We start from the raw sequence: 57,318 nt of genomic DNA on the forward strand, positions 1-57,318 counted from the left end.
TGTCAAATCAGTTCCCATCAGTATCTGTTCCATTTGTCCCCACGTCCACGAGCCTTGCATAGACTCACATTGTCCTCTGCCTGGATCCTTCAATAGTTTCCTGCTACCAATTTTGTAAATAGGCAGATCTGAGCAATATCATTCTACATGCATCAGTGGAACATTTGCTATTCTTTCAAGTTCTTTCTTCGGTTTGCTTCCAGCACATTACTTTCCTCCAGGTAGGTTCCTGGTTTTCTCCCCAATCCTTCTCAATGTCCTAATGGTCTCTCTTTTTCTTTCACCAGCCTCTTAAATAGTAGTGCTCTTTAGGGGCCACTCCTTGGGTCTCTTCTCATTCTATCCTCCCCCTGGTAGATCCTATTTTTGCCTTCAGCTTCAAATGCCTTCACATACCAATGATCAGTCTGTATTTTCAACCATGCCCTTAGATCATTCTTAGAACTGGTTAGTATTTCTATTTACCTAATGGCCCCATAAGCACATCAAACTCAAATATGCATAGCCATAACTGGACTCTCATCTTCCATCTCCCTATGGCCAACCACTGACCTACTTCTTCAGTATGCATCCCTCAGTGTTACCAATCTCAAACGAAACTCAAAATGTTGAAGTCATCCTTCACTTATCCTCTTGTCTTCACAATCCAATCTCAGGTCCGGCTGATTCTTTATATCCTCACATTTACCATGGCTGTCACTCTTCTCCACTAACTTTCTATTTTCTTACTTACACTATAGTAAGATGCATCCTGTTTCCACTGTGCCTCCAAAGCAATCCTCCTTAATACAGTTAGCATGAGCTTTCGGAGTCATCTATACTTAGCCCAGGTGCAAGACCACTCAATAGATGTTAAACAAGTGAATCCATGTTTTCACTCAATTCAAAGTATTTCAGCGGTTTCCAACACATGTACCTCAAAGTCTTTGCCATTGCATACGAGGTCCCTTGTGCCTTAGATTTTTCTTACTTCTCTAGTTTCACATCACTATGCCCTATAACTACTATTTCCAGGAATAACAAAGCATCTTTCCATAACTCTGACTTTGCACATGCTTTTCTTTCGGTCTGGAATTCTTCTGCTCATCCTCTACTTGAAAAACTCCTACTCCTCCAAGATTTTTTCTTTCTCTCCCTTCCCCTCCTCCTCCCATCAACATTCTCCATAAACAGTATCATTTTTATAATTACTCATTTGCATATAACAATCACATATCCTGGCCTGTAGAGCTGCCGGGGGGCTAGTCCAAAAACATTCCTTGTTCATTTTCAGGAAACTTCTACCTCCTTCTAAGGGTCATTTAATATCCCAGACTTTGAGATCAGTCTTTCAGGACTCTGAACTGATGCCCAGCGCACGGTCCTCTTCTCCATCCCAATTCCAGTCATCAAGTATTAGTGACCATCCTGACAGTACACATACACCCTGGAAGGAGTCTCTGTTCTGATTCCTTTTCTATGGCTATATTTGGTGACTCTGCTCAGAACTGCTTCACCTCTAAAATTCTAATCCCTACCCCAAACTTCCTTCTACCCATTATATACAAATATCACACTCATTTTATCTTCAGTCTCTACCCCTTCCTATTCACCCAATTTATCAGTATCTTACTGATCAGACTTCTCTTACAGCCCAGCTCAAATCCCACAGCCAACCTCCAGCAATCTCTAAGGGCCTTGCCCTTTAGATACTCCTCCTGACCTTAGCATGGTCCACTTTTTCCCACTCTACATTCTTGGCAGCTGAGCACTAGTGGAGAAAAATGAAAAGCTTGGCTCCTGGCCACTGCCATTAATGATTTCCCATCTCAAACTGGTTTTCAAAGGCATTCCTCAATCCTTTCACTAGGCTTTGGTCAGTGTTCTCACTTAGTCTTCCGGATGGTTCATACTAACAAATATGTGAGACATGACATATGGTAAATAGAATATCAAAACAATCTTAAGGGTGTTGGGTCATGTATGAGAAGAAAACCAAACACCACATATGGTCAAAGCCATTTAGTTCTATTGCTGTATGTCCTTTGGGTTCTAAGTTGATTACTTTCACGGCATTAGGAACACTACGGCTGTCTTAATTCTTACAGATTTTTCAAGTTTGAAAAATGTGGTGAAGGGTGGACTCCTGGTAAAAATGACTGCTTTCCAACTCCTCTCATGCCCCAGGTACCTTTCATATTTGCTATACTTCATCAATAACACATACCAAACTTTTGTTTTCATCTTAATTTATTCTGTGCAGTTTAAAGTGAAAGTTAAAACATCAAACAAACCACAGAAGCTTTAGGTATAGTATTGACCAGTTCGGAAACAAAAACAGTGAGTGATCATTTATACACATTCCTTAACTCTAACTTTACATCTTGTTATATAAAGGTACTATTAACGCACACAATTCTAATTCCTTATAAACCTATTTGTCGAGCAGCAGGATGACAATGCATCAGAGCACAGCACAGAATGTTTCCATTAAGAAACCACAGCAGCAGTATGTATTTGGGGAATGGTTATGCACAGAGTTAACTGGGAGGGCAATGTTAAACGCTGGTCATAAGACAGGCAGCACATGTATTAACAAATGGAAAATGTAATTTTTATTAATATAAGATAAAATGTTATTATTTATGCTTTAAAAGCTACAGGATACTTTAAAAGTAGACCATACAAGGTGCTTTAATTCTAGACTCCATAACAAAATACTATTCCATTAGTTGCTTCAAAGTCCATCACCTTTGAGTACTGCTCATTGGCTTTTTTAAGTCAACTTCAAATATAAAAGCACTTGAAGTTTACCTGTCAAAAATCTAAAGTTAAACTAGCTACATGTTACATTAAAACATACCTTGTAAGAAAGACAGACTTTAAAAAATACTGCATTGTTGACTTAAAATAATTTCTAAATAGGTTGCTCCTAAAAATAAAAATGTACTACTTTCAAATCTTTTAACATATTTTGGTTTGAAACAACATTCTATGAAACCATTAATATGGTTCACCCACCTTTCAGCAAATATATTCCCACCTTTCAGCAAAATAACAGTTGGAAGTGGTTTTTATACCCAGTATCATTTGACAAAATGGGTCAGCACGTAAGTGAATTAGCTATTGAACAAAAAGCAATGTTTTAATGTTTCCATGAAATGTTTCCATGAAACATTTAATGTTTCCATGAAAACAACACTACAAAATCCATTGGATGAATTCTATTTTTAGCTTTACGTAAATATCAAAAACCTCACTTAAGAGCGCCACACAAATATTTAGCGTTTTTTGGCATTTAAATCAGAGCAATGCAAACCAGTACGTTTGATACAGGCAATTTGCAATTTTCACAAAAGTTTCAGAGGCAAAAGAGATGTGGGAATGGTAAATGGGTAAGGAAATGAAACAACCCTGTTGGAGTCCTTGATTTTAGAATTTTCAAAAGATGGCACAGTTGATTGCCATCACTGTGATCACAATCACAAACAGTGACTTGTGAGCATTCAGACAAGGCGGATACTTGTATCCTCAGCACCTTCTAAATTTCAAAATTAACCACAGGCAAGTCAGTCTCCCACTGAGAAACTGAAAAAGTACTTGGGAAGTTCCCAACTGAGTGCGGCTACAAAAGCAGTAATATAGGAACAGAAATACCACACAAATAATTGTTAATACTCCTCTTGCCTTTCTTAGTGGCCTTAGAAATATATACTATGGTGAGTCTTAATGGGGGAAAAAGAGTACAAGAGAAGAATACAAGTTTTAAACAAAGGAATTGGCTTGTAGGATTTTCATATTGGCACCACTGATTTCTTTTTACTCTCTGAGGAGGAGTTAAAACATGGTAGGTAGAGTGTGAGCGATTAATATGCTTTTGGATAGATTTCCCAAATAAGTTAAATAGAACATTTCCTTAAATTCTACTAAAAAAAAGAGATATCCTTGATGCATACTTGTTAATAAATAATACCAACACATACACATTTACGTGGATTCATTTATATTAACTTGTGGATGACCCTTGCAAGTTGTTACATGAGCCATCATCATTCCTTAATACTGAAACAGTACAGAAGCTCTTTTGTTAAAGTTTGCCAACAACTATTACTACCTAAATGTAAGGTATTCACTATGAAGCTAAATCCCACAGCTCATGGTATTAGACCATGAAAGATCTAATTAAATACAATACCAATACCAAGAAGCTTTTAGGCATTAATTCTTTTCTAACTGACGACCATTTTAATGTGATAGCCAGCTAGTCTGAAGCCCCAAAATTAATGCTTGAAACTCAGTGTCACTGTTCGGTTAAAGTCACATAATAATAGAAAAATGCATCCAATAAGAAAATGACAGAAAGATTATGCCGCACTCTTGGCTGCTGAGGATCGTCCCCCAGCAAATGTTTAAAACTAAGCTCATGCTGTGTAGACTCCCGTTTCAGTATATCCGAAGGGCTACTGGGACTGCAGAGGCATTCCTCAGGAACGCAAGGGGACTGTTGACAAAACTATCAGCATTAAGTATGAGGTATCAAACATAGTTACACACCGTCACAACATAGAGGTGATGTTCTGTGATGACTAATTCTTGAGAAAAAAAAAAGGGGTAAACGCAGACAAAGGAACTTGGATCAACAAAAGAAATTGGCTTTGCAATTCACTCTTGTACAGAGCAGATAACACTAAACAGGAAGGGTCCTTGAATCTGTATCTCTTCCCTGGTGAACCTTCGGTCCAAAGTTCTGTGAAGACAAACATGGGAACCTGGCAAGCTATTTTCCAGTGAAGAGGGCATTTTCACTCACTGTTTTATCCACCATACCCAGGACCTCTGAGGTCTTGTCACTGAATTGTCTGTAAAGAAGTACTTTCTCCACAACACATGCCTTGAGCATGAAGCCCTCCCAAACAAAGGGAGAAACTAATTCCACTCTTCCTGAAGTAGAAGACAGTTAAGACTCCTGAGTCACTACTCTTAAATCCTGAATAGGTTGAAAAAAAAAAAAATGTATCTCATAGAGGATAACTATTTTAACAGCATTATAAGAGTCAAGATTAAGTTCCCCAATAAATAATCGCTACCCTACAAGGAAAAATAAATTTACAAACTATTATTTATCTAAGATACCATCAATTGTAAGATGCACCACATGTATCACTAAGAAAAAAACACGGGCAATTAAACTGACACAGTGCTTTCATATTGTGTAGAGTTTTAGAGTGTTTATTTAAATTTACTGAAACGGTTTTTAGAGTTAAGCAGATTTTTATCACATCAATCTTGTGCATACCAAAAGAAAGTGTATGAAATAACTAGTTAGGTTATAACTATAACTTCATATTCTGAATCCAACTCTTCTGAATCACTTCGCAAATCACAGCCAACGATGTCTCCATTCTTCCACATAATAGCACCCTTGGTGTCATCAAGAGCACTGGGGATGCGGCATTTCTTGAAAGAGTGCTCCAGCACCGTCTTCTGTATAATGTCAGCAGAAAATTTTGAGCAAAACGATGTTTGACGCCTTAAAGATAATCCTGCTCGGCGCATGAATCGATCACACCAGCCTCTCGTTGCTTTGAATTTTGTTTCTTCTATTCCGAGGGTTTTGGCAATTTCTCCTGCCTTCAATCGCATTGCTTGGCGCGTGACAGGCAATCCTTTTGCACGCATCTCACTAACAAAACATAGTACAGCTTCATCCACTTGTGGGTATCTTCCTTTCTTAGGTCCCGTAAAGCATTTTGTTGTTGCTTTACAAGAAAATATGGAATGGCGGTCATTCCTCCAGCGACGAATATTTGCTTCACTAATTCCAAATGTACGCCCTGCTGCTCTGTTTCCATGCTTTTCTGCGTACACAATAACTTTTCGTTTCAATGCTGAATCATAGTGCAATCTTTTTGAAGACATCTTTAAATGCCAATTAAACCTGACACATTTGGTACCAACAATACAGTGATGATGCTGTGACAAGCTGTTAGTAAGTTCACACACGCACAGGCTGAGATAATTACATCATGACCATCTCCCAGTTCACAGTAATCATGAGATACATCCCAATTTCGGACAAGGTAAAATGTGAAAACAAAAACAAAAATACAACATACATTACAGAACTAATAAAATACGGTTTTTCAAGCCTGTAATGTTTACCAGATTCACAACAGTGCAATAAAATAAGCCCAGGAGTCAGAGAGTAAGTATATAAGTAGAAAGCTAGTTAAGCAAAAGATCTTTAAGATGAAATCTGCAATGGTCTGATTTGGTTTTAATTCCCTTTATTTTCATATGGCTTACATATAAATCTTTTTCTTTAATTGAACTTAAAATCCAAGTAAAAATGTTCTTCAATCTTTTACCAAACTGCAAAGCCAAGTCATTAAAGACAGAGGCTCCCCACTGCCTTTCATCATCCACTAGTACAGGATGGTGGCTAGGGTCAGTGGCCTTCATCAGCAGGCGCCCTTCTGTGCCGAGCAGATCTGATCCTGTGTGAAGATGACAAAGTGTCTTCTTCCGTCTCAGAGCCTGATGGCTCATGATCTCCCTCCTGAGATCCTGTGTCTCCCACCAGTTCCCGCAGAAACTTGAATTTCGATAAAAACAGATGCCATACGAAATACCAACCTAAAAAGAGACAAAAGCATTAAGAAAAATTATTACACGCAGTATTACCATTGAGAACGTCCTAGTTAGTCATGTATGTGCAGGGGGTATATTACAAAATAGTATATATAGTATTAATGTGTGTTTACAAAAATATATATGTGATTACAAATATATATTTAAATAACAAACACTTATTAATCATTTACTATGGACAAGGCACAAGAATAAACTCTGACAGACATTATACAAGGATGGCAAAAAGTTTCTGCCTGCATGAAATTCAGAATCCGAACATGGTTTTATTTACATTAAAGTTAGGAGATTACAATATCTAGGTCAAAGTGTTTATTAAAATCAAACTTCTGAGAGGACTCTACTGGGGAAAAAAGAATATACTTTGCATTTCCTTAGGACATTCATATCTCAATGCTAACATTTACTAAAAGCAAGTCAGCTCTGATTGCAACGTAAAAGCCATTAAATGGCAGGGGTCAACTGCACTTCACTGAGAACTTCTGACAGAATCAAGCTATTCTTAAGTTTCTAGAAATAATACATTTTTAAAGAAAATTAACACATTTTCTTTAATTACATGATGAAAGAATAAAGCCAGAGCACCACTATCTGAAGCTCAAGATTTTCACATCAAAGTCATTAAAAAGTCTTAACTCTCCTTAAAAATTAAAAGAGACAGAGAGAGAGAGAGAGAAAGTACTAGCCAGGTTTTGTTTTGCAAGGAGTTTAAAGTTCACTACATTTTAGACACCCACGAATAAGGATCAATCAATAAAAATGAGGACACAGGATAAAACCTCTGAACCATGACTAGTTGGCTTAAAATGTTAAGAGCATGTGAAAACAAACAAAAGTAACACTGTAACAAAGTTTTCTGCTAGTGTGTTTTACTGAAGCCTTCTATTCTAAACTCTCTAGTAGATAAACAAATGGACCACTGCAAATTCTGATGAGTAGCATTTTATGAAGACAAAATCCAAACCGCTTTTCTATCCCAACATTACACCAGAGCAACATGAATGGCCACTTAAGGTAGTTTCTAATTCTACTTTTTTCCTTCTTGCAGTCTCAGAATAAAAATAGAAAAAAGAAAAGGAAAAGGAAAAGGAAAAGGAAAAAGAAAAAAAAGAAGAAAAAGAAAAAGAAAAAGAATGAGAAAAAAAGAAAAAAAGAAAAAGAAAAAGAAAAAGAAAAAAAGAAAAACTCCTTGACATTAAAAGACTAACTTCAGGGGTTTAACCCTATTTCCCAAGGATTTGCCTTCCTTGAAGCTTGAGGGCTGCATGGTAACTGAACCACACCACAAACGTATTTTCGTCAACTGTGTGAGTAAAGCACCTAACTTCATAAAATAGTATTTTCATAACATTCCAAAGTAGCACGCTCTCGTCTTCACCCACAATTCTTTGTGAAAATGGGCAGAGTGAATTAGCAGAAAGAACTTTAGAGGAGTCAAGGAGCCCCAGTTCTGAGAGAAGATTCACAAAGCTACTGCGGGAACTAAGTGGGAAGGTCTACTCCAGGGCTCAGGTGTCTGTCACTGAGCATTTGTGGGAGTCCCTGGGTAGTGATATGAGGTTATGAGATGGCTTCTACTTTGCTAATTACCTTTGCTTTTAATTGAGATATGATTCACATAGCATAAAAATTTGCCCTTTTAAGAACAGTATACAATTCAGTGGTTCTTAGTATATTCACAAGGCCGTGCAACCATCACCATGATCACAGCCCAGAACATTTTCATCAAAGCCCAAAAAAAAAAAAAAACCCTGTATCCATCAGTGGTCACTCTCCAATTCCTCCCCCACCCCTGGCAACCACTACTCTACATTTCTGTCTCTACAGATGTGTCTATTTCGAGCATTTCATAACAAGTGAATAACCATATGTAGTCTTCTGGGTCTGGCTTCTTCCACACAGCCTATACTTTGAAGGTTCAACATCCGTGTTGTTATAGGTATCACACTTCACTCCTTTTTATCACAGAATACTATTCCATTGCATGGACACATCATATCTGGTTGAACCACTCCACAATGGCCGGCCGTGCGGGTAGCTTCTACTTTGGGGCTGGTGTAAAAAAAAAACAAAAACAGTTCCTGCTCTTTGGCTGCAACAACCATTTGTGTACAGTTTTTGCAGAGACATATTTTCATTTCTCTTCGGTATATATCTAAGGATTACAATCGCTGCGCCATGTGGTAACTTTATGCTTACCCATTTGTGAAACTGCTGAACTGTTTTCCAAAGCAGCTGCGCCCCTTCACATCCCCCTCGGCAATGCAGGAGGCTCCAATTTCTCTACATCCTCACCAAGACTTCATTGTCCACCTTTTCCATGACAGTCATCCTAGTGGGTGGGCTTTTATTTGCATTTCCCTTGTGACTAAAGATGTTGAGCATCTTTTCACATGTTTATTGGCCTCTTACATATATCTTCTTTGGAAAAATATCTATTCAATTCCTTTGCCCACTTTTAAAAATCATGTTGCCCTTTTATTACTGAGTTGTAAGAGTTCCTTACTCTTGATACTAGACCTTTATTAGATATATAGTTTCCAAATATCTCCTCCCATTCTGTGAGTTGTTTTTTCATTGTCTTGATGTTATTTGAAGTACTAATGTTCTTAATTATGATAAAGCCTAATGTATCATTTTTCTTTAATGAAATCCAATTTATCTATTTTTTCTTTGGTTGCTTGTAATTTTAGTGTCCTGTACCTAGGGAACCACTGACTAAAACCAAGGTCATGAAGATTTTCACTTATGTATTCTTCTAAGGGTTTTAGTTTTAGCTCTTACAATTTTAGTCTGATCCATTTTAGTTAATTTTGGTATGAGAGAGAGATTCAAATTCATTCTTCTGCATGTGGATATCAAATTGTCTCAGAACTACTGGTTCAAAAGGCCGTCGTTCTCTCCACTAAATTATCTTGACACCTTTCAAAAATCAAATGACCATAAATTGATCTATAGTATCTTTATGGCATTACCACATCACATTGATTACTATAGCTTTGTGTTAAATTTTGAAATTGAGGGGTGCCTAGGAGGCTCCGTCGGTTAATTGTCTGCCTTCAGCTCAGGTCATGATCCCAGGGTCCTGCTCAGCTGAGAGTCTGCTTCTCCCTCTCCCTCTGCCCCTCCCTATCACTGGTGTTCTCTCTTGCACGCACACACTCTCTCTCTAATAAATAAATAAAATCTTAAAAAAAAAAGTTTTAAAATTGAGAGTTAAAGTCTGCCATCTATGTTCTTTTCAAAATTGTTCTGAGTCCCTTGCATTTCTATGTGAATTTTAGAATTACACTGTTGATTTCTACAAAGGTGGCAGTGAGAATTTTGATAGGGATTACACTGAATCTGCAGATTAATGTGGGGACCCTACGCTTTTTTTTTTTTTTTTTTTTTAATATTTCCCTGTACTTACAAGATTGCTCTACAATAGACACACATGGTTTTGATAAATAGAAAACTCAGGGGAAAAACAAGTCAGAAACGAATATGTAAATCACAAATACTCTGTAAACTTATATTGTTTTAAATATGCCAATGCCACTAACTGGCTTCAATTATTAAGGCCAGTTGATTTCAACAAATACTAGGAAAACTCTTAACCCTTAGGTTAGTTTTGACTATCAAAGAGGAGAGGCTTGACCTCATAAAGAACAAAGACTCCAACAGTGGTTACAAGGCATACAATGACCATAAGGAAAAGTAGGTGAATATGAAGTCTTTTCACTAAAAAAAAAAACAATAATGAAGGGCTGGCATGTCTGGAGTCCCACCATAAAATATTAGGGTGCCCTTGAGATGGCTGAGAGAAAGCAGAGTCTCCCAGCAGAGAAATCTATAAAACAAGGAACTAAGGACACCTGTTGCATTCAGTTTGGAAAGGTACAAAAACATCCAGCTAGATCACAAACTCTCTTTCTCAATCTAAATGAAACAACCCCCCCCCCAAAAAAAAACCCACCACCACCAACAAAAAATCATACCTTTTTTAATCACTGCCAACAACCTATACAAGGGATTCAGTCTCAAACCAAGATTCAGAATCTGGTTGTCAATGAGATGCTTGAGTTCAGAGCAGTTAAGTTATGGCTACTACTACCTCCACACTCAACACTGCCTCCCCACCCACACAGCTAAACCACTCAATTTCACACCTCTAATTTTTATCCCCCAATCTGGGATAAGAAAACTTTAAAAGTATGCCAATTTTTCCCCATTCTGTCTAGGTGTTAAGATATGCAAGGGTTGGGGGTGGAAGGGGAGCATGTGGGCAATGACACTGCTTCCCACAAAAAAATCATGAGGTAGAGAATTCCCCTGATTTAGATATAAAGTTCATTTGCTGGGCAGCCAAAAAGAACAAATATTCACAGTGCTTGTTTTTTTAAGGACTACTGTAATGACAGGGTGTGAATGCAAAACTAAAAGATAAATTGTAGTGCTGATAAGAACTGCAGTGGTTTATTTACTAAACTGAGGGAAGTTCAACAAGTCGTTCTCCCAAGTAAAATGACTAAGTTCTTACAGAGCTATAATTTTTCAGAGACAGATGGCAGAAGGATGTAGGGAGAGTTTCCACATCACAGTACCTACAATTAGTAAGATCTCATGCTTTTGCAAAGGGTATTAGTATAAGTCTGAACAATAGATGATTCTAAAAACTCCAGGCAGTTTGATTTTTTTAAAAATTATACAAATGATCATTTATTTTAGAAAAAGCACCATTATTAAAACCCCAATGGATATACCAGGAAAAGCATGATACAGCAAAGAAGAAACTAAGAGAAGAAGTACTAAACTGTCAGATAAAGCTGCTAATAAGACAGTCAACTGACTATGTTAATCAGACATGGAAATAACAGCTAATTTTGTATTTTTTTAACTTTGGGACAGGTACTGTAAGGAAATGCTTTAAATTATATCATTTAATGGCCAAACTGTCACTCAATTTAACTAACCTGTCCACTGACATACTTCCAGTAGCTGATTAATGGGGTTCTGCTCTATTCATTTATAGTATTTTTCCTTGAATTTGTCTTATGATAAATACAAAAGAGTCATATACATAGTTCATCTCTTATTTTAATAAAGCAGCTTTTAGTTCAAGTAACAGAGACGTTGACTTATCTTCACAAAAAAGAGGGAATTTATTGTTAGCTTAAAGGAGAGTAAGCTTACAGAATGAATGCATGGGAAGAAGTGCCCTTTCTGGAGACAGAATTAGGACAAGGCTCTGTGAACTGACGTCATTCTCACAGCATTATCTGTTTCTCTCTATACACCTGCTTCACTTTCTTCTCGGCTTCCCCTGAACATCGCTGCTTCTTCCCAGTTCCATGAAAGATTCCTCAGTTCATAACCTCAAAAAAACAAAAACAAAAACCAAAAAAAACACAAAACAAAACCCACCCTGGATCTCTACCTTAACTTGGGTCAAGCGTCAGCCCCAGGACCAGTGTCAGTGTGCATTACCTGGGTCAGGTATTAGGAACGTGGCTGTAGGGCTCACCCCGGGAGAGTTATAGTGTGATCTTAGAGATTGCAGGGGAGTGGACAGGATAGCCTAGAGAAAGAATCCAGCTATGCTACTTTCATTAGCAACAGAGCCCTGGAGGATGGTCTCTATTAATGAGTCACTCAGAAACAAAACATCCCTGAGCTAGGCAGGCAATTCTTTTGTTGGATAAAGTCTAACTAACCAAAACTTTCAATCTTCTTGCCTTGACTCCTTCAAAACCGCAACACTGTGTAACCTTTAATGAACGTCCACACTGCAAGAAGTCCTCAACCTCTTGAACTGAGGAACTAAAGTGGGGGTGAGATGAGATCAGATGAGACTAGGAGTCATATTTTTAGTTTTAGGGAAAAGAACACAAGGAAATGTAAGACGAGTTCAAAAACATTCATCATCCAATGGAATGACCCTATTAAAGACATGTGATTACCACATTATAGTCATTCACAACAAAATCACTCCAACTGCTCCTCATCATACCCGAATAGGGAGCTTTCAGTACAACTCTGACTTCCCATATGAACAGACCAGCTCCATTTGGACTCTGGGCCCTGGTGACTAATTTCTGCAAGATATGCTTATATATCTTTGTGGGTGAGTAGGATGAGAGAATAACCACTTGAAAAGCTACCCTGTGCATGCCTACAGCCAACAGGAAGCTCTTACGGAAGTATAGCTCATGCGATTCCTCCCACCGACACCAGGTATGAACCAATGGTCCTCTATGGGATGTGGGTAACACACCTTGTCCTGGGGTTTAGTAAGAGAGAAATGGGAAGGGAGACAAGTGGGGGAGGAGAACTGCCCGCAATTATATTACAGAGAATCAGAAATTTACACTGATTGCTAGAAGTAGCACTGCAGTTTTTCATGGTTTAAAAGGCAAGTCTGTGGCCTTGCTCGGTCTCACACTGGTAAGCACTGTATGTCACAAAAACTGGCTGGCAACAGAGGGTGTGTACTCTGGGATAAGCAAAGGAGCACTCACTTGTGCACGCCAATAACTAAGCATTAATTCAAAGGATGAATTTCATGAAACACACTGTCATGGTTTTTCCCTGCAAGATAAAGGTGCTGGCGGCCGGAGGGTAGTGACAGCAGATGGACCTGAGAGATGCACCAACACCATCAACACACCACAAACCCCAGGGACAGTTGTAATTACAGAACTCTCAGTTTACAAAGCGCTTTTCTATTCAACAGCTCCTTTAATCCTCCCGATTGCCCTCTGAATTAATGAGACTAGGAATCATTATCCCCAGTTTCTAGATAAGAAAATAAAGGCTCAAAATGACTCAACCATTGAAGAAGGCCAGCTAGTGAAGAGAGCAATGAATTTTAAAAGCATATCAAATTTCTAAGGTTTTCGTGGAGGAAGGATGGCTCAAAACGCTAATTAGAGAATGAGAATTTGACTTCACTACCCAAGATCTTCTCAGGTCAAAAGCCCGGCTACAGTACAGTCACAAATGTTTGTCTTCCTGGAATCATTCCAATGGAGTTACATAATCCCACCTTCACCATGGCATCTAAGGAGTTCACTAACCGGTTGAATACTAATCTTAAATTGTATTAAGCTCTTTTCCATTTTCAATCCTGTTCCTGATTTTTATTTTTCTCTAACAGCTAAGGCTCACTTCTAAGATAATATATCCCTAAGGCCACAAACTCAGGCTAAGTAAAAACAGAGCCATGCTCTTCCACCCCTTGCCACGATATTCCCTCTACTGCACACCTCTTTCATAATGACACATTGGACAACACTAGATGATAACCCCTGGAGACACTATTATTGAATCAATGTGATCTCGAACTGTAACACTTCCACATACAAAACTCTTTTATCCAATAAATAGTAGGACATTTTTTAACCTGCCTTTTAAAACCTCTCCTCTTCTCTTTTTTTATTTTCTTCTCTCTTTGGTGACCACAACACTCCCATTGGTCCAAATATCACCCCTATGACAATGATAACCACATTTTTCCTCCATATCTCCCACTTTTCTTGAACCCTAGGAAGGAATCTCCACTCGGTTGGCTTGAAGACACCTTTAAAAAATATATACATCCCGCAGCTCCTTCTTCTAATTTTCATATTTCTGTAATGGATATGACATCTTCTCATCTCTCTGGTGAGAAATAGTTCCTTCCAGCACTTTGCCCCTCCTCTACTTTACCTCAGTGCAATAAAACCTCTCCCATCAGTTTCCCTTCTCTACATTCCTAACGCCATTCTCCAGCCTACATCAAATGCGTATTATCTGTCAACTGGATTGTCAGCATAACTGTCATAGAGGTAATACTGTCTCTGTCTCCTAGGTTTCAGTCTCTCCTCTCGAGGGCAAACTCTACAGACACAAAGCTACTACCATGGTTAACTAAGAATTTTAACCATCATTAATACAGAATTTTTACATCTTTATACTACACTATCTCTTCAGTATAATGCTGTCTTGGGTGATTGCTTTAGCGCTTCATGCTCACTTCCATCCTTCATTGCATTAAAAACTATCATTCTCCTCAAGATACCAGTTTCTGAAAACAAGGAAATGTATGGCTTATCCAGGTCTTCCACTCTGTTCCCTATGTCTTGAACAGTACCTGGCACAGAACAGACCCTCAAACCAAACAACCTCCATGCTCTCAGCCCTCCAACATGCAGACAAAACTACCCATAAAGTTAAAAGTATAATGACTTTCACCAATTAACCCATTTCAGAGTTCTGAAGATGCCTGCTACATATATAAATGGAGAGAAATGCCTTAAGACACTGAACAACCTTACCAACAGAGTTGACCTGAAATGTACAGTACATTCTATTCAATAACTACAGAAGAATTATTCTTTCCAAGTGTATATAGAACATTCACCAAAATACACCATTAATCAGTCTCATTAAAGAGTAAACTCTCTTAAATTATATAAAACATATTTTCTGACCATAACAAAGTCAAAATAGAAATTGATAAAATGATATATGGGGGAAAAAAAAATCAAACATTCAAACTTTAGGGGCACCTGGGTGGCTCAGTGGTTGAGCATCTGTCTTTGGCTCCGGTAGTAATCCTGGGGTCCTGGGATTGAGTCCTGCATTTTGCTCCCCATGGGGAGCCTGCTTCTCCCTCTGCCTATGTCTCTGCCTCTCTCTCTGTGTCTCTCCTTAATAAAGTTTTTTAAAAATCTAAAAAAAAACTTCAAACTTTAAAACGATATACTCCTAAATAATCCATTCAAAAAGGAAATCACAAGTGAAATTAAAAATAGTTTGAACTGAGTAATTTTTTTAATTTAAATTCAAGTTAGTCAACATATAGTGTAGTACTGATTTCAGGAATAGAATTTATTGATTCTTCACTGACATACGACACCCAGTGCTCATCACAAGTGATCTCTTTAATGCCTATCACCTACTTAGCCCATCCTCCCATCCACATCTCCCCCTGAATAATTTTTTTTTTTAAGTCACAAGCAATACTGGAGACTTCTGACATTGCCAGGGCAGCTAACGCTATCCCACTAACCCATCCCAGAAGCTGCCTCTAGAGCTTGTAGACGAATGCATAGCATCAAGAATTCACATTGTGAAAAACAAAATACAAAAACAAAAACAAAAACCCAACAAACAAAAAAGGAATTTGCATTATGATGAAGAGTGATTAACTGTTGACACACTTTTGGGATTTGATGACTTTGTCAATACGGTGCTGGAGGATGTCAGAGTTTGAAATCACACCAGAAGGAAGAAGGATCACTAAATTAGATCAAATTTTGCTAAATGGAAATAATATAACAGTGCTGGTTCCTAGAGAGGAATGTCCTGAAGTATGAATGGATTTCCTTGACTTACTCTGTATTGTCCTATAATGACAACAAAATAGAAATTTTTTTTAGCCTTTTAATGTTTGGATTCTGTAAAACTAAGTTTCCCATTACAGGGAAATATTTTGAAGATACATTAAAATGCCCATTTTTGTAAATTAATCATTATTCTCTTGGAAAAAGAAATATAGTTTGTTCCTTGAAGACTAAAATAAAAATTTTTTTGGTTAAAACAAAAGCAATACCCACAATGAAATTTATCTCATTAATTTTTTTAAAAGAAAGGCCTAAAAGCATCAATAGTCTGAGCTTCCACCATAAGAAGCTAAAAAGGAAGTACAAATTAAAATAAGTAAAATAAAATAAAGATTATAAGCATAAAGCAATGAAACAGTATACGGACAAATAATATAGGGGAAAAAAATTATGAAACCAAAGGTGAGTCTTTGAAACGATCAATAACATTTATAAACCTCTAGCCCAACTCATCATGTGAAAAAAAGGGGGGACACAAGGAATGAAAGAGAATCATAGATCATACAGAAATTAAAAGGATAATGAAAATACTATAAACTTTATTCTTATAAATTACACAATTCAGAGTAGAGTGTTGGGAAAGCACAAACTATGAAAGCTTACAAAAGAAATATATAAATAGAATAGCCCAATATCTAGTAAAGAAATTGAATTCATAGTTAAAACTTCCCCCAAAAGATAAGTCCTGGCCTAGATTAATTCGACTGAATGTTTATGAAAGAAAGCATACGAATTGTGGCAGACACAGCTTAGTAACCTGAAGGAGTCAAGCCATGTGTAATTCTTAGGTGACCTTTCCCTCCTTTGCGTATGGACAGAACCTGTCATCTACTTCCAACCAATAGAATATAGCAAGAGTGATGAGATAGCCACTTTCTTTACTAGGTTATATGATAAAGACAATAAGATTTTGCAAATACAATTAAGGTCTCCATCAGTTGATTGTGAGTTACTGAAATGATAAACTACTGTAGGTGGACCCAACTCAATCCAGAGTAAATCTTTAAAAGAGAGACTGAGGCCTTCCTGGGTATCACAGAGATTCTCCAGGGGGCTTAAAAGAAGCCAGGCACTGTTAAGTCCTACACTCCCATCACAAGGAACTAAATTCTGTCAGCAGTCGTAAGAGGCAGGCTTACAAACACTCTGAATTCACTTGTGAGATGGAAAGCAGAGGACCTAGCTAAAGCCATACCAGACTCCTAAACTGTGAGCTAATAATTATATGTTGTTGTAGACTGTTAAGTCTGTGGTGATTTGTTATGCAGCAATAGAAAATATCCTAATTCCAAGCAAACTCTTCCAAGAAATAAGAGGAACACCTCCCAACTCACTTTTGATGAGCTCTTACGTGATCCTAATGACAAACCTAGATAAAGGGATTTAGAAAAACTACAAATATTCCTCATGAATGTAAATAGGAAAACCTTAAATGTTTAGTAAATCAAACCCTACAACATATAAAAAGGAAAACCCAACAGTATATAGAAACGGTGTGTCTGAGGAATGTAGGATTGCTTTACCATTCAAAACTCAATGTAATATATCATATAAACAGACTTAAAGAAAAATGACATGATCATCTCAATGCAGAAAAGGCATTTGGAAAGAAATTCAACATCCATTGCTGATTTTTTTTAAAAAGTCATCAAAAAAGGAATAGGAGGAAAACTTTTGTGACCTGATAAAGAGTATCTACAAACTACAGCTAATATGAAACTGAACAGTGAAAGACTAAGTGTTTCTCTTCAAAAGATCAAGGAGAAAGAGCTGCTCTCACCCCTTTCAAACTTCAATGCTATACTGGAGGTACAATGAGGCAAAAACTAACAGACATAGACACTGGAAGGAATAGGTAAAACAATCTTGCAGTTAGTATGAACCTCCGAGTAGAAAATCCTATGGAATTTACAAAAAAAGAAGAAAAAAGGTATTAAATGATTTTAGCAGTTTTGCAGAATACACTGCCAATATACAAAAATCATTTGTATTTCTATAATTTCTATATATTTGTAGCAAACATTAAATGAGTACCATATACAATAGCATCAAAAATACGAAACCTTTACAGTTAAATCTGACAAAATTAGTGCAAGAACTGTATCATATACTGAAATACATAAAATGTTGCTGAGAGAAATTAAAGTCCTTAAAAGAAAAGAATAAAGAGATACAATATGGTCATGGGTCACAACATTAAGATGTCCGTTCTCTCCAACTTCAATAGGTCCATTTTAACAAGTTGATCCTAAAGCTTATAAGGAAATGCAAAGGATCTAAAATAGGATCTAAAAACATTTTGAAAGGAATAACACAGCATTGCCTACACAATTGGTGTAATATACACCAAAGAACAGAATAGTCCAGAAATAAACCCATACATATATAGGATTGTTGTGCCCAAGATTGCGAATCCCAGAAACCACCAAGGAGCCCACACCGCTGCATACACATGAGGGTTTATTTACAAGCTCGAGCTTGGGTCCAAGTATACCCGACACAGCGGAGCAGGGCCTTACTTAGACCCCGAGACTAAGAGGGGTAGCAGCTTTATAGGGACCAGTGGCCAATGGGACATGCAGAAAGTTGCACAGTCATGTCGGTCCACACGCAGGTGGCCAATTGAATTACATTTTACCCTAAAGTATCCATTTGAACTGGCCTATCACTGAGCAGATTTCCGATTAGGGTGTGCCCTGGGCTTGACTAGGGTGGGGCAGTGCCCTAAGCAATAAGCAGGTCAGCCTATCACTGAGCCGGGATTTCCCATTAGGGTGTGCCCTGGGCTTGACTAGGGTGGGGCAGTGCCCTAAGCAGGTTGGCACAAGGTGGGTGCAGCACCAAATGGAATCAGTCCTGCTCTGCTTGTCCAGGGGTAGGGGATTTTTGTTAAATTTCCTGGGTCCCACAGGATCAACTGATTTTCAACAACTGCCTTTTCAGTAAATGATGCTAAAACACCCTTATGTAAAAAAGAACCCTGATCCTTAACTCAAATCATACACAAAAAATTACTTCAAATGAAGTATTTACAAAACATGTATCTGATAAAAGACGGTACCCAAAATACATAAGAATTGTTACAACTCGATAATTAAAAGATAATGCAATTTCTTAAAAGGGCAAAATATTTAAACAGACACTTGACAACACAGCTGTTGGCAATGGACAATGTTTGATAGTTTCTTATAAAGTTACCCACGAAAAATAAAAACATATCCCCCTAAAACTTGTAAATGCATGCTAATAATAGCAGTAATACTTGTAATAACCCAAAACTGGAAACCCTAACCTCTACCAATAAGAAAGTGAATTAAACTATGGTATATCCATCCAATGGAATATTATCCATCAATTAAAAAAAAATGAATCACTGCTACAACACAGATGGATTTCAAAAGCATTATACTAAATGAAAAAAGTCAAATACAAAACCAATGCTGCATGGTTCCATTTACATTAAATTCTAGAAAAGGCAAAATTACAGTTCTGGAAAGCAGTGCAACTGTTGCCAGGGGCTTGAAGACTGACTATAAAAGGACATGAGGGAAACTTTTGGAGTGATCAAAATGTTCTGTATCTTGAATATGGTGGTGGTCACAACTCTGCATACATTTGCTAAAACTCATCAAATTTTGTACTTTCTCTTCACATTTTTCTGTGAGCAACACCTTTTACCTTAGCCTCTCATAATCTTTGAAATGTTTATTACCCATTTTAAACTAGGAAAAGTTTATATTTTTAAGACCCAATTTTTTTTTTAAGATTTTTATTTATTTGAGAGAGAATGAGAAGCAGACTCCCCACTGATCAGGGAGCCGGACAAGGAGCTAGGTTCCAGAACCCCAAGATCATGACCTGAACCGAAGCCAGATGCTTACCCAACTGAGCCACCCAGACGCACCCCTCCATTTTTAGGTACCCCTTTCTAAGACCAGATTTAATCTTTGAAAAATTATTTTCCACACATTAATTTATATTTATTCACTTGTACCTCAACGTGAGATGGATAAGCAGAAATATACAGGTTCTCCGTAATCTCGGATTCTATTATTCACATTTGTCTACTGGCTAAAATTAGAGGTTGCATGCACTGCTCAAGTCACACAGCTAATAACGTGACAGTGCCAGTAGTCTTTAAAGCTAGCTCAGCCAGAGTCCAACTCTGTTCACTAACTCCCTGACCTTGCTTGGCACAGCAGGAACCCAGGACTGGGCACAAGAGAAAGCCTGCAAATTTCAGTCTGTCTATGGTCTGTTAAGTCAGGTTGAACTAGGGAGGACGGCCAAGCCAACCCCTGGAGAAGGGAAAATGCGTACACCAAGCCAAACTACTTCCTTCTCCTCGTGTAGGCCCACACTGATACACTCCTATGACCTAAAGACTTGGCAGGCAGGGCATAGTGCCATCACTGTCGTTTGGGTCATGCTACAATCAGGCCAACACCACTCCCAGCCCCAACACTGTTGCCTCCTTATTTCAAACTCTCATCAACCCATTAACACTAACCTACCTGGTTTCCTCCCTCCTAGCCTCCCACTCCTCACTTTATCTAGCACAGACTATAAAATTCCTGCTAAAAACTCTTAGCTCCCCATTGCTTATCAGAAAGCATAAATTCTGCAGGAGGTGCATATAAAATGCCACTATCTGGATGCTTCCTGCCTGCATCTCTAATCTCATCTTAGCCAATTCTTCAAGAACTAAAAGTCCATTCATTATTCACTGAGCACCTACGGGGTTCCAAATACCATTCTCATTGGAACATATCGGCCCCATAAGGAAGTCTAAGCAAAAATAAAGCATTGTAAGGGGAAAAGGGGCAGGTGTGTGGGAGGCTAATGTCTTACAGAGAGGTCAGGGAGGCCTCAATGACAACTGGAATAAGAGTGACAAAGACGGGGAGAAGGCTCCAAGATCAAGAATGTGGTTCTAGATGTGCTCATTATACTGTTGTTTAGGAATGTTTATAATCCCATCTCCAGCCTCCCTTCCTCCATGGAGTTCAGAGATGGAGCTGAAATTCCCCATCTTCTAATTCTGTTTAGAATTTTTAGTGACCAGCCTCTGCCCTCCAACCACCTCAGGGCCCCTCCCTGAGCCCACTTCCTAAGCATAAATTCAGGCATGGTCCAACGCTTGCTACACATTAACAAAAGATGCTACTATTACTTGGTAAATTCTAATGGTTAGGGGAACTTTTCTGCAGAGACCAAAGACAAGGATGAAATACAGTATTATCTCACTGAGATGAACTCAGTGCTTGATGACTGCTCTTGGAGGCATAGGCAAAGAAAAACTTTGTGTTTAAAAGGGATTCCTAGGTGGCTCGGTGGTTTAGCACCTGCCTTCGGCCCAGGGCATGATCCTGGAGACCCTGGATCGAGACCCACGTCAGGCTCCCCACATGGAGCCTGCTTCTCCCTCTGCCTGTGTCTCTGCCTCTCTCTCTCTCTGTCTGTCTGTCATGAATAAATAAATAAAATCTTAAAAAATAATAATAAAATAAAAAATAAACATAAGAAAGGTAATTAAATCACAAAGGCCATATATGAAAAACCCACAGCGAATATCATTCTCAATGGAGAAAAACTGAGAGAGCTTTTCCCCTAAAGCAGGAACACAGGAGGGATGTCAACTGTCATCACTATTGTTCATTGTGGTACTAGAAGTCCTAGCTTCAGCAATCAGACAACAAAAAAAGAAATAAAAGGCATCTGAATCGGAAAATAAGTCAAATTCTTCACAGATGACATGATACACTAGGTGGAAAACCCACAAGACTCCACCCCAAAATTGCCAGAACTCATACAGGAGTTCAGCAAAGTGCCAGAACATAAAATCAACGTACAGAAATCAATTGCACTTCTATACACTAATAATGAGACAGAAGAAAGAGAAACTAAGGGATCGATCCCCTTTACAACTGCAAAAAACCATAAGATATTGGAGTAAATCTAACCAAAGAGGTAAAGGGATCTGTACTCAGAAAACTCCAGAATATTCACAAAAGAAATTGAGGAAGATACAAAGAAATGGAAAAACGTTCCATGCTCATGGACTGGAAGAACAAATATTGTTAAAATGTCTATGCTACCTAGAGTAACTATACACTGAATGCAATCTCTATCAAAATACCATCAATTTTTTTTACAGAGTTGAAACAAATAATCCTAAAACTTATATGGAGCCAGAAAAGACCCCAAATAGCCAAAGGAATGTTGAAAAAGAAAAGCAAAGCTGGTGGCGTCACCACCAGACTTGAAGCTCTATTACAAAGCTGTAATTATCAAGACAGTATGGTACTGGCACAAAAACAAACAGAGATCAATGGAACAGAATAGAGAACCCAGAAACAGACCCTCAACTCTATGGTCAACTAATCTTTGACAAAGCAGGAAAGAATATCCATTGAAAAAAAAGAGTCTTTTCAACAAATGGTGCTGGAAAAATTGGACAGTCACATGAAGAATAAAACTAGACCATTTTTTTTACACCATACACAAAAGTAGACTTAAAAATGGAAGACCTACATGTGAGACAAGAATCCATCAAAATCCTAGAGAACATAGGGAACAACCTCTGTGACTTCAGCCAAAGCAACTTCTTGTTAGAAACGTCTCCAAAGGCAAGGGAAACAAAAGCAAAATGAACTATTGGGACTTCATCAAGATAAAAAGCTTCTGCAAAGCAAAGGGACAGTCAACAAAACCGAAAGACAAGCAAGAGAATGAGAGAAGATATTTGCAAGTGTCTTATATAAAAGGCTAGCATCCAAAATCTATAAAGAACTTCTCAAAAGAAACGGGCAAAAGACATGAACAGACACTTCTCCAAAGAAGACATATATAATGGCCAACAGACACATGAAAAAATGTTCCACATCATTCGGCATCAGGGAAATACAAATCAAAACCACAATGAGATACTACCTCACACCAGTCAGAATGGCTAAAATCACAAAGTCAGGAAATGACAGATGTTGGTGAGGTGCAGAGAAAGGGGAACCCTCTTACACTGATGCAGCCACTCTGGAAAACAGTATGGTGGTTCCTCAAAACGTTGAAAATAGAGCGACCTTATAACCCAGAATTCCACTAGTAGGTATTTACCCCAAAGATACAGATGTAGTAATAATTTTTACTGAAAAATCTTTCTTTCTTCAAATATATGAGGGCCTACTACATGCCAGGCACTACTCTAACATCCAAAGATAGAGCAGTGAACTAGCCAAACAACATTCCTGTCTTCACAGAGCTTATGTTCTTATTGGGGGAAAACAAACACAAAATAGCTCATTTCAGAAAGGGCTAAATGCTCAGAAAACCAAGGGTCAGTGAAATAAAGAAAAAGTCAATGAGTTACCCTAAGTGGACAGGGCATGTGAAACCCAATGTGAAACCTGAATGAAAAAGAACCAGTCAAGTGAAAAGCCAGAGGAAGACTGAGGGCAAAGGCCCTGGGGAGAGTACAAGGTTGGCCTGTTGGTAGAATGATGAGTAGTGGGGAGAAGGGAGAGATGAGTGGAGAAGCGGGAAGGGCTGTATCACACAGATCCTTGTAGCCACAGTAAGGGATCTAGACTGTGTTTGAAGGGAAATGGGAAGCCACTCAAAGATTTATTTTTTAATCTTTTTTAAAAAAGTGGTAAATGTTCTAGCAGAGCAAAGGAAATGAAAATCTGGATAGCAGGACAGAGGGACAGCAATTGGAGCCAAAATTCAACAGAAAACTATGGAAAAGATTAGGACTTGGGGCAGGAAGAAGAGTTGAGGAGGGAAGAAAAAAGAATTTGCTGAAAGTCTATCTACAAAACTGTCATGCAGGCAGCCAAGTCTTAACATCCAAGCAGAAAACGAGAAGATTCTCCTCTGAAAAGATGGAATACCCACAGAGAAGAGACCTCTAGATATCAACAACTGGGGATTCTCCGAGGGAAGAAGCAAACTTGATGTCAGAACTGACACTGAGAATTTATTACCATCCTTTACTTCCTCACCCTTAAATATAAATTCAGAACAGAGCACTGGACATTTGTAAAAATCTTCAGTCATAAAGAGTCCAAAGCAAACAACCTGAAAGAAAATACATGGAAGAAATAAAGGCAATGCAGGGAGAAGAAAAACACTTTGTTAAAAACTACAGTTGACCCTTGAACAACATAAGTTTGAACTGTGTGGGTTCATTTATACACAGAATTTTTTCAATAGATATCATACAGTATTATGTATTTTCTCCTCCTTATGATTTTAATAACATTTTTTCACTTTATTGCAAAAACACAGTATATAGTACATACACAAAATATCTGTTAATTGACTACGTTCTCAAGAAGGCTTCCAGTCTACAAGAGATTATTAGTAGTTACGTTTTTTGTTTGTTTTTCAAAGATTTTTATTTATTTATTCATGAGAGACACAGAGAGAGAGAGGCTGAGACACAGGCAGAGGAGGAAGAAGCAGGCTCCATGCAGGGAGCCTGATGTGGGACTCGATCCCGTAACTCCGGGATCATGCCCTGGGCAGAAGGCATCCACTAAACCACTGAGCCACCCAGGGATCCCAGTAGTTAAGTTTTTAAGGAATCAAAAGTTATCCAGATTTTCAATGAGCAGGGGTTGACATTCCAACCCCCCCATGTTGTTCAAGGGTCAACTGTATAACTAGTATGGTTATAGTGAAAAGATATTACATAAAGAAGAACAGGTACTGGCAAAGCAATGAGAAAACAAGGACGTTCTGAAAAATTTAAAACCAGATAAATGAAAACGTAAGAGATAGAAGATAAAACCCAAAACACTGGCCAAAAAGGAGAGGAGAAATAATTAAGAAAAAAAAAAAAAAAAGGATATAAACATGTAATACTAGAGAATTAGCTATGAAGTCCAACATCCAACTAACAGAAGTCTTTTTTTAATTGAAAGGACCCAGAAAAATGGAAGGAAGAGAAATATACCAAGGCATATCATTATGACATTTCAGAATAACAATGATAGAAAAAACTACCAGAAAGCATCTAGGAAGAAAAATCAAGTTACTTACAAGAACAAAGAAACAGAAGGCATTAGAGTTCTTTTTTTATTTTTTTTATTTATTTATTTTTTAATTTATGATAGTCACAGAGAGAGAGAGAGAGAGAGAGAGAGAGAGAGAGGCAGAGACATAGGGAGAGGGAGAAGCAGGCTCCATGCACCGGGAGCCTGATGTGGGATTCGATCCTGGGTCTCCAGGATCGCACCCTGGGCCAAAGGCAGGCGCCAAACCGCTGCACCACCCAGGGATCCCTAGAGTTCTTAAAATTAGGCCTAGGAAGCTAGACATCAATGAAGTAATCATTTTTAATGGATGAAAATTATCTACCACCTGAAATTTATTCAAATTATCAACCAACTATAAATGTAGAAGATTTTTCTAGACACTTGATATCAATTTGAACATTTTGAACACCAATGAAAGACATTTTCAGGCAGGCATTAGCTCAAAAAATGATCTTCCATGCATTCTCTCTCAGAAAGCTACCAGAAAATGTGCTCTTGCATAACAAGATTACTGGGGCACCTGGGTGCCTCAGTCAGTTAAGCATCTGCCTTCAGCTCAGGTAATGATCACAGGGTCCTGAGATAGAGCCCCACCTCAGGCTCCATGCTCAGTGGAGAGCCTGCTTCTCCCCCTCCCGCTCCCCCTGCTTGTGTGCACTGTCAAATAAGTAAATAAAATCTTAAAAAAAAAAAAAACTCAAGACCTCAACACCATAAACTGAGCAAGATGATAACATGAGATCCAGAAAATAGGGTCTACAGCAGAGAAAGTGAAGGGCAGGCTGAGAAGAAAGGAGAGCTCTGGGATTGGGTAGGGGAATGGGGCTAGAGGGTAATAACTTGCACATACAAAAAAGTAATACTAGGTAAATTAAAAACGCAACTGTTAACTTTAAGAGAAATGAAGAACCACATAAGAAAGGAAGTGTAGTCACATTACTATTTGACAAGCAGGGACTATTTACAGAGTTAAAATATAAATCTTGGGGTGCCTGACTCTTGATTTCAGCTCAGGTCATGATCTCAGGGTCAAGCCGCGGGTGGGGCTCTGCACTGATTGTGGAACCTGCTTAAGATTCTCGCTTTCCCTCTGCCCTTCCCCCTATCCTCTAAAAAAAAAAAAAAAAAAAAAAAGAAATGCAAAATATAAATCTTGCCTCTCAAATGAAATCAAAAGTTACCATTACTAATGGCGTGCAGGGGAAGAAGTAGGGACTCCACCCTGGTTTAGAAGTTGCAAAATCAAGAACTATGTATAAAATTATTTACAAATATGGAAATAAATTACTAGGAGCTGAAGGGAACTACCTTATGTCTTTAGTACTACTAACTTTTGGAACTTTCTTTTGTTAAAAACGCTTGAGAAAACACAATCTTAATACAAGAGTCTGGCTAGTATGCAAAAAGTGGATTATAAAGAAATTAGGGGAGAGAAGGGGGCAAAAAAACACTAGTTAAGAAATCAATGCAAGCCAAGGACAGTGCCGGTGATCACAGACAGGGAGAACCTAGTTCAGATTTCTAAGAGATAAAATGAAACTTCCAGATAGAGCTGGTATTTGCAAGGACAAGGGGACGGGATGAAAGGAAAGGGCAAAATCAAAGATGACACCCACATCCTTAGCTGCTGGCAAAATCTGAGACAGGAAGGCAGCAGGGCAGAAAACAGGTGACAGAAATAGAGAATTCTGCTTCAGATGTATTAAGTCTGAGATGTTTTTTAGATCTCTAAGTGGGGCTATCAAGAAAAAAAACATTTGATGCATGAGCTTTGGGGGCGGGAGAAAAGTGAGAGCTGGAGATGTCAATTTGAGTCATTGGTTACAGTTAATATTTAAATCTCTAGGACTGGACTAAGGTATCATAAGGAGAGAACAGAAAGGAAATACCATTATAGCACAGAAACATTAGAGAAAATAGCATTTATCTCATGGAGTAAGAGCAAGTACTAGTCCATAATATTTTTATCTCAGAAACAGAAAGATGATAGCTAGCTAACTAGACATATCATCAATAAATTGATATATGTAATTTAAATATCCATGAATGTACTGGGAATAATGTATTTCCTACCATAGACTGCGACCCAAAAAATGTTTTAATAAGAAATTCTAGGGGGTGGGGGTGGGTGCCTGCCTGGGTGGCTCAGTTGGTTAAGCTTCCAACTCTTGGTTTCCGCTCAGGTCATGACCTCATGATCACGGGATCATGCCCCATGCTGGGTTCCTCACTCACCTCGAAGTCCACTTGAGATTCTCTCTCTCCCTCTTCCTCTGCCCTTCCCCCTGAGTGTTCTCTCTCAAATAAGTAAATAAAAATTGTTTTTTAAAAAAAATATATATATATAAATAAAGTCTAAGGGATGAGAAGCCAGGAAAAGACAATTAGGCACTATGGTAGGAAGGACAGTACGAATGTACAGTGTACAAAAGCCAAGAGAATTACTTTATGGAAGCAAGGCTCACCGGTATAGAATGAGTAGGAGACGTAAAATACAATTAGGACTAAGCAACCATGGACTTGGTAATACGGAGGCTGTTTGCTACTGACCTTGACGAGGGCCATTTCAGTGAATGGTGACAGTGGAAAACATTTCAGCATGGATGAGAGGCAAGAAGGGACACAAAACCCGCACACACGAGAAAAAGAAAACCGCCCCAGGAACCCGAAATTTGAAAATGGGCATTCGCTGTGCGAAAGAAAGAGCCAATCAGTTCTAAAATAAAGCAGGCTATGAGTTTCTCGGGGCAGATCTGTGTCACAGGTTTCTAATCTCCGACGTGACTGTATTTAGAGAGTTACTACATTTTAATTAAGGTTAAAAGAACTCATAAGGGTGAGGCCCTAATCCAATATGACTGGCATTCTTACTAGAAAAGATTAGGGAACAGGTACAGAGAGGAAAGACCACGTGAGGACACGGGGAGAAGGTGGCATCTACAGGCCAAGGGGAGAGGCCTCCGAGGAAATCAACTGTGCTAACACCTTGATCTTGGGCTTTTAGCCTCCAGAACTGTGAGAAGATAAATTTCTGTTGTTTAATGTCTCTGGTGTTTTATTATGGCATCCTTGCAAACTAATACAACGCCCAAGAGTCTCAAGTCTAGTTGGGTCCTTCCCTCATCCCCCCCAAGCCCCAGGCCCATCCTAGTCAAAACATGAAACCACTCCATCATTAGCTCTCCCAACAAAACAGTGCTTCAATTACTTCTTCATAAAGCTCTTCGTGCTGGACCATTCCAATCAAAATAAGATGTTCTTTTGCTTATCACACCTCACCTCGCATTCCACGATATTTTCTGAAAACAAAGGCGCAGCATTTCTAGAAAAATGAGTACAATCAAAGTTAACTAGCTATTGGGAACTGAGAGAACAAATATGATGTAAGTAGCAATTGGGAATTTTGCTGCCCCAGAGGCAAGTTCGGCAAAGACTCTATGCGAGGTTTTGTATGGTCTCTACCAGTCACACACACATCCCCACCTCCCAGCAGCTTGCATCTTCAGATGAGAAAAGAAAGCCTTGCTTCCCTCCTTCCTCACGTGCAAACAAATCACAAAGATCTGGTCTTTCCTTCTAGAATCTTAAGCATCTACAATCAGCCCCAAATCCGGACGTCACAGGCAGGAAACCGAGGAAGGCTTTTCAATTGTTGTACCATCACAAAAGCAAGGCTGTTAACTCTGGTTCCTTCCCGCCACAAGAAGACAAACAAAAATATAGATACAAGTACGTAAATATGAATATGCAATACAATACACAGGTAAATACAAATCCATATATATGCATTTGCAGAAGTGCACACGTATCTTCTCCAAACACAGCTGATAGTGCGCATTTAGTACATTAATCACGGAATGAATAAGCCCTATAGCATGTCTTTTTATGTCTGGCCCATGACTGCCATCGACCTAAACCCACCCTTCGGTACCTCGGAAATACGGAAAATTAAAACTCACAGGCACCCAGTTTTCAATACTTCCCCCCCCCACCACCACCACCAAAAAAAAAATCATCACAACTGCTCGGCCACTCAGCGAAGAGACCCGCAGTTATCAGTTTACAGTTATGTAAAGAAATCAAGACCTAAAATTTGCGCTAATATTTACCCTGAGAAGAAAGTTTTACATCCTCTGATCCCAAGAAAGCAAACACACACAAAAAAAATCACAGCAAACAAAACAGCACCATCATTACCAGACCTGAGAGCTGAGAGCTGGGGTGCCCGACCCTGGAAGGCTGGCACAGCAGGTGTTTTTCGGGCTCGGCTGAGCCCCCACAGCTCTGCCCGCAAGGTGGTTCGAGCCTCCACGACCTCCCAGCGCCCCCGACCCCAGCTCCGCCCCTAGTATCGCCTGATGCGAGGGAGGGAGACGTCTTCGGGTTCATCGGGGTCGGAACCCCCTGGAGAAGGAAAAGGGAGGACCCATGCCTTCACCTTCGAATACAGGCCAAGGTTAAAGCCCGGGCGCTGGAGCCCGAGCAGCAGGGCGTCTACCTGGTCTACCCGCGGTCGGGATGCCGGCCCGGCCCCCGCGCCCCCGCGCCCCCGCGCCCCCGCGCCCCGCGGAGCATCGGACGGCGCCCGGGCCGCGCACTCACCGCACACCATCAGCAGCAGCACGACCAGCAGCGTGGCCACGAACACCAGCAGGGTCAGCCCCACGTTGTGCCACATCTTGGGCGGAGGACGGCGGGCGGCGGCGCGGGCCGAGCTCGAGCGCCCCCGGGGGGCGGGGCGGGGCGGAGCCGGGCGGGGCGGACCCTCCTTGGCTCCCGGGCCCGCGGGGCGCGCGCGGCGTGGGCGCCCCTACCCCGTCATCGCCCCGGGGAGCCCGAGACCCCGGCGGAGGCCGGCTGCGCTTCCATGGCGGACGCCGCGCGCCTGTGCACGGGACAGAGGGGGCGAGCGCGGGCACGCGCGGCGGCCGCACCGCCCAGGTCGCCGTCCGCCCTCGGGGGCAGCGGGGAGGGGCTCCCCTCCGCGCGCAGCACCGCGGCTGACGCCTCCCGGCTCGCGGCTCCCGCAGCAGCGCTCGACCCCAGTCCCCTCCCCCAGCAGCAGCCCCGCTCGAGCACGCCCACTGCTCTCCTCCTCCGCGGCGCGGGGCCGGCTGGGAGATGGAGTGCGGAGCCCAGTGGAGGTTGTCGGGGTCCGCCTCGCGGGAACTACAACTCCCACAATGCACCGCCGGCTCGGCCGCTGGGCTTCACCCTCCCTCGCTGGCTCGCTCGCTCGCTCGCTCGCTCGCCCCCTCGAGCCCCAACCTCGGTGTACGGATTCTCGGAACTCGCCTAGTCCGCGCCTCTGCTGCGCGCTGCGAAAGCGCCGGGGGGATTGCAACCACCATCCCGCACGTGGAAGTCGTGTTCCAGCGTCGACGGAGCGCGGAGAGGGAAGGAAGGGAGGCAGCTGCCTGCAAAACTGGCTGCGTGTGAAGCTCGCCCTGCGGATGGGGATGCACGTTCGATGCTTGGGCTTTTGAGGAAATACCCACTCCCCGTGCCAAAGCCGCGAGCTGGAGGCGCGGAACCCCCCTCTCCAATCCGCCCACCCCGAGTGTTGGTCTAGGTTTTCCTGAGTGCTGTTTCCAGAAAGGGTCCTTGAGTGACTTAAGTGCATCTGCTTAGCCCTTATTTCACCTGAGTCGTGGATGCAATCCAGGGACTCCTTGGAACCAAGCGACACGTGACCCAGAGCTGAAGATTTTGCCGCCCTGGCTTGGACAGGTCACTGCGAAACAAGACCACTTGGTAACCCCAAGAGCTCGAGCTCTACCTGCCACCCAAACCCTTCAGTACTGCCAGGTTAGGTCCATTCGTTAAAGATGTGCCCCCGGAAAACAGGATAAATCGTGTGCACCCTCTTTTTAGAAGGTACCATAAATAGCCCTTCCGTTAGTACCTCTCTGTCCCCAGGTGGGCCTCGATCTCTCAACTCCGGGATCATACCCTGAGCCAAAAGGCAGCCGCTCAATCGCTGAGCCGCCCAGGCGTCCCAGTGCCTCTCTATTCTCCTACAAATTCCTTTCCTCTGTTCTGACTGCAAAATCTGAGCAGAAATCTCTCGTTTTTACAAATGTATCTTGGTCATAACTCAGCTGTCCCACTGGAGATTGTATTCCATAAGTGGCGGTATCATGAACTAATCCTGCATATGAAAATGCAATAAGGGATAATGACTTTGCAGAAGATTTAATACAGGGTTCCTATGAATGAATCTGGCAAACTTAACGGTATATTGATCCCCCCAAAAAATCAATCCTGTTGCATAAATAAGACACATTTTATTAAACCCCAACTGAATAATTGAAAATACCACAACTACTGGGAGAATTTATTTTAAAGCTTTTTATCCTCTCTCCTATTCCCATGTATTGAATAGGTAATAGATGCCAGGGCATACCGCTGGGGATACAGCAGTGAACGAGACAAAGGTGTTTATGGCTCAAGATGCTTATATTGGAAGATACAGACGACAAGCATAAATAGGGAAACCTCCAACCGCTAATTCCTATAATGAAAGCAATCTGGACAGTGTGATAAAGATAGGGGTGTTATTTTAGATTGGGGGGGGGAGATCAGAGAAGGCCTGAGTGACATTTAATCTGAGACCTGAGGATCCAGCCATGAAAATACCTAGAAAAAGAGTGTACTAGGTAACCAGGAGCAGCTAATTCAAAAGCACAAGGAGCAAACAGCCATTCCTCTAGGCCTTGGCAGTATTTCTCAACATTTCAAATCACCTAGGGAGATTTAAAAATTGCAAAGGGTCAGACCAAATGACTCAAACTCTAGAGGTCAATCCCAAGCATAGTACTTTTTAAAAACTCCCAAATGGGGCAGCCCAGGTGGCTCAGCAGTTTAGCGCCACCTTCAGCCCAGGGCATGATCCTGGAGCTGCGGGATCCAGTCCCATGTCGGGCTCCCTGCATGGAGCCTCTCTCATGAATAAATAAATAAAATCCTTTAAAAATAAATAAAAACTCCCAAATGATTCTAACGTGCACCCATGGTTAACCATCTTTCTAAAGCGGTGATTCTCGACAAATGGTCTCTGGACCTGTAGTATTAGGATCACCTGGGAACTTGTTGGACATGAAAATTCTCAGGATCTACCCCAGACCTATTGAATCCAAAACTCTGGGGAGGCACTGAGAAGAGCACTTGATGGAATGAGCACTGGGTGTTATACTCTATTTTGGCAAATCAAACTTCAATAAAAATAAAAAACAAAAAAACCTCTGGGGTAATCTGGGAGGGGGAATATTGGGTTAGGGTAGTAATCAATGGAATAGTGTAAAGTGACAAGATTTAGGATATGTTTTGGAAGAGGAAGCATATCAGGATCAGCTGAAAGACTAGATGTGAAAACAGGTGAGGAAAAGAAATCAAAAATGATTCTCAGGTTTGTAACCTAAGCTTCTAGGTGAATGGCTGTGTCTTATCTTGAAATGGGGAAGACAGTGCAATCATCTCCCTAGAATGCTTTATGAACTTCTGTCTTTACAAACGATCCTTAACTGCCCAGGTCAAGGATGTGGTGACTGTGGTGAAATCCCACAAGCAACCACCAAAGTCTTTTAATTCTCAAAAGTCCAAGGGCTTTTCCACTAAACCATGTTCCCATATGTCTTATCATTTGTTATATTAGCATACATCGTGTTTTCAAGGATAAAGGTAAAAGGATTTTCAAGGATAAGGTCTTAAAGTTACTCTTGGGCCATGGTTATTTCTGGAGTCCTTCTACTTACTGTTCTCCACCCCCTCCTCTCTGACCTTGAGCCTGCTAATCCTTCAATGTCTGTCCAATTTCCTTCTCAATAAGACCTCCCGGTCTCCCATTCACTTGTCTATCTAGCTCCTCTAAGTCAGTGGTTCTCAGCTGTACCTATATATTGGAAGCTTTAAAAGCAGGTTCTCAAGTTTCATGCTAGGCATGTGAAAGGTGGGCAGGGGGATATTAACTGTGACTGTTTAATATCCTCTAGGTTTTGATGAACAGTCAGCATTGAGAAGCATTAGTGCAAACTATATTTAGAAATTCATTAGGTACCTATCTTATGATATTCCTTGGATTGTTTTATGTTGCTACTATTTCATGCATACGTATATATTATTTAATATTTCACATATACATCTTCTGATTCTCAGAAGAGAACACTTACTCCTCCCCTGTTTTTTCCTTGCATAAGGGAAGAAGCTCAATTGGTAACATGTCTGGTCTCTCTGTGCTCTTTTATTCCCTATGTCTCTGTTCTGGGAAGGAGTGACTTACTTATCTAATTGGTGCATTTAGGAAAAATAATGTGGGTTTGCTGAGCTTGTCTCCTCCCACATTCCTCTTGGGCGTGAGCTGCCTTAAGCCTCTTGTCTGTGCAGGCCTTCCCTGTAGGGAGGGCCACTCTAATTCAACATTGCCTCAACTCAGAGTTTAATTAGCAGGCCTGACCGGCTCTCACATTATTATATGTTCTCTGACCTAGTCTTTTTTATTCATAAAGGTGGTGACATTTGGCCTCCATATGTCTCACTCTTTTTTAATTGGGTAACCTTATTCATTGTTCCCTTTTAGCAATCCTATACTGCTTTTAAAATAATTAAGGGAAGGGGCCATGCATTCAGCACTTACGTATTACTACATAGTAGGTGCAATGTCGGATTTTGAGTGATCCAAATATTTGAACTCTAAAGCTTGGCAGTAGGCCTGAATTTTAGTCATTTGAACTCTTAAGTATTGTGGGAAGAATTATGCTAAATGTGGGAGGGATACAAAGTAACTAAGTTAAGACTCCTGTCCTCAAGGAAACCCTAATCCTAAGGTAAGTGTTTACCAAATACCGCTTTGTGCCAGGCACTGTGCTTGCCAGAAGCAATACAAAAGAGAGAAAATATGCTCTTTTACAGACAAGAACTCAAACTGGCTCAGCCTTTTTCAATACAACCCTTCTGAGCTTCATGAAATCAATTTAATAAGTCATGATCAGTACCTTAAAAAAATAGAATTAAATAATATAGATGTCACTATATTACAAGTGCTACAAGGGCAAGCGCTATTCATGAAATTTGTTTTAGTTATCTATGTATATAGGTGTGTGTGTGTGTGTGTGTGTGAATTGAATTACAGTGCAAAATATATCCTTACTGTAGGTTATAGTTTTTTAAAAAGTGGAAGATCTAGAGTCTAGCAGAGGAAGCCAGACATGTATGTGACTCTATTGAATATTATTGTACCTATAACAAGAATTTTACGGATGGGATCAAGGCTCAGGAAATCTAAAAATTTGGGAGTAGGTAATGGGTAGAACTGACATTCAAACCCAGATCACGGGATCCCTGGGTGGCGCAGCGGTTTAGCGCCTGTCTTTGGCCCAGGGCGCGATCCTGGAGATCCGGGATCGAATCCCACATCGGGCTCCCGGTGCATGGAGCCTGCTTCTCCCTCTGCCTGTGTCTCTGCCTCTCTCTCTCTCTGTGTGTGACTATCATAAATAAATAAAAATTAAAAAAAAAAAAAACCCAGATCAGTCTGATTTAGAAGAAAATTTTGTTGGACCGTAAGAGTGAGGGTGGCATCGGGCAAGTTCTTAGGAAAAGCGGAAGATATGGGGAAAGACATGAGCAAAGTCTTGAATTCATTAAAACACATGTTGTGAGTATATACAGGGGAAGGTCGGGGTCCTTGAGATTCTATGAAAAATAAACAATTCCTTTCAGTTCTAATGAAATTGGAACAGAGGTATAATATGGCAGCTGAGAACTCCTATTCTGTGATTAGACCCTGGGTATGAAATCTGACTTGGTTGAATTAACTCATCTCTCTAAAAATTTAAACCACTACCACATTTGTAAACATTTATGAAATAGGCATAATAGCAGTATCTTCTTTGGAGGATTGTTTCCAGTATTTAATGAAATGTTATAAAGGACTTGCTTAGCATGGTGCCCTGCACTTAAGAGGTCTTCAATAAATTGTAGCTATTAATCTTAATAACCTAATGGAATCTAATATAATGGAAGGGACAGGATTTCAGGATGAGTCTCATCCAATTCATTTTTATTTAATTTGGAAAACAGTCTGTTAGGGTTTGATCAGAGAAGCAGAACCACCATGATACAGAATAAGAGAATTTACTGTAAGAATGAAAGGCAGCTGGGACGCCTGGGTGGCTCAATGGTTGAGCGTCTGCCTTTGGCTCAGGGCGTTATCCCGGAGTCCTGGGCTCAAGTCCCACATCGGGCTCCTTGTGGGGAGGCTGCTTCTCCCTCTGCCTATGTCTCTAAACTCTTTTTGATCGTGCTTTTAGTACTGATAGCCTAGATAAGTAGGGCCAACCCTCTGCCAGACTACAATTTAAAAATCTGAATTGAGGGGGATCACTGGGTGGCTCAGCGGTTTGGCGCCTGCCTTCGGCCCAGGGCATGACCCTGGAGACCCCGGATCGAGTCACACATCAGGCTCCCTGCATGGAGCCTGTTTCTTCCTCTGCCTGTGTCTCTGCCTCTCTCTCTCTCTCTGTCTCTGTGTCTCTCATGAATAAATAAATAAAATCTTTAAAAAAAAAAATCTGAATTGAGAAGAACTCTGGATGTCAATAACAACCAGTAAGATAATGAAGAATAACCGGCCCAAGATCAGAGAAGAGACAGAGATGGAAATCCAGAATCAAGTGCCAGCATTTAGGGGCTCCTTTACCCAGAGGTACGTTTGGAGATCCTGAAGAGAATGCTGAACATCTCCTGCCTCCCCGGCCGGGGACACAATGAAGCTGAAGTCCCAAGCTCAGGGTGCTAGAAGACTTCCAGGCACGTGGGGCTGAGACACCAGACAGCTACATCACAGGAGCAAGGGAGAACCAGAAATAAACACACAGGCTGGGTCAGCTTTGCCTGATCTGGCTGACCCAGAAAAGTTTAAATCCTGAAATGGGATTAAGGAAATCCCCAAGGCCTGGCAGAAACAAATTAAGAAACCCAACATTCTCTTACTCAAAATTATTTTTACAAATAACTTTGCAAACACAATTTCCAGCACATACTTGAGCTTTTTTTTCTCCTTTGTATTGTTTGCCATTCTTAGTTTAAAAAAAAAGTTCCCCTTTCATACATATGCTTTTGTTTACAAAGATGAGAGACATGAAATATTTAAGTTTTAAAAAATTTATGTCTAATGGCAAGAAAATATTTTAATATCACTGTTTAGTTTTCTAGGGCTGTCATAACAAAGTACCACAAACTGGGGAGCTTAAAAATGACAGAACTGTATATTCTCATAGTCCTGGAGATTAGAAGTGCCACATCAGGGGATCCCTGGATGGCTCAGTGGTTTAGCGCCTGCCTTTAGCCCAGGGCATGATCCTGCAGTCCTGGGATCGAGTCCCACATCAGGCTCCCTGCATGGAGCCTGCTTCTCCCTCTGCATGTGTCTCTGCCTCTCTCTCTTTTTCCCTGTGTGTGTGTGTATCTCATGAATAAATAAATAAAATCTTTTTTTTTTAAAAAAAAGCATTAAAAAAACAAAAAGTGCCACATCAATGCAGTGGCTGGGCCCTGCCCTCTCTGAAGCCTCTAGAGAATTCTTCGTTGACTCTGGCAGTCCCGGGCATGCATTAGCTTGAGGCAGGATAAATCTAATCTCCACCTCCTCTTTACGTGGCTATTTTCTCTATGTGCCTCTGCCTTCTCTTGAAGGGACACCAGCCGTTAATTTAACTGGTTTATCTTCAACAACCCTATTTCCAGATAAAACCATTGTGAAGTACTGGAGGTGAGGATTTCAACTTCTCTTTTTCTGGGACACAATTCAACCCATTAGCAATCACTAACTAGTCCTCATTACTATTAAAAAAAAGAAAGTCGTTTTTTTTTTAAATATTTTTATTTATTTATTTATTCATGAGAGACACAGAGAGAGGCAGAGACACAGGCAGAGGGAGAAGCAGGCTCCATGCAGGGAGCCTGATGTGGGACTCGATCCCAGGTCTCCAGGATCAGGCCCTGGGCCAAAGGCAGGCTCTAAACCACTGAGCCACCCAGGCATCCCTTGAAAAAGGTTAATGCTTTGAGATACTGCAGCTCAGTGGTCTCAGTTTACTTTATTTTATCATTAGTTTTAATGTTTGTCATAATTGTAAAAGATCCCTCAACAAGATCTGGAGATCCAAAATGAAAGCAGAGCATCTCTGATGGACCTTCTGAATTGTAATACGAATTTGTCAATCCATCATCCACTTGGTCTACAAAGATTTTCATAAATATTGTTAGCAAATTTCCATCTTTCCTATGTTAGTTGTTCTTGACCATTTATTAGAAGATGTTGCATTTTTATTATTTTTTAAAATAAGTTAAAAACCCATGAGAATTGTTTGGAAAATTTGGGACAAGTGAAAAAAATTCTGGTTGCAAGTTTGTGTGTGACACAACTGTGTAGTTTTTAACGATTAAGTTATATCACACTGGACATGTTTTCAAAATATTCTCTGCATAGTGTGCATTTCTTTTAAAAGCAACTGCTTTTTCCTTTATTAAGACATCCTCTTTATCTTGAGGTAACAGATTAAATGTGGTTATTTTCCAAACTGTCAGCCACGTACTACACTATAGAGAGCCACTCTATCCTTTCATTGCAGAAAAGACCAGCAAACTTTGTATAGTTGGTTTCTGGGATGGATGCTGATCTACCACTCATATTCACCCACCTTCTCAGTGTCACACCATGGCTCGGCTGCAGAGAATGCTGGTGGCACTTCAGGGATTGCCTCTCACGCCCTTCTTGGGGCGGCCACATCTAGAGACTGATCCACATACATATCTATGTATCTTTGTACATAGATATACAAAGATCTGGCCATCTAAGCATAACTCATGACAACTTGGAAGGGTCATTCTAGCTCCAGAGCTCCCATGGGGTCAACCCCAGAGTCATTTGCCTGCAATGCAGCTCAACTTCTCCCTCTGATGGGCCCAGCTTCCTTCTTTTCCTGCCTTCTACTCAGGTTGAAACCAAGGGCACAGCCTTTATAATCACCCTGCAGGCTTTACCTCAGGATTTCCTTCCCAAGAATCTGGACACCATCATTTAAGAGGGGAAAAAAAATGCATAATACTTTGCTAAGAGAAAACCAGAAAACTCCTGTGTGGTACAAAAGACTTGTTGGCCATTCTAGTGATGACATATTATTTTAAAATCTTTCTTTTACAAAATTAAGCCCATATGAAACCACTCCTAGCAAGGAAACAGCAGGGTATAGTGCTATACTGAGAGTAGAACCCCTACCATGCCCTCAGGACACAGTCTGTTCCTCTATTTGATGTGTGACCATATAGCATAAGGACAAGTGAGGCCCTCAGTGTCAATCATTATGGTACATATTAAGAAAACTTACCTCTTAAAAATATATATATATTAAAATATATAAATATATAAATATATTATTTAATATAAAAATATTTATTTAAGAGAGAAAGAGAGAGGAGAGAGGCAGGGAGAGGAGAGAACAGGGAAGGGCAGAGGGAGAAGGAGAGAGAAACTCAAGCAGACTCCATGCTTAGTGAGGAGCCCAATGTGGGACTCATTCTCACAAACATGAGGTCACGACCTGAGCCAAAACCAAGAGTCAGGCGCCCAACCAATTGCATCACCTAGGAAAGCCCTGCTTACTCTCTTTTAAAAATAAAAATATTTACCTTCTCATAGTTTCTTTTTATGTTCTCAATGTATCATATTTCACATTCCACTCACTCTGGGCAAAAAGCCACAAGCACTGAACATGGTGTATAGCAAAGGAAGGTCTCAGTAGGGAGACAGGACCCATGAGTTATCAGAGGGCTGCTGAGGACACAGAAAGAGCCACTGATAACTTCCAGATTGCCCAAGTGACTGAATGGAAGTCAGCACCCTGAACAGAGATCTTTGACTTGCGGGGAACAAGGCAACATTTGCCACTCTGGATTTGGATCATGATGGTGGGACCTCTGGATAAAGACGTTCAGGAGGGAGATTTCTGGGGGTGTCTGGAGGTTGTTCATGAGAGCCGTCAGACCTCATTGGGAATGTGAAAGCTGAAGGAGGAACGAAAGTCTGAGAAGATGACAAGATTGAAGTAGTGTTTTGAAAAGGTCATGCCTAAAAAGCCTTCAGCAGCGGGGACAGGGGAGAAAACTTGGGGGGAAGAAAACAAAAAGATTAGGCCAAGCAGTGGAGTTAAAGGTATGTTGGAAAGACAGGTCTTACAGGGCTTCCAACATGTTACCCCCAAATAGGCCACTTTGGCAAATTGATATTTTGTATTAAAGACCCTGATCTTCCTTTTTCTTCATGAAAGGAGAAGAGAACATTTCCAGGCCAAAGATGCCCTCCCTGTACCAGGAGGAAGGAAGCCATTCCTATCACCAGAGAGGAGAGTTGAGGTCAGGAGAAATCTGTACAAACACACCTGGTTCCGCTAACCCTGCTCTTCCTAGCCACTCTTCCACCGTCGACTGCCCTGGCCCAAACCCCTTTGTCTTGGCCCATTTTCACAACTGACTGCTTTTTGTCCAGACTATAAGCTTGGACCCTAACTGCTCCTTGGGGTCTTCATTTTTCTTCTGAAGGCTCCCGTGTACACGTACAATTATGAAACAAAATGTGTAGCTTTTTCTCCTGTTCATCTGGCTTAGATCAGTTTTATCCTTGGGCCTCTCTGGAGACCCTAAGAGAGCAGAGGAGAGATTTTACCTCCTCTACGAGTCTCAAGGTGATCCCAAGGAGGCTGTGGAAGCACAGGTGTGGGTTCATGAAGTCTAAGGCAAGGGTATGCGGAGGGCACAGGGAGGGAAAGGCAAGGATGGGTTCAAGAGATATTACTAAGAAGGGAGAACTTTTTAAGTAAAGGGAGGGAGGAACCAGGCAGAGGAAAAAATTTAGATTTTCCCTGTAGACATGACTGGGAAAAAAAAAATCTTCATTTCAAATACACTGTCCCCTCCTCTCATCCTGACTTCCTGGAAATCCACGTAAGCAAGTTTCAGTTTTAGAAGTGGTTGAAGTTATAGTTAGGCACTGAGCGCACACCAGTTTCTCTATGGCAACTAGCACAGCTAACTATAGTGATGGGTTTGTATCTATGCAGGTAGCAGCAACTTGTCACAGGCCAGAAGGTGCACATGGCTGATACTTGTTTACTTCCTTGGGCTAATCATTCTCACGACAAACAGAATATTTGGCTTGACGGATTATGAGAATGAAAAATTGTATTATTTTTAAGGAAAGCGTAAACAACTTAGAACTTTAAAAGCCAGCTCTACTGCTATTTTCACAATGTAACAGATTGAACATTTATAATAGATGTTGTCTTCGTCTGTTTGGGCTGCTGTAACAAAAATACCACAGATCGAGGGGCTTAAACAACGAACGTTTCTTTCTTTTCTTTTTTTTTCTTGAAGATTGTGTTCATTTATTCATGAGAGACACAGAGAGAGAGAAGCAGAGACACAGGCAGAGGGAGAAGCAGGCTCCCCGTGGGAAGCCCGATAGGGGACTCGATCCCAAGACCCCGGGATCATGACCTGAGCGAAAGGCAGATGCTCAACCACTGAGCCACCCAGGTGCCCCTGAATATTTATTTCTCACAGTTCTGGAGGCTCAGAAGTCCAAGACCAAGACAGCAGATTCAGTGTCTGATGAGGGACCACGTCCTGGTTTATAGAAATCTGTCCTTTTCACTGTGTTCTTGTATGGTAAAATAAAATAAAATAAAATAAAATAAAATAAAAAAAAATAAAAAAACAAAAGAGCTCTCTGGGGTCCCATTGGTGAGGGCTCTACCCTCATGACATAATTGCCTTCAAAAAGCCTCATCTCCTAATATCACCATTTTGGGGGTCAGGATTTCAACATATGAATTGGGGTGGGGGATATAAACATTCAGTCCATAACATACCATGTTTCTTTCCTTTAGCAGCTCAGCCTATCTTATCTCTAAAGTACCACAGCCATTTCTGCCTACCAGAAAAATGGGGATCGGTAGAGACAGGCACTAATAAAAAAGAAACACATTTCTGAATCATGTCATGTTTTCCTTGGTAATGTGCGCCCTTACATTTGAACAATAAAGCCCCAAGTCTTGCATTTCCAGAGAAATGTGACAGTTTACCAGATGTCTCTTCTCTAGCACACAAATTCTCATTTCTGGTAGAACCTTCTCCACCCCCCCCCCCCCCCCCCCAAAAAAGATCTAGGATGCTAATCAGTTGAATAACGAAGTTCTTGCAGGTCGATTTGAATCAGAACTAGGGAAAATTGTCTTGGGTGGTTACTGAAGACACTTTTATTGGACTTATTATAGCTCAGGTCACTACTTTCAAGCCACTGTTTTAAAAAGTATTTGTCAAAGCATCCGGGTGGCTCAGTCCGTTAAGCATCTGCCTTTGGCTCAGGTCATGATCTCAGGGTCGTGGGATCAAGCCCCACATCAAGCTCCTTCCTCAGCAGGGAATCTGCTTCTCTCTCCCTCCCTCTCTCTCTCAAATAAGTAAATAAAATCTTGAAGAAAAAAAAACAAATAAAAATTGAAAAATAGAAGGTACTCATTAAGGGGCACCTGGGTGGCTCAGTCTGTTAAGCATCTGCCTTCAGCTCAGGTCATGAGCCTGGGGGTCCTGGGATCGAGCCCTGTATTAGGCTCTCCACTCAGTGGGGGTCTGCTTCTTCCTCTCGCCCTGCCACTTTCCTCCTTCACCAACCCTTCCCCACACTCATGCACTTGTTCTCTCCTTCAAATAAATAAATAAAATCTTAAAAAAAAAACAAAACAACACAGTACTTTTCTACCTTATCATGAAAATGTAAAATTAGGTTCAAAGCGTTTACATTGTAACTTAACTGAAGTCTAACAGTAGCTGATGACACCCTATTGTATTTGTCTACCATGTTAACTCATGACATCTTCACCTTCATTCTATTAGGTAGAAACTATTATTGTTCCCATTTCATAGATGAGGAAGCTGAGGCCGGGGAGGTTAAATTCCTAGATCAAAGCTACCTAGCTGATAAATGGGAGAGGCAAGCTGGTAAATGGTAAACCAGACAGCTCCAAGTCTGTGCTTTTAGCAACTCTACTCTTCTGCCTGTGTAAGTGAGGGGTATGTGGTTACAAGGAAAAACCACTTTGGCTCACCTCCATAAAATTCTAAGAATCAAACATACAGTTATGTTGTAGATTGGGAGGAAAATCAAAGTGGCACCCACAATATAAATTGCTCCTGAAAGATATAGCAGGTCTTGTCTCCCATCCAACCTACGCTGGAATTCCACCTTCCAATATTCCTTTTTTTTTTTTTAATTTTATTTATTTATTTATTCATGAGAGACACAGAGAGAGAGAGAGAGAGAGAGAGAGAAGCAGGGACACAGGCAGAGGGAGAAACAGGCTCCATGAAGGGAGCCCCATGTGGGACTCGATATATAAATATAAATATAAATATAAATATAAATATAAATATAAATATATATAATTTATGTCCTCATTCTCTGGGCACCTCACTTACCACTGACCATCTCACCTGCTTGCCCACCTGCTCTAATTAACGTCCCTATTCATTCCCCCCTCCTCTCCTTTTCTCTACTTTCTACCTCTCTCAACCCAAGCAAAACATTAACCTTTTGCCCATTCTGTTCTTAGGATTGCACGTCTAAATGTATTTATGTGTGTACATATAGCCTTATCAGTTTGTGTCTATAGTAGATTTAATAAAATTTGTTAGAGGGTCTCATGAAATAATGAAGTTTCCCTTTAGAATGCATTTATCAAGTTTAGCCCAATGATCCAGGAAGTATGGTGAAGACATACAAAGATGAAGAGGATATCATTCCTGTCATATTTTTTTACAGTCTTCTGGAGAGAGAAGTGTGAAATGTGTTCAGTAGAAATGCAGATCCTATGTTATGGAGGTAGAAGCAGAATTCATTTTGAGAGAGTCAGAGAAAGGTTCCCCCAAAGAGGTGGTTTTGCACTGGTCTTTTAAGGATGATTGGCATTTTGGGGTACCTGGCTGTCTCAGTAAGTAGAGCTCGTGGCTCTTGGGATTGTGAGTTTGAGCGCCAAATTGGGTGTAGAGAGTACTTAAATAAACTATAAAAAATTATTGACATTTTTATAGGTGGAGAAAGGAGAGGGGAGAAGAAGAACAAGCATTTCAAGTGAGTCTAGTGGTGTTCTTTTTTAAAAAATATTTTATTTATTTATTCATGAGAGACAGAGAGAGAGAGGAGAGAGGCAGAGACACAGGCAGAGGGCTCCATGCAGGGAGCCCGATGTGGGACTTGATCCCAAGACTCCAGGATCACGCCCTGGGCAGGGCAGGTGCTAAACCACTGAGCCACCCAGGGATCCCCACCTAGTGGGTGTTCTTAGGAAACAACAAGCAATCATAGAACCTATAAAAGGCTGAGATTGAAAAAATACAGACTGCCTAGTTATGGAAAACTCTAATCTCATGCTCAGGTGCTAGGTTCAATTTGAGAGTCTAAGGGAAACCACTCTTGTTATAGCCAACTGTATTCCTTCTCCAAACCCAAGAGGAGTAATTTTGTTTTGAGACACAGAACTGATGGCGTCCTGCCTGTAGCATCTACCCTACCCGCCTTCAAGCCCCATTCACCAGATCCCAGCATTCTGAAGTCCAAGAACAAAACTCCTTCCCATGACCCACAAGCCCTTGGTCTGTGTGTTCCCCCTCCTCCTTTACTGGTCTCTTTACTGGAATCTTGTTTGTCTTTCACTCCTGCAGCCATCAAGGCTGCCTCTCAGCAGAGTGCTTCACCTGTTACATTCTGTTCCTGGAATGCTCTTCCACCTTCTGCCCACCCTGCTCCTTACTGATTGGCACCTGCCCATCGAGTTCTATTCATCTCAGCTCAATCACTGCTCTGTGACTTAGTTGGGCTCCCTGCTACTTATTCACAGGGAATTGTGTCCTTTCAAATCCCATGTTACAGTCCATAATCAAACACTTATCGACCTCTTCATTTGGTGAAAGTCAACTTGGCAATAAGGTTGTAAACTCTCAGAGGACAGATTTAACACCCATTCAGCTGAAAATTGAACTCCTGCCCTGTGGCAGCACTGTGCCTGCCACACAGTCAGTTGAAGGAATAATTGGGAATGCCATCACGGGTACTGGGCTTGGGCAAATAACTCAGAAGACATTACGGAGCTATTGGAAGCTCATAAGCCCTATGTGAGCATGGGAGGCAGGGGTGTTGCCAGGGAGAAAGGTAGGATATTACAAATTCTAGTTTTCATGACGTGTATTTTTACATTGTGAATATGTAAATTACACACACATTAATGACTGCATGTGCATCTGTGTTTCTTTTGCTTGCTACATGATCTGCAGAAGACACATGGGGTTGAAAGATGGTTTGTCAAAGGAGTATTTGTTTAAAGGAGAAATTTCTTTTAGTACAGGGTGTAAATAATATATCCTCCAGAGCCTTTACTTGTAAAGCACAAGTCAAAAAGATCACATAGGCAGGAATCACCCGTACTTATCAGAGGTGCACATAATTTCTTCAGCAGGGGGTGCTAAAATATAACTTTGGCACAGTGAAGCTTGCTTAGCAAAAGTTTGTTTAGTCGAGTAATAGATTTGGCTATTCTGTTCTGTCACATATAGCAAATATATCTAAAAAAGGGCTAGTCTTGTAGAATATGGGCATAAGAGGTCTTAAGAACCAACGTTTGAAAGTTTTTTTTTCAATATTAAATACAAGGGTAATTGCCTCCAAGTTGTCTTGTCACTTCATAATTTTTTTTTAAAGCTTTTATCTATTTATTCATGAGAGAAACACAGAGGCAAAGACCTAGGTGAAGGAAGAAGCATACGGGACTCGATCCCAGGACCCTGGGATCACATCCTGAGCTAAAGGCAGACGCTCAACCACTGAGCCACCCAGGTGCCCCACTTAATAAAATTTTTAATGTTCTGGGGAAAAAAAACCTTGTAGGGTGCCATATTATATACGTTATATAACATAATATGACATATATAATACATATATTATACCTTATGCAAGTTACCAGAAGATTTGAGAATGAGCCTTTTTGGAAAGCTTGGCAAAATCATCAGTAGTCCCTCAAAATTGTAGAGGGTGTTTTATCACATTTATCAATCCAAAACCTTTTTGGAGGTTATTTTGCAGGTTATTTGGAGGCTCATGTGTTTAATCTTCAGAAGCTTTTAAGAAACACTATGTATCAGGGGATCCCTGGGTGGCTCAGTGGTTTAGCACCTGCCTTTGGCCCAGGGCGCGATCCTGGAGTCCCGGGATCGAGTCCCGCATCAGGCTCCTGGCATGGAGCCTGCTTCTCCCTCCTCCTGTGTCTCTGCCTCTCTCTGTCTATCATAAAATAATAAATATATATATATATTTTTTTTTTAAAAAAAAAGAAAGAAACACTATGTATCAGTCAAGCCAGGCTGGGTAATGCTGCTGTAACAATCAGGTTCAATGATTTCGACAGCAAAGGCTCCTGCTTTGTGTCTACCATTTGTTGTCCTGGGGCTCTGCCCAGTGTTGTCATTGTAACGGGAATCAGGTTGACAGAGTAACCATCACCGGGAAAGTCACCAGCCACCAACCATGGCAGAGGGAAGGAAAGGCATGGGCAGTCATGCACTGGCTCTCAAAGGCTGTTTGGAGGCAGTATCCATTATCTTTGCCCACATTTTCTTAACTAAAGCAAATCTCATGACTGTGTTCCCTAATGTAGAGTTTGAGAAATACGCTATGTGCATAGGGGAGGAAAACCAGAACTATACAATAGCTAGCCCGTCACTACCAGGTGCTACAAATGTTACCATAATAAAATCCACCGGAAATAATGTAGTCACATTGACTTTGAAGTTATTTCATCTTCCAAATAATGGATTGTAGGCTCCTTATTATAGGAACTGTAGCATGGATAATTAAACTACTTTGCTTTTGGCTTTTAAATTCATTGCCACCTATGATTTGGAGGGAAGGAGTAGATAGTAGGTTTACTTCTCTACTTAAGATTTGCTTTGATGAATACTAACACTTACTTGTCTATTTTGGAACACAATAGCCATTGTAGGTGGGAGGAGATGGGAAGGGGAACAACCTGGCTTGGGATAAAGGGTCCAGCAACTGGAAGCTAACCCTTTGCAGCTGATGGGTGACAAAATAGAAACCAAAATTTGCTGCTCCGTATTCCGTTTTCCCTTAACCTCCAAAAACCAGAGAAACGGGTTTCTCTAATAAAGATGTCCAATGAAGTAGTCCAAGTACCAGAAAGAGGAGTTTCATCTCTTAGTGGGGCAGACCTAAAGGAATCTCAGATGGATCTGCCACTAAGCAGACGGTTTGACCGCAGGGACAACCTTCGCCATTCACCAGGAACAATCCAGGGTTGTAATCAGGTTGTAATCAGAGAGGCACAAAACTCCTTATCTGCGGAACCAAGGCTCTCCTGCGAAGGTGGTGCTGGCAAGTTGCCCGACCTCAGCAAAAGCTGAAGGATGCTTTAGGTCAGAGGCAGGCTGGTGAGGCAAATGACAGCCTGGGCCCGCAAGGACCATGGCCACTAGCAATCCAGACACAATCCTGGGCTTCTTAAAAGGGACCAGCAGAGGCCCGGGTAGCTCAATTGGTTAAGTGTCTACCTCTGGCTCAGGTCAAGATCCAGGAGTCGGGGGTGGGGAGGTGGGGAGGTGGGTATGGGGTGGTCCCTGCTCAGTGGGGGGTCTACTTCTCCCTCTGCCCCTTCCCTTGCTCATGCATGCTCTCTCTCAAATAAACAATATATATATATATATATATATATATTTTTTTTTTTTTTTTTAAAGGACCAGCAAAGAGATGATTAGCAGTTGATATGATCAAAATGCCCTTCCTATCACCACCTTAACCTAGAACCTGCCTGGAAAGGGGGTGCGAGCTGGTGAGGAGTTAGCTCCAGGTGCTTATGGTGCAAGTTGCCGAATCACTGGGGAAAGCTGCAAGGTGTGTTTTATGCATTTTCACAAAATCAACAGGGGGAAGCAAAGGCCCCAGGTAAAGTTCATGAGAATGCAGTATTAGACTTTAACTATTCATCATCCTTACTGTCCAGCCGCCTAAACAGAGTTTGCTAATATCCTACTCATCACTCAGGGGCACTGAGGCTCTCATGTTCTCCAAAAGCTTCTCCTAACGTCCCAGATTAGAATTCTCTGTCTCTCTCTGTTCTGATCACTCTTCACCGGCAGCTCCTGCGCCCCGGCCCCCCGCATGGCACCTCATCGTGTCTGTCTCCCTCTTTTTTTTTTTTTTTTTTTTTTTTTTTTTTTTTCACGGGGAAAGCCTGTTTTTTGTTTTTACTGGAGGCTCAGGTGGCACATGACAGTTCATAAAATGGCTTCAGAGGTAGGGGCTGGGGTTGGGGGGGGGAGGAGACAAAAAATAAACTGGGATGGGAAAGAAAACAACCAGGAGGAGGTAAGAGCTGGCTGGTTCCTTCTCAGCCTGATTTAGGGGAGGGAGCTGGTGCCTCTGAACAATAGGATGGATCCCTTCCTTCACCCCTTGGTAGGGGAGAGAGAAAAAGCAAAAGGCTGTTGCTTCGGCCCTCCTGAGTCTCAAGGAAAAGGGGAAAACCGGTGTTCTGATGTCATGAATTCTGGGAAGGGGGAGGGGGTGCTGGGTCGGGTAGAGGGCAGCTGGAAAAACTGGCAGATAACCAGATGGTAGCTCTGGGGGTCCTTCATGTTGGAGTCACTCCAGTATGGTGCGGGGGGGGTCCCCACTCCAGCCTCTGGATGGGGAGCAGTTGCAAGGCAGCGATGAGCACTGTTCACCTGGGATCATGTCCAGTCCTACCCGGTTCTGTGAACATGGAAGGTACTCAGCACCTGCCTGCTGATTTAGATACACTGCGTGGACGTTTACCACGGCATTCAGTTTCTGTTGTTAACCTAAGAAATATTTTGAACATCCATGCAAGTATTAGACTCAGAATCAGAATGCTGTGGCTCTGTTTCTTATGAACTCTGTGTTCCCAGGCAAACTACTTCATCTCCTGACCTCTCAGTGTTCTGTTCTCAGTGTTCAGTGTTAGGGGCTGGAAGTACCTAACTTGCTGGCTTCGTGTAAGGATTAAATGAGATAATACATGCAAAGCACTTGCCACCGTGCCTGGTTCACAACAAGGCCTCAAAAGGAGGCTATTGTTAGTATTTTATGTATTGCAACAAGCTGTGGTGATTGCAAGTGTCGGAATCCTGAAAGTCAAAAATGTATACTGTTTAAAAACTGGTAAGAATCGCTATATTGTACACCTGAAACTAATAGAACATTATTAACTACACTGGAATTAAAATGAGAGATTTAAAAATTTTTATTTATTGGAAAGAGAGAGAGGAGAGAGAGCACAAGCAAGGGGAGTGGCAGGCAGAGGGAGAAGCAGCCTCCTATGCAGATTCCCTGCTAAGCAAGGAGCCCAGGAACCCAGGATCATGACCTGAGCCAAAGGCAAACCCTTAACCACCAACTGAACCACCCAGGCGCCCCAGTTTCAAGGAAGGATAAAGCAATTCTTTCTCTCTTCTGCTGAAATATACTTTAAAATATGAATGGAGGAAAAAATGCAAGTTTTTTTTTTAATTAAATAAAAATGCTAGGTAGATCCTGAATATCTTGGTGAGTGTAACTAAAGAGGGGGTGTAAACTATATTTAATGAAACTGTTAGTTGAATATACATAGGAAGATTATTCTTGCTAGGCTATGCAATCTGCTAGTACACGAATTCGTGATAATCACGAATTACTAGAAAGCAGGAGAACCAGTGCTATGTAATTTTAAGTTTTCCACTTTTATTCAGTGGTCTGTCAGTGCAGTGGGGAGTGGTTCTGGGTGCAAGCAACAAGTGGAAATATTGTCTGACAAGAATGTAAAAACATTCTTTAAGGGATGCCTGGGTGGTTCAGTGGTTGAGCATCTGTCTTCAGCTCAGGTCGTAATTCCAGGATCCTGGGATCGAGTCACATGTTGGGATCCCTGCATGAAGACTGCTTCTCCCTCTGCCTGTGTCTCTGCCTCTCTCTCTCTCTCTCATGAATGAATAAATAAAATCTTTTAAAAATGTTTTTTTTTAAGTGAACTAAACATCTGGCTGACTTTTATTTTCCCTATGTGAAAGGGTCAAGAACTTGGACAGGGATAAGATGAATGGTTCTCCAGCCATGTGTAGAATCAGCTGAGATCACTCAAATGAATTTAGCAGGTAGCTGGGTTGGGATGGAAGATCTGATACAGTTTCACTTATACATCTGGTGCCTGGTGTTCCTCCATATGGCTTTTTTTCTCTTCACAAGCTATCTGCTAATTCAGTAGTATGCTTGAACTTACTCACATCCAAGTGGCTGGTTTCCTCAAGCAAATACAGAAGTTGTCAGCTCTTTTATAGGCAAGACTCAGAACTGGCACATGATTCCTTCTGCTGTATTCAGTGGTTATAGCAAGTCACAAGATCAGCCCAGGCTTAAGTGGAAGGGAAATAGATTTTACCTCTTAATGTGTTTCAAGGGGGGGAGGGATGGAATTGATGAAATTCAACTTTAGACACTTTTACTTCAAGCAAAATATTTAAAATCTCACATAAATATAGGACAAAACAGAGACTTCATTACCAGAAGGCCTGTCCCACAATAAAAGGTTAAGTAAATTTTACAGACAACGGAATATGATGCTTGATAGAAAGTCGGATTTACAAAAAGAAATGAAGATTTCCCAAAATAGTTAAACTAAAAGTAAGATATAAAAGACATTTTGTTTTTAATTGCTCTAAAAGATAACTGATTATCTTTATTGTTCATTAACAATGATTTGGAGAAATGTGATATTTACAGAAGGAAAATTTATGCCATTGGCAGCACAAAAGATAGAAATGGGGAATTTACAATTTGGGAATTTCCAATGGGAAACTGGAAAGTATACTGTCATAACATTCTTATAGTATGTGAGGAGCAGTAGAGTATTATTTGAAAGCAGTCGGTGATTAATGAAAGATTAAGGCAACTTAAGTTATTAGGAGACACAATACTGTGAACCAACTTGCTTAGCTAACACTGGGTAAAGCCAACGTTTCACCCAAAACAGCAGAATGCACGTTCTTTTCAAGTACATATGGAACATTTTCACCAAGGTAGGCTCTATCCTGAGCTAACTGAATAGATTCATATTCTGAAATGCTTCCACAAATTAAAAAAATATCATTTCTTTGTTAAGATTTTATTCATTCATTCATTCATTCATTCATTCATTCGAGACACAAAGAGAGAGGCAGAGAAGCAGGCTCCCTGCGGGGAGCCCCGCCCACCTCCCCGGGGCCTCCTTGTTGTTTTTTTTTTTTTTTTCCTTGCAAAAACCCTCGGCTCACCCGAGGGCCAGTGGAAATTTATTTTTTGTCCTTTGTCTTTCCCCAAGTGGCTTTTCCTTGCAAAATGCCTGACATGACACCAGAGGGGAACCTGGGAGTGAGGGGCACCCCAGGGACTTAAATACAAGCTGGAGGGCAGGGCACAGGTGGGACAGTCGAGAGACAGCACAAGGGACATGGCTTCTCAGGTAGAGACCAAAGGTTTGTTTTTCTGCAGGAAGAAGCTATGCCAGAGGGCATGGGGCTAGGATCCTGGGTGGGAGGGGGTGAGGGGAGAGGCCCCCAACCCTGGACTTGAACCCAGACTCTGGGATCACCCCCTGAGCCGAAGACAGATGCTCAACCACTGAGCCAGCCAGGTGTCCCAAATTAAAAAAAAAAAAAAATTAAAACCATACGGAGTATATTTTTTAGCCGCAGCCGAACTAAACTATAAATCCCTAACAAAGAGATAACTGGAAACACCCCAAATCTTTGGAAAAGAAAGATTACTAAATAATACATGGGTAAAAGAGGAAATCACAGAGAAGGCAGAAAATATTTTGAATTGAATAAAAATTAAATCATTACATATCAAAATGTATGGGGGATGTCACTAAAGCAATGCTTAGAGGAAAAGTTATGCCATATATGCCGATATCAGAAAAAAAGAAGATTGTAAGCCAATAATTTAAGTTTCTACCTTAAGAAATTGGGAATGAAAAGTAACTCAAAGCAAGAAAAGGAGGGAAATGATAAAGGGAGAGCAGAAATCAATGAAATGGGAAACAGAAAAACAATAGAGAAAATAGTGAAAATAAAAGCTAATTCTTTGAAAAGATCAATAAAACTGATAAACTTCTAGCCAGACTGACCATTGATATAAGACAGGACTCAAATTACCAATATTAGAAATGAAAGAGGGAACATCACTGTCAATCCTGTGAACATCTAAGGCACAGGAAGGGAACATGACTATGTACCACATTATACTTATTGACTTGCCTATTTAGATAAAATGGATAAATTCTTTGAGAGATACAAATTACCAAAACTCACTCAAGAAGGAATGAATGACGTGAATGATCCTAGGTCTTAAAGAAATTGAATTCATATTTGAAATTCTTCTAAGAAAGAAAATTTGGGGCTTAGATGGGTTTAATGCTATATACTATGAAATATTTTAAAGAAGAAATAGTACCAATTCTACACAAACTCCTCCAGGAAATAGAAAAGGAGGGAGGACCTCCCAACTTACTTAATCAAGCCATCTTCATTCTGATACTAAAACCAGACAAAGACATCAGAAGAAAACAGAATAATAACTCTCAAGAATAGAGATGCAAAAAAAATCCTCAATAAAATATTAGAAAATGGAATCCAGCAATATACATAAGGCCAACTGAGCTTTACCCAGGAAATGAAAGGTTAATTCAACATTCAAAAAATTACGCAACAAAATTTACCATATCAACAGATTTAAAGAAGAAAAACATGTATGATTATCTCAATAAACATGGCAATTTTTTAAACCAAATTCAGCTCCATTTGTAATAATAATATAAAACAATTCTCAGCAAACTAGGAAAAGAGGGAATTTCCTCAACCTGATAAAGAACATCTACAGAAACCCCAACAACCATCATTATACTTAATAGTGAAAGACTGAAAACTTTACCCCTCACATTAGGAACAAGGAACAAATGTCTGTGGTCCACTTCTATTTGAAATTGTATTGGAGGTCTTAGTCTGTATGATCAATCAAGAAAAGGAATTAAAAGGAATCTGGAAAGGAAGAAACACCATTGTCTCTATTCACAGATGACATGATCCCATATGTAGAAAATCTCAAAGAATCTACAAAAAAACTTCTAGAACTAGTAAGTTTAGAAAAGTTACAAGATATAATTTTTTAAAAAAGATTTTATTTATTTATTCATGAGAGACACAGAGAGAGAGACAGAGACATAGGCAGAAGGAAAAGCAGCCTCCAAGTAGGCAGCCCCACATGGGACTCCATCTCAGGTCTGCAGGATCACGCCCTGGGCTGAAGGTGGCTTTAAACCGCTGAGCCACCTGGGCTGCCCCCAAAACACAATTTCAACCTACAAAAATCAGTGGTAATCCCCTATACTATCAACAAATAATCATAAACTGACATTTTAAGAAATCATTTACAATAGCACCAGTAAACATTAGTTACTTAGGTATAAATCTAATGAAATACATGCAAGATATACTTAAAACTACAAAACAGTGAAGTCAGAGAAGTTCTAAAATGAAAAGAAATACTAGCTCATGATTGAAAAACTCAATATTATTAAGGTGTCAATTCTCCCCAAATTGATGTACAAATTCAACACAATCCCAATCAAACTTTCTGCAAGAATTTTGGTGTAAAATTAACAAGCTGATTCTAAAAATGTATATGGGAAAGCGAAGGAGCTGAAATAGCCAGAACAAAATTGAAAGAGTGGAAAGTTTTCAAAACTTGATTTCAACACTTAACCTAAAGAAATGGTAATTAAGACAGTTTGATGTTGGTGAAAAGGTAGATACATAGGTGAATAAAATAGAATAGAAAGTCCAGAAATTTACCCACACATATATGGTCAATTGATTTTTGACAAAGGAGCAGAGGCAACTCAAAAGAAAAAAAAAAGATGATCTTTTCAACAAATGGCGTTGGAGTAATTGGCCGTTCATATACAAGGAAGGAAGGAAGGAAGGAAGGAAGGAAGGCAGGAAGGAAGGAAGAAAGAAAAACTTTGACTTATCTCTTGCACCAACTATAAAAACTTACTAAAAATGAACCACATAAACCTAAATGTAAAACACGACACTACAAAATTCCTAGAAGAAAATAAAGGGGAAAATCTTTGTGACCTGGGAAGGCAAATATTTCTTATATTCAACACCAAAAGTACAATTCATAAAAGAATAGAAACTTGGACTTCATCAAAATTAAGAATTTCTTCTCTTTGAAAGGCCAAAAGAAAAGAAAATAGAAGAAAAAAAGAAAAAAGAAGCCATAGGCTAGAATAAAACATTGTACTATTTTTATATGATAAAGGATTTATATCCAGAATATATGAACAACTCTCAAAACTCAATAACAAAACAAGCAATGCAATAAAAAATAGGCAAAAGGTTTGAAGAGACTCTATCAAAGAAGGCAGGATGGTGGCAAACGTACAGAAGAAAAGTGCTCAGAAAAACCCATTGGATGGATGGATGGATGGATGGATGGATGGATGGAGGAATGAATGAATTAGCCTGGCTTTCCTGAACTCATTTGCTGCTTGATTAACTATTTTTTAAAAGTATTTTATTTCATTTATTTATTTTAGAGTGAATGCAAGTTGGTGGAGGGGCAGAGGAGGAGGGAGGGGTCTAATAGGGAAAGAATCCCAAGCCAACTCTGTGCTGACTGAGGAACCAGGACAGGAGGCTTGATCCCATGATCCTGAGATCACAATGTCAGCCAAAACCAAGAGTCGTATGCCCAACCGACTGGGCCACCCAGGCAACCCTTGATTAACTCTTTAGAATTCATTTTGATGATTATTCTAGTAACTAGAACAAGTGAAGATCATTCTAATATGAACGTGCATACTAAAACCAAATAAAAGTAAGTTGTAAGCATCTTTATTTCTGGACCCTTCTAATAGGAAAAATAGTTTTTAAAGCATGAGAGACTCCTAACTCCGGGAAATGAACTAGGGGTGGTGGAAGGGGAGGTGGGCGGGGGGTGGGGGTGACTGGGTGACGGGCACTGAGGGGGGCACTTGATGGGATGAGCACTGAGTGTTATTCTATATGTTGGCAAATTGAACACCAATAAAAAATAAAAAAAATAAAAAAAATAAAGAGCTACATTAGGGTAGCCTGGGTGGCTCAGTGGTTTAGCGCCACTTACGGCCCAGGGTGTGATCCTGGAGACTCAGGATCCAGTCCCACGTCAGACTCCCTGCATGGAGCCTGCTTCTCCCTCTGCCTGTGTCTCTGCCTCTCTGTCTCTTTCAATGTGTCTCACGAATAAATAAATAAAATCTTTTAAAAAAAGCTAATTTGGTCCATGCCTTCAGCTTTCTAAAGATGTGGCTTAATGCAGGAGTGCACAGAGGCTTTTCAAATAAGACTACAAAAATGACAAGTTTCCATTAGAAAATTCTTCTCTTAATTAGGCTTTTGATAGATACTAGGTACCAGTGAGTCAAGATAACATTATTAGACAAACAGAGTGTAGTCGTGTTCCAGAAGACCACCCCACCACCACAGCTTGACTGTAGTAGGAGTTGCTGCTTTGTTTTAAAGCTAACAGTTTATTTCTTCAGCTCTCCTCACTTGCAGAAAGTAGTCAAGAGTTAAGAGTTGCTATTACCTTCATTCCATGAAAACTTTATTAGAAGTCCTTTGGAGGTCTCTGAGATTATTAAGAATAATAGTATCTAGTATTTCATGTTTTACGTTTGGACTTGCTTCTGGTAGAAAAAAAGGATCTTTGTCTCATTAAAGTATGAGAGGTTTTTTTTTTTTTTCTATTTGTTTTTTTCTTTTTCCTGAACTAAAGCCTACTGACCTGTTAACTCAGCCAGTTCCAAAGGATATCAGTTTGTTTTAAACTATTTGTTTAAGGAATTTAAAATATTTGTTTAAGGAATTCAAAAGGTGGTCAGATCTTTCTGTTTATTCCTATGCTCTGAGTAGTAGTATGAGCGCATTCTAATGACCCAGGAGATAGTCTGGCTACTGAATACACTTTAGTCTGGATGATAAAATTATGTATAGTCAATGATAGAAGTTCATTTAACAAGGTCCAAAGCTATGCAGTACTTGCTAGAGAGTTTGGAGGTGAGGGCAAGGGTTAGGGGAGCAGAATGTGTCCTTCATGTGGTAAAAGAGGTCATCTTCCACGTATAGGGTCCTTAGTGACTACTTTGTATCAAAGTTATGAATATAGTTCAATTTGGTTCACAAGAGATGATATAAATTGATTGATATAAATTGATGCACCAGGAGTTCTAGCTATTGGTGCATTGTCTTTCAAAGCTGTGGATCTTAATGTAAAAGAAGAACCGGGCACAAATTCAACTGGATGGATCGCCATGCTTCATTCAATTTCACTGTGGGGAGGATGATCAGCACAGGTACAAATGAATTGAAGTATGTATCTTTTTGAGGATAAAAAATAGAAATGCAAAAGAGGTCAATTTTACCTATTTCATTGGTAAAATTTCTGGGCCACGCACTTGCTAACTTTATCTCATGCTTTAACATATGTAAGTTTCCTGGATGTAAATTCCTAGTTCATTGAATCACAGCTATTATTAGAGCTCAACAGGCCCCTTGGGCATTAGTTTAGGTGGGTTTCTTTGCTGCTTGTACAATGTTTAGGTCCCCTGTCAGAAATGGGGAGATAACGCCAGAACCTATGAAACCCCAACTCCTAAGGCAGCTGTCCTGCTTAATACATGATAACTGGAAATATGTCTCCCATTGTTTTGGTAAACATTTCAGTTGCTGGTATGGGGCAGGCCTTGACAAAGACTACATTTTTTTTTTCATGATATTGCTTATATAAATGATACCATTTGCTCAGGAACTGCATTTCCATTAGCTAATAATAATAATAACATATTTTTCAAAGGTCTTTGGCGCTAATGAGATTCCCATTAGGATGTCACAGAAACCCCCCTGGCAAGCAGTAATAAAAAAGGGGAGGTAGGTCTGTATTAAATAGTAATTGAATGCTTACCATGTGACAGAAGCTAAAAAGACAGTTGAAATGATCATTTTAAGGCAAATTCTGATATAAGCTGAAGTATTTGTAGAACTAATTACAAATTACCTTTAGCAAAACTAGTTAAAATGCTGACCAATTATAATCAAGATTACTGTCAAGGGGTGTCCGGGTGGCTCAGTTGTTTAAGCATCAGACCCTTCATTCTGGCTCACGTCATGATCTCAGGGTTCTGAGATTGAGCCCCACATCGAACTCCACGCTGGGTGTGGAGTCTGCTTAGGATTTTCACTCTCCCTCTGTCCCTCTCCTCCTAAAATACAGCTTTTGTCATATGTACTTTTCTATTCAACTAATTTAGTGATAAAACCAAATAATATGCAAAAAATTCTTCATGACTCATTCTCCTGAGTTCTGACCTCTTCCCTTGGAAAGGACCAATCACAGTAGAGTCTTCTGTTAATTTTTTTCCTTTTCAGAGCCTAGATAAATAAAGAAATCTTTGAAAGTCATTCTAGTTAAGATAGAACATGGTATATTTAAAAAAGGAAATTGGGTAACAACAGTTGTGGTGGCCTTGTTGACACTGGCAGCTAGCCTAAGTATTTCCAAATGCTATTTATTCATGTTTAAATTTTGAATTTTTACATGGGTAGTGAACCAGCTCTTCATTTAAAAAATTTATTTTGTTTTTCCATATAAATAGCACCATAGGTAACCAAAGAACACATGTAGGGGCAAATTTTTGGAAGCATTCTAGCTAATAAATGAAGAAGGAATGACATAGCTAGGATGTCACAATTTTGCAACTCTTAATGAATCACTGGATGTAGGCATTGAGCATCACCCAACACTTAAGCATCACAGGGAGAGTGACAATCGGATGCCATGTGCATCCTGATGGAAATACACACAGCCACCTCTGAATTTTCTTGTCAACAACTTCAATCCAATCAAGCCTCTGGAACTAGTTATAGTTATCAGTTTACAAAAACTCAGAGATTAGAAGCACATGCTAACCTATATCCTGGAGGTGTGGTCAACAAAATCCAGACTGTGGGAAATGCTACAATACAAATTACAAGAAAATGAAAAGAGATGGGACACCTGGGTGGTTGAGTGTCTGCCTTCAGCTCAG

At 40.4% G+C, this 57,318-nt stretch overlaps 1 protein-coding gene and 1 pseudogene across 1 annotated transcript; one reads left to right on the top strand and one right to left on the bottom strand.

The window, feature by feature from the left end:
- Positions 1-5,192: 5,192 nt before the first annotated feature.
- On the bottom strand, positions 5,193-30,067 carry SMIM13 (small integral membrane protein 13). The gene is made up of 2 exons (XM_041771490.1): positions 29,639-30,067; positions 5,193-6,615 (listed from the first exon to the last, which is right to left on the bottom strand). Exons 1-2 carry the CDS (start codon positions 29,712-29,714, stop codon positions 6,428-6,430), a joined length of 264 nt encoding a protein of 87 aa, XP_041627424.1. The 5' UTR covers positions 29,715-30,067; the 3' UTR covers positions 5,193-6,427.
- Positions 15,650-16,109, top strand: LOC121499823 (annotated as a pseudogene).
- Positions 30,068-57,318: the final 27,251 nt, after the last annotated feature.

Source organism: Vulpes lagopus, chromosome 10, assembly GCF_018345385.1.
Source record: "Vulpes lagopus strain Blue_001 chromosome 10, ASM1834538v1, whole genome shotgun sequence".
Classification (NCBI taxonomy): domain Eukaryota; kingdom Metazoa; phylum Chordata; class Mammalia; order Carnivora; family Canidae; genus Vulpes; species Vulpes lagopus.

Coding starts and splice junctions, on each gene's coding strand:
- SMIM13 (XM_041771490.1), bottom strand. CDS start 29,714: ATGTGGCACAACGTGGGGCTGACCCTGCTGGTGTTCGTGGCCACGCTG. Junction 6,616..29,638: donor GCTGCTGCTGATGGTGTGCG/GTGAGTGCGCGG, acceptor GTCTCTTTTTAG/GTTGGTATTTCGTATGGCAT.